This window comes from Chiloscyllium plagiosum, unplaced genomic scaffold (genome assembly GCF_037043375.1).
Source record: "Chiloscyllium plagiosum isolate Xiang-an unplaced genomic scaffold, Cpla_swu_hap1 HiC_scaffold_51, whole genome shotgun sequence".
Classification (NCBI taxonomy): domain Eukaryota; kingdom Metazoa; phylum Chordata; class Chondrichthyes; order Orectolobiformes; family Hemiscylliidae; genus Chiloscyllium; species Chiloscyllium plagiosum.
Window position 1 is genome coordinate 3,657,734 of NW_028270189.1, and position 72,089 is coordinate 3,729,822.

General features: G+C 54.2%; 1 protein-coding gene across 1 annotated transcript; it reads right to left on the reverse strand.

The window, feature by feature from the left end:
- Positions 1 to 25,691: 25,691 nt before the first annotated feature.
- On the reverse strand, positions 25,692 to 49,593 carry LOC122547696 (tubulin alpha-1C chain-like). The gene is made up of 5 exons (XM_087985257.1): positions 49,447 to 49,593; positions 39,720 to 39,942; positions 38,252 to 38,400; positions 35,242 to 35,922; positions 25,692 to 27,079 (listed from the first exon to the last, which is right to left on the reverse strand). The coding sequence occupies exons 1-5, from the start codon at positions 49,447 to 49,449 to the stop codon at positions 26,783 to 26,785; spliced, it is 1,353 nt and encodes a 450-aa protein (XP_087841383.1). The 5' UTR covers positions 49,450 to 49,593; the 3' UTR covers positions 25,692 to 26,782.
- Between the last annotated feature and the right edge of the window lie 22,496 nt (positions 49,594 to 72,089).

The window sequence follows — 72,089 nt, forward strand, 5'->3', positions numbered from 1 at the left end:
GTGTCTACAGCGTGGGACACGTTCCCCGTTCCCGTGTCTACACCGTGGGACACGTTCCCCGTTCCTGTGTCTACACCGTGGGGCACGTTCCCCGTTCCCGTGTCTACACCGTGGGACACGTTCCCCGTTCCTGTGTCTACACCGTGGGGCACGTTCCCCGTTCCCGTGTCTACACCGTGGGACACGTTCCCCGTTCCTGTGTCTACACCGTGGGACACGTTCCCCGTTCCCGTGTCTACACCGTGGGACACGTTCCCCGTTCCTGTGTCTACACCGTGGGACACGTTCCCCGTTCCCGTGTCTACACCGTGGGACACGTTCCCCGTTCCTGTGTCTACACCGTGGGACACGTTCCCCGTTCCCGTGTCTACACCGTGGGACACGTTCCCCGTTCCTGTGTCTACACCGTGGGACACGTTCCCCGTTCCCGTGTCTACACCGTGGGACACGTTCCCCGTTCCTGTGTCTACACCGTGGGGCACGTTCCCCGTTCCCGTGTCTACACCGTGGGACACGTTCCCCGTTCCTGTGTCTACACCGTGGGACACGTTCCCCGTTCCCGTGTCTACACCGTGGGACACGTTCCCCGTTCCTGTGTCTACACCGTGGGACACGTTCCCCGTTCCCGTGTCTACACCGTGGGACACGTTCCCCGTTCCTGTGACTACACCGTGGGACACGTTCCCCGTTCCCGTGTCTACACCGTGGGACACGTTCCCCGTTCCCGTGTCTACACCGTGGGGCACGTTCCCCGTTCCCGTGTATACACCGTGGGACACGTTCCCCGTTCCCGTGTCTACACCGTGGGACACGTTCCCCGTTCCCGTGTCTACACCGTGGGACACGTTCCCCGTTCCCGTGTCTACACCGTGGGACACGTTCCCCGTTCCCGTGTCTACACCGTGGGACACGTTCCCCGTTCCCGTGTCTACACCGTGGGACACGTTCCCCGTTCCCGTGTCTACACCGTGGGACACGTTCCCCGTTCCCGTGTGTACACCGTGGGACACGTTCCCCGTTCCTGTGTCTACACCGTGGGGCACGTTCCCCGTTCCCGTGTCTACACCGTGGGACACGTTCCCCGTTCCTGTGTCTACACCGTGGGACACGTTCCCCGTTCCCGTGTGTACACCGTGGGACACGTTCCCCGTTCCCGTGTCTATACCGTGGGGCACGTTCCCCGTTCCTGTGTATACACCGTGGGACACGTTCCCCGTTCCCGTGTCTACACCGTGGGACACGTTCCCCGTTCCTGTGTCTACACCGTGGGGCACGTTCCCCGTTCCCGTGTCTACACCGTGGGACACGTTCCCCGTTCCTGTGTCTACACCGTGGGACACGTTCCCCGTTCCCGTGTCTACAGCGTGGGACACGTTCCCCGTTCCTGTGTCTACACCGTGGGACACGTTCCCCGTTCCTGTGTCTACACCGTGGGACACGTTCCCCGTTCCTGTGTCTACACCGTGGGACACGTTCCCCGTTCCTGTGTCTACACCGTGGGACACGTTCCCCGTTCCTGTGTCTACAGCGTGAGGCACGTTCCCCGTTCCTGTGTCTACACCGTGGGGCACGTTCCCCGTTCCTGTGTCTACAGCGTGAGGCACGTTCCCCGTTCCTGTGTCTACACCGTGGGACACGTTCCCCGTTCCCGTGTCTACACCGTGGGACACGTTCCCCGTTCCCGTGTCTACACCGTGGGACACGTTCCCCGTTCCTGTGTCTACACCGTGGGACACGTTCCCCTTTCCTGTGTCTACACCGTGGGACACGTTCCCCGTTCCCGTGTCTACACCGTGGGACACGTTCCCCGTTCCTGTGTCTACACCGTGGGACACGTTCCCCGTTCCTGTGTCTACACCGTGGGACACGTTCCCCGTTCCCGTGGGGCACATTCCCCGTTCCTGTGTCTACACCGAGGGACACGTTCCCCGTTCCCGTGTCTACACCGTGGGACACGTTCCCCGTTCCTGTGTCTACACCGTGGGACACGTTCCCCGTTCCCGTGTCTACACCGTGGGACACGTTCCCCGTTCCTGTGTCTACACCGTGGGGCACGTTCCCCGTTCCCGTGTCTACACCGTGGGACACGTTCCCCGTTCCTGTGTCTACACCGTGGGGCACGTTCCCCGTTCCCGTGTCTACACCGTGGGACACGTTCCCCGTTCCTGTGTCTACACCGTGGGACACGTTCCCCGTTCCCGTGTGTACACCGTGGGACACGTTCCCCGTTCCCGTGTCTATACCGTGGGGCACGTTCCCCGTTCCTGTGTATACTCCGTGGGACACGTTCCCCGTTCCCGTGTCTACACCGTGGGACACGTTCCCCGTTCCTGTGTCTACACCGTGGGGCACGTTCCCCGTTCCTGTGTCTACACCGTGGGACACGTTCCCCGTTCCTGTGTCTACACCGTGGGGCACGTTCCCCGTTCCTGTGTCTACACCGTGGGACACGTTCCCCGTTCCTGTGTCTACACCGTGGGGCACGTTCCCCGTTCCCGTGTCTACACCGTGGGGCACGTTCCCCGTTCCTGTGACTACACCGTGGGGCACGTTCCCCGTTCCTGTGTCTACACCGTGGGACACGTTCCCCGTTCCTGTGTCTACACCGTGGGACACGTTCCCCGTTCCCGTGTCTACACCGTGGGACACGTTCCCCGTTCCTGTGTCTACACCGTGGGACACGTTCCCCGTTCCTGTGTCTACACCGTGGGACACGTTCCCCGTTCCTGTGTCTACACCGTGGGACACGTTCCCCGTTCCCGTGTCTACACCGTGGGACACGTTCCCCGTTCCCGTGTCTACACCGTGGGACACGTTCCCCGTTCCTGTGTCTACAGCGTGGGACACGTTCCCCGTTCCCGTGTCTACACCGTGGGACACGTTCCCCGTTCCTGTGTCTACACCGTGGGACACGTTCCCCGTTCCCGTGTCTACACCGTGGGACACGTTCCCCGTTCCTGTGTCTACACCGTGGGGCACGTTCCCCGTTCCCGTGTCTACACCGTGGGGCACGTTCCCCGTTCCCGTGTCTACATCGTGGGACACGTTCCCCGTTCCCGTGTCTACACCGTGGGACACGATCCCCGTTCCTGTGTCTACACCGTGGGACACGTTCCCCGTTCCTGTGTCTACACCGTGGGACACGTTCCCCGTTCCCGTGTCTACACCGTGGGACACGTTCCCCGTTCCTGTGTCTACAGCGTGGGACACGTTCCCCGTTCCTGTGTCTACACCGTGGGACACGTTCCCCGTTCCCGTGTCTACACCGTGGGACACGTTCCCCGTTCCTGTGTCTACACCGTGGGACACGTTCCCCGTTCCCGTGTCTACACCGTGGGACACGTTCCCCGTTCCTGTGACTACACCGTGGGACACGTTCCCCGTTCCCGTGTCTACACCGTGGGACACGTTCCCCGTTCCCGTGTCTACACCGTGGGGCACGTTCCCCGTTCCCGTGTATACACCGTGGGACACGTTCCCCGTTCCCGTGTCTACACCGTGGGACACGTTCCCCGTTCCTGTGTCTACACCGTGGGACACGTTCCCCGTTCCCGTGTCTACACCGTGGGACACGTTCCCCGTTCCTGTGTCTACACCGTGGGACACGTTCCCCGTTCCCGTGTGTACACCGTGGGACACGTTCCCCGTTCCTGTGTCTACACCGTGGGACACGTTCCCCGTTCCCGTGTGTACACCGTGGGACACGTTCCCCGTTCCTGTGTCTACACCGTGGGGCACGTTCCCCGTTCCCGTGTCTACACCGTGGGACACGTTCCCCGTTCCTGTGTCTACACCGTGGGACACGTTCCCCGTTCCCGTGTGTACACCGTGGGACACGTTCCCCGTTCCCGTGTCTATACCGTGGGGCACGTTCCCCGTTCCTGTGTATACACCGTGGGACACGTTCCCCGTTCCCGTGTCTACACCGTGGGACACGTTCCCCGTTCCTGTGTCTACACCGTGGGGCACGTTCCCCGTTCCTGTGTCTACACCGTGGGACACGTTCCCCGTTCCTGTGTCTACACCGTGGGACACGTTCCCCGTTCCTGTGTCTACAGCGTGGGACACGTTCCCCGTTCCTCTGTCTACACCGTGGGACACGTTCCCCGTTCCTGTGTCTACACCGTGGGACACGTTCCCCGTTCCTGTGTCTACACCGTGGGACACGTTCCCCGTTCCTGTGTCTACACCGTGGGACACGTTCCCCGTTCCTGTGTCTACACCGTGGGACACGTTCCCCGTTCCTGTGTCTACACCGTGGGACACGTTCCCCGTTCCTGTGTCTACAGCGTGAGGCACGTTCCCCGTTCCTGTGTCTACACCGTGGGGCACGTTCCCCGTTCCTGTGTCTACAGCGTGAGGCACGTTCCCCGTTCCTGTGTCTACACCGTGGGACACGTTCCCCGTTCCTGTGTCTACACCGTGGGACACGTTCCCCGTTCCTGTGTCTACAGCGTGAGGCACGTTCCCCGTTCCTGTGTCTACACCGTGGGACACGTTCCCCGTTCCTGTGTCTACACCGTGGGACACGTTCCCCGTTCCTGTGTCTACACCGTGGGACACGTTCCCCGTTCCCGTGTCTACACCGTGGGACACGTTCCCCGTTCCTGTGTCTACACCGTGGGACACGTTCCCCGTTCCCGTGTCTACACCGTGGGACACGTTCCCCGTTCCAGTGTCTACACCGTGGGACACGTTCCCCGTTCCCGTGTCTACACCGTGGGACACGTTCCCCGTTCCCGTGTCTACACCGTGGGACACGTTCCCCGTTCCTGTGTCTACACCGTGGGACACGTTCCCCGTTCCCGTGTCTACACCGTGGGACACGTTCCCCGTTCCTGTGTCTACACCGTGGGGCACGTTCCCCGTTCCCGTGTCTACACCGTGGGACACGTTCCCCGTTCCTGTGTCTACACCGTGGGGCACGTTCCCCGTTCCCGTGTCTACACCGTGGGACACGTTCCCCGTTCCTGTGTCTACACCGTGGGACACGTTCCCCGTTCCCGTGTGTACACCGTGGGACACGTTCCCCGTTCCCGTGTCTATACCGTGGGGCACGTTCCCCGTTCCTGTGTATACACCGTGGGACACGTTCCCCGTTCCCGTGTCTACACCGTGGGACACGTTCCCCGTTCCTGTGTCTACACCGTGGGGCACGTTCCCCGTTCCTGTGTCTACACCGTGGGGCACGTTCCCCGTTCCTGTGTCTACACCGTGGGACACGTTCCCCGTTCCTGTGTCTACACCGTGGGGCACGTTCCCCGTTCCTGTGTCTACGCCGTGGGACACGTTCCCCGTTCCTGTGTCTACACCGTGGGACACGTTCCCCGTTCCCGTGTCTACACCGTGGGACACGTTCCCCGTTCCTGTGTCTACACCGTGGGACACGTTCCCCGTTCCCGTGTCTACACCGTGGGACACGTTCCCCGTTCCTGTGTCTACACCGTGGGACACGTTCCCCGTTCCCGTGTCTACACCGTGGGGCACGTTCCCCGTTCCCGTGTCTACACCGTGGGGCACGTTCCCCGTTCCCGTGTCTACACCGTGGGGCACGTTCCCCGTTCCTGTGACTACACCGTGGGGCACGTTCCCCGTTCCTGTGTCTACACCGTGGGACACGTTCCCCGTTCCTGTGTCTACACCGTGGGACACGTTCCCCGTTCCCGTGTCTACACCGTGGGGCACGTTCCCCGTTCCTGTGTCTACACCGTGGGACACGTTCCCCGTTCCTGTGTCTACACTGTGGGGCACGTTCCCCGTTCCCGTGTCTACACCGTGGGGCACGTTCCGCGTTCCCGTGTCTACACCGTGGGGCACGTTCCCCGTTCCTGTGACTACACCGTGGGGCACGTTCCCCGTTCCTGTGTCTACACCGTGGGACACGTTCCCCGTTCCTGTGTCTACACCGTGGGACACGTTCCCCGTTCCTGTGACTACACCGTGGGGCACGTTCCCCGTTCCTGTGTCTACACCGTGGGACACGTTCCCCGTTCCTGTGTCTACACCGTGGGACACGTTCCCCGTTCCCGTGTCTACACCGTGGGACACGTTCCCCGTTCCCGTGTCTACACCGTGGGACACGTTCCCCGTTCCTGTGTCTACAGCGTGGGACACGTTCCCCGTTCCCGTGTCTACACCGTGGGACACGTTCCCCGTTCCTGTGTCTACACCGTGGGACACGTTCCCCGTTCCTGTGTCTACACCGTGGGGCACGTTCCCCGTTCCCGTGTCTACACCGTGGGACACGTTCCCCGTTCCTGTGTCTACACCGTGGGGCACGTTCCCCGTTCCTGTGTCTACACCGTGGGACACGTTCCCCGTTCCCGTGTCTACACCGTGGGACACGTTCCCCGTTCCTGTGTCTACACCGTGGGGCACGTTCCCCGTTCCCGTGTCTACACCGTGGGACACGTTCCCCGTTCCCGTGTCTACACCGTGGGACACGTTCCCCGTTCCTGTGTCTACACCGTGGGGCACGTTCCCCGTTCCTGTGTCTACACCGTGGGGCACGTTCCCCGTTCCCGTGTCTACATCGTGGGACACGTTCCCCGTTCCCGTGTCTACACCGTGGGACACGATCCCCGTTCCTGTGTCTACACCGTGGGACACGTTCCCCGTTCCTGTGTCTACACCGTGGGACACGTTCCCCGTTCCCGTGTCTACACCGTGGGAAACGTTCCCCGTTCCTGTGTCTACAGCGTGGGACACGTTCCCCGTTCCTGTGTCTACACCGTGGGACACGTTCCCCCTTCCTGTGTCTACACCGTCGGACACGTTCCCCGTTCCTGTGTCTACACCGTGGGACACGTTCCCCGTTCCTGTGTCTACACCGTGGGACACGTTCCCCGTTCCTGTGTCTACAGCGTGGGACACGTTCCCCGTTCCTGTGTCTACACCGTGGGACAAGTTCCCCGTTCCCGTGTCTACACCGTGGGACACGATCCCCGTTCCTGTGTCTACACCGTGGGGCACGTTCCCCGTTCCTGTGTCTACACCGTGGGACACGTTCCCCGTTCCTGTGTCTACACCGTGGGACACGTTCCCCGTTCCCGTGTCTACACCGTGGGACACGTTCCCCGTTCCTGTGTCTACAACGTGGGGCACGTTCCCCGTTCCTGTGTCTACACCGTGGGACACGTTCCCCGTTCCCGTGTCTACACCGTGGGACACGTTCCCCGTTCCTGTGTCTACACCGTGGGACACGTTCCCCGTTCCTGTGTCTACACCGTGGGACACGTTCCCCGTTCCTGTGTCTACAGCGTGGGACACGTTCCCCGTTCCCGTGTCTACACCGTGGGACACGTTCCCCGTTCCTGTGTCTACACCGTGGGACACGTTCCCCGTTCCCGTGTCTACACCGTGGGACACGTTCCCCGTTCCTGTGTCTACACCGTGGGACACGTTCCCCGTTCCCGTGTCTACACCGTGGGACACGTTCCCCGTTCCCGTGTCTACACCGTGGGACACGTTCCCCGTTCCTGTGTCTACACCGTGGGACACGTTCCCCGTTCCCGTGTCTACACCGTGGGACACGTTCCCCGTTCCTGTGTCTACACCGTGGGACACGTTCCCCGTTCCCGTGTCTACACCGTGGGACACGTTCCCCGTTCCTGTGTCTACACCGTGGGACACGTTCCCCGTTCCTGTGTCTACACCGTGGGGCACGTTCCCCGTTCCTGTGTCTACACCGTGGGACTCGTTCCCCGTTCCCGTGTCTACACCGTGGGACACGTTCCCCGTTCCTGTGTCTACACCGTGGGACACGTTCCCCGTTCCCGTGTCTACACCGTGGGACACGTTCCCCGTTCCTGTGTCTACAGCGTGAGGCACGGTCCCCGTTCCTGTGTCTACAGCGTGAGGCACGTTCCCCGTTCCTGTGTCTACACCGTGGGACACGTTCCCCGTTCCTGTGTCTACACCGTGGGACACGTTCCCCGTTCCTGTGTCTACACCGTGGGACACGTTCCCCGTTCCCGTGTCTACACCGTGGGACACGTTCCCCGTTCCTGTGTCTACACCGTGGGACACGTTCCCCGTTCCCGTGTCTACACCGTGGGACACGTTCCCCGTTCCTGTGTCTACACCGTGGGACACGTTCCCCGTTCCTGTGTCTACACCGTGGGACACGTTCCCCGTTCCCGTGTCTACACCGTGGGACACGTTCCCCGTTCCTGTGTCTACACCGTGGGACACGTTCCCCGTTCCCGTGTCTACACCGTGGGACACGTTCCCCGTTCCTGTGTCTACACCGTGGGGCACGTTCCCCGTTCCCGTGTCTACACCGTGGGACACGTTCCCCGTTCCTGTGTCTACACCGTGGGACACGTTCCCCGTTCCCGTGTGTACACCGTGGGACACGTTCCCCGTTCCCGTGTCTATACCGTGGGGCACGTTCCCCGTTCCTGTGTCTACACCGTGGGACACGTTCCCCGTTCCCGTGTCTACACCGTGGGACACGTTCCCCGTTCCTGTGTCTACACCGTGGGGCACGTTCCCCGTTCCTGTGTCTACACCGTGGGACACGTTCCCCGTTCCTGTGTCTACACCGTGGGACACGTTCCCCGTTCCTGTGTCTACACCGTGGGACACGTTCCCCGTTCCTGTGTCTACACCGTGGGGCACGTTCCCCGTTCCTGTGTCTACACCGTGGGACTCGTTCCCCGTTCCCGTGTCTACACCGTGGGACACGTTCCCCGTTCCTGTGTCTACACCGTGGGACACGTTCCCCGTTCCCGTGTCTACACCGTGGGACACGTTCCCCGTTCCCGTGTCTACACCGTGGGACACGTTCCCCGTTCCTGTGTCTACACCGTGGGGCACGTTCCCCGTTCCCGTGTCTACACCGTGGGACACGTTCCCCGTTCCTGTGTCTACACCGTGGGACACGTTCCCCGTTCCCGTGTCTACACCGTGGGGCACGTTCCCCGTTCCTGTGACTACACCGTGGGACACGTTCCCCGTTCCCGTGTCTACACCGTGGGGCACGTTCCCCGTTCCCGTGTCTACACCGTGGGGCACGTTCCCCGTTCCTGTGTCTACACCGTGGGACACGTTCCCCGTTCCCGTGTCTACACCGTGGGACACGTTCCCCGTTCCCGTGTCTACACCGTGGGGCACGTTCCCCGTTCCTGTGACTACACCGTGGGACACGTTCCCCGTTCCCGTGTCTACACCGTGGGGCACGTTCCCCGTTCCCGTGTCTACACCGTGGGGCACGTTCCCCGTTCCTGTGTCTACACCGTGGGACACGTTCCCCGTTCCTGTGTCTACACCGTGGGACACGTTCCCCGTTCCTGTGTCTACACCGTGGGGCACGTTCCCCGTTCCTGTGTCTACACCGTGGGGCACGTTCCCCGTTCCTGTGTCTACACCGTGGGACACGTTCCCCGTTCCCGTGTCTACACCGTGGGGCACGTTCCCCGTTCCTGTGACTACACCGTGGGACACGTTCCCCGTTCCCGTGTCTACACCGTGGGGCACGTTCCCCGTTCCCGTGTCTACACCGTGGGGCACGTTCCCCGTTCCTGTGTCTACACCGTGGGACACGTTCCCCGTTCCTGTGTCTACACCGTGGGACACGTTCCCCGTTCCCGTGTCTACACCGTGGGGCACGTTCCCCGTTCCCGTGTCTACACCGTGGGGCACGTTCCCCGTTCCTGTGTCTACACCGTGGGACACGTTCCCCGTTCCCGTGTCTACACCGTGGGACACGTTCCCCGTTCCCGTGTCTACACCGTGGGACACGTTCCCCGTTCCCGTGTCTACACCGTGGGACACGTTCAACGTTCCTGTGTCTACACCGTGGGACACGTTCCCCGTTCCCGTGTCTACACCGTGGGACACGTTCCCCGTTCCCGTGTCTACACCGTGGGACACGTTCCCCGTTCCTGTGTCTACACCGGGGGGCACGTTCCCCGTTCCCGTGTCTACAACGTGGGACACGTTCCCCGTTCCCGTGTCTACACCGTGGGACACGTTCCCCGTTCCTGTGTCTACACCGTGGGACACGTTCCCCGTTCCCGTGTCTACACCGTGGGACACGTTCCCCGTTCCCGTGTCTACACCGTGGGACACGTTCCCCGTTCCCGTGTCTACACCGTGGGGCACGTTCCCCGTTCCTGTGTCTACACCGTGGGACACGTTCCCCGTTCCCGTGTCTACACCGTGGGACACGTTCCCCGTTCCTGTGTCTACACCGTGGGACACGTTCCCCGTTCCCGTGTCTACACCGTGGGACACGTTCCCCGTTCCTGTGTCTACAGCGTGGGACACGTTCCCCGTTCCTGTGTCTACACCGTGGGACACGTTCCCCGTTCCCGTGTCTACACCGTGGGACACGTTCCCCGTTCCCGTGTCTACACCGTGGGACACGTTCCCCGTTCCCGTGTCTACACCGTGGGGCACGTTCCCCGTTCCCGTGTCTACACCGTGGGACACGTTCCCCGTTCCCGTGTCTACACCGTGGGACACGTTCCCCGTTCCTGTGTCTACACCGTGGGACACGTTCCCCGTTCCCGTGTCTACACCGTGGGACACGTTCCCCGTTCCTGTGTCTACACCGTGGGGCACGTTCCCCGTTCCTGTGTCTACACCGTGGGACACGTTCCCCGTTCCTGTGTCTACACCGTGGGACACGTTCCCCGTTCCTGTGTCTACACCGTGGGACACGTTCCCCGTTCCTGTGTCTACACCGTGGGACACGTTCCCCGTTCCCGTGTCTACACCGTGGGACACGTTCCCCGTTCCCGTGTCTACACCGTGGGGCACGTTCCCCGTTCCCGTGTCTACACCGTGGGACACGTTCCCCGTTCCTGTGTCTACAGCGTGGGACACGTTCCCCGTTCCCGTGTCTACACCGTGGGACACGTTCCCCGTTCCCGTGTCTACACCCTGGGACACGTTCCCCGTTCCCGTGTCTACACCGTGGGACACGTTCCCCGTTCCCGTGTCTACACCGTGGGACACGTTCCCCGTTCCCGTGTCTACAGCGTGGGGCACGTTCCCCGTTCCCGTGTCTACACCGTGGGACACGTTCCCCGTTCCCGTGTCTACAGCGTGGGACACGTTCCCCGTTCCCGTGTCTACACCGTGGGGCACGTTCCCCGTTCCCGTGTCTACACCGTGGGACACGTTCCCCGTTCCCGTGTCTACACCGTGGGACACGTTCCCCGTTCCCGTGTCTACAGCGTGGGACACGTTCCCCGTTCCCGTGTCTACACCGTGGGACACGTTCCCCGTTCCCGTGTCTACACCGTGGGACACGTTCCCCGTTCCCGTGTCTACACCGTGGGACACGTTCCCCGTTCCCGTGTCTACACCGTGGGACACGTTCCCCGTTCCCGTGTCTACACCGTGGGACACGTTCCCCGTTCCCGTGTCTACACCGTGGGACACGTTCCCCGTTCCCGTGTCTACACCGTGGGGCACGTTCCCCGTTCCCGTGTCTACACCGTGGGACACGTTCCCCGTTCCCGTGTCTACACCGTGGGGCACGTTCCCCGTTCCCGTGTCTACACCGTGGGACACGTTCCCCGTTCCCGTGTCTACACCGTGGGACACGTTCCCCGTTCCCGTGTCTACACCGTGGGACACGTTCCCCGTTCCCGTGTCTACACCGTGGGACACGTTCCCCGTTCCCGTGTCTACACCGTGGGACACGTTCCCCGTTCCCGTGTCTACACCGTGGGACACGTTCCCCGTTCCCGTGTCTACACCGTGGGGCACGTTCCCCGTTCCCGTGTCTACACCGTGGGACACGTTCCCCGTTCCCGTGTCTACACCGTGGGACACGTTCCCCGTTCCCGTGTCTACAGCGTGGGGCACGTTCCCCGTTCCCGTGTCTACACCGTGGGACACGTTCCCCGTTCCCGTGTCTACACCGTGGGACACGTTCCCCGTTCCCGTGTCTACACCGTGGGACACGTTCCCCGTTCCCGTGTCTACACCGTGGGACACGTTCCCCGTTCCCGTGTCTACAGCGTGGGGCACGTTCCCCGTTCCTGTGTCTACACCGTGGGACACGTTCCCCGTTCCTGTGTCTACACCGTGGGGCACGTTCCCCGTTCCTGTGTCTACACCGTGGGGCACGTTCCCCGTTCCTGTGTCTACACCGTGGGACACGTTCCCCGTTCCTGTGTCTACACCGTGGGGCACGTTCCCCGTTCCTGTGTCTACACCGTGGGGCACGTTCCCCGTTCCTGTGTCTACACCGTGGGACACGTTCCCCGTTCCCGTGTCTACACCGTGGGACACGTTCCCCGTTCCTGTGTCTACACCGTGGGACACGTTCCCCGTTCCCGTGTCTACACCGTGGGACACGTTCCCCGTTCCTGTGTCTACACCGTGGGACACGCTCCCCGTTCCTGTGTCTACACCGTGGGACACGTTCCCCGTTCCCGTGTCTACACCGTGGGACACGTTCCCCGTTCCCGTGTCTACACCGTGGGACACGTTCCCCGTTCCTGTGTCTACACCGTGGGGCACGTTCCCCGTTCCTGTGTCTACACCGTGGGGCACGTTCCCCGTTCCTGTGTCTACACCGTGGGACACGTTCCCCGTTCCTGTGTCTACACCGTGGGACACGTTCCCCGTTCCTGTGTCTACACCGTGGGACACGTTCCCCGTTCCTGTGTCTACACCGTGGGACACGTTCCCCGTTCCCGTGTCTACACCGTGGGACACGTTCCCGTGTCTACACCGTGGGACACGTTCCCCGTTCCTGTGTCTACACCGTGGGTCACGTTCCCCGTTCCCGTGTCGACAGCGTGGGACACGTTCCCCGTTCCTGTGTCTACACCGTGGGACACGTTCCCCGTTCCTGTGTCTACACCGTGGGACACGTTCCCCGTTCCCGTGTCTACACCGTGGGACACGTTCCCCGTTCCCGTGTCGACAGCGTGGGACACGTTCCCCGTTCCTGTGTCTACAGCGTGGGACACGTTCCCCGTTCCCGTGTCTACACCGTGGGACACGTTCCCCGTTCCCGTGTCTACACCGTGGGACACGTTCCCCGTTCCCGTGTCTACACCGTGGGACACGTTCCCCGTTCCCGTGTCTACACCGTGGGACACGTTCCCCGTTCCCGTGTCTACACCGTGGGACACGTTCCCCGTTCCCGTGTCTACACCGTGGGGCACGTTCCCCGTTCCCGTGTCTACACCGTGGGACACGTTCCCCGTTCCCGTGTCTACACCGTGGGGCACGTTCCCCGTTCCTGTGTCTACACCGTGGGACACGTTCCCCGTTCCCGTGTCTACACCGTGGGACACGTTCCCCGTTCCTGTGTCTACACCGTGGGACACGTTCCCCGTTCCCGTGTCTACACCGTGGGGCACGTTCCCCGTTCCTGTGTCTACTCCGTGGGGCACGTTCCCCGTTCCCGTGTCTACACCGTGGGACACGTTCCCCGTTCCTGTGTCTACACCGTGGGGCACGTTCCCCGTTCCCGTGTCTACACCGTGGGACACGTTCCCCGTTCCTGTGTCTACACCGTGGGACACGTTCCCCGTTCCCGTGTCTACACCGTGGGACACGTTCCCCGTTCCTGTGTCTACACCGTGGGACACGCTCCCCGTTCCTGTGTCTACACCGTGGGACACGTTCCCCGTTCCCGTGTCTACACCGTGGGACACGTTCCCCGTTCCCGTGTCTACACCGTGGGACACGTTCCCCGTTCCTGTGTCTACACCGTGGGGCACGTTCCCCGTTCCTGTGTCTACACCGTGGGGCACGTTCCCCGTTCCTGTGTCTACACCGTGGGACACGTTCCCCGTTCCTGTGTCTACACCGTGGGACACGTTCCCCGTTCCTGTGTCTACACCGTGGGACACGTTCCCCGTTCCTGTGTCTACACCGTGGGACACGTTCCCCGTTCCCGTGTCTACACCGTGGGACACGTTCCCGTGTCTACACCGTGGGACACGTTCCCCGTTCCTGTGTCTACACCGTGGGTCACGTTCCCCATTCCCGTGTCGACAGCGTGGGACACGTTCCCCGTTCCTGTGTCTACACCGTGGGACACGTTCCCCGTTCCTGTGTCTACACCGTGGGACACGTTCCCCGTTCCCGTGTCTACACCGTGGGACACGTTCCCCGTTCCTGTGTCTACACCGTGGGACACGTTCCCCGTTCCCGTGTCTACACCGTGGGACACGTTCCCCGTTCCCGTGTCGACAGCGTGGGACACGTTCCCCGTTCCTGTGTCTACAGCGTGGGACACGTTCCCCGTTCCCGTGTCTACAGCGTGGGGCACGTTCCCCGTTCCCGTGTCTACACCGTGGGACACGTTCCCCGTTCCCGTGTCTACACCGTGGGACACGTTCCCCGTTCCCGTGTCTACACCGTGGGACACGTTCCCCGTTCCCGTGTCTACACCGTGGGACACGTTCCCCGTTCCCGTGTCTACACCGTGGGGCACGTTCCCCGTTCCCGTGTCTACACCGTGGGACACGTTCCCCGTTCCCGTGTCTACACCGTGGGGCACGTTCCCCGTTCCTGTGTCTACACCGTGGGACACGTTCCCCGTTCCCGTGTCTACACCGTGGGACACGTTCCCCGTTCCTGTGTCTACACCGTGGGACACGTTCCCCGTTCCCGTGTCTACACCGTGGGGCACGTTCCCCGTTCCTGTGTCTACACCGTGGGGCACGTTCCCCGTTCCCGTGTCTACACCGTGGGACACGTTCCCCGTTCCTGTGTCTACACCGTGGGGCACGTTCCCCGTTCCCGTGTCTACACCGTGGGACACGTTCCCCGTTCCTGTGTCTACACCGTGGGACACGTTCCCCGTTCCCGTGTCTACACCGTGGGACACGTTCCCCGTTCCCGTGTCTACACCGTGGGACACGTTCCCCGTTCCCGTGTCTACACCGTGGGACACGTTCCCCGTTCCCGTGTCTACACCGTGGGACACGTTCCCCGTTCCCGTGTCTACACCGTGGGACACGTTCCCCGTTCCCGTGTCTACACCGTGGGACACGTTCCCCGTTCCCGTGTCTACACCGTGGGACACGTTCCCCGTTCCCGTGTCTACACCGTGGGACACGTTCCCCGTTCCCGTGTCTACACCGTGGGACACGTTCCCCGTTCCTGTGTCTACACCGTGGGGCACGTTCCCCGTTCCTGTGTCTACACCGTGGGACACGTTCCCCGTTCCTGTGACTACACCGTGGGGCACGTTCCCCGTTCCTGTGTCTACACCGTGGGACACGTTCCCCGTTCCTGTGACTACACCGTGGGGCACGTTCCCCGTTCCTGTGTCTACACCGTGGGACACGTTCCCCGTTCCTGTGTCTACACCGTGGGACACGTTCCCCGTTCCTGTGACTACACCGTGGGGCACGTTCCCCGTTCCTGTGTCTACACCGTGGGACACGTTCCCCGTTCCTGTGTCTACACCGTGGGACACGTTCCCCGTTCCTGTGACTACACCGTGGGGCACGTTCCCCGTTCCTGTGTCTACACCGTGGGACACGTTCCCCGTTCCTGTGTCTACACCGTGGGGCACGTTCCCCGTTCCCGTGTCTACACCGTGGGACACGTTCCCCGTTCCTGTGTCTACACCGTGGGACACGTTCCCCGTTCCCGTGTCTACACCGTGGGACACGTTCCCCGTTCCCGTGTCTACACCGTGGGACACGTTCCCCGTTCCCGTGTCTACACCGTGGGACACGTTCCCCGTTCCCGTGTCTACACCGTGGGACACGTTCCCCGTTCCCGTGTCTACACCGTGGGACACGTTCCCCGTTCCCGTGTCTACACCGTGGGACACGTTCCCCGTTCCTGTGTCTACACCGTGGGACACGTTCCCCGTTCCCGTGTCTACACCGTGGGACACGTTCCCCGTTCCCGTGTCTACACCGTGGGACACGTTCCCCGTTCCCGTGTCTACACCGTGGGACACGTTCCCCGTTCCCGTGTCTACACCGTGGGACACGTTCCCCGTTCCTGTGTCTACACCGTGGGACACGTTCCCCGTTCCCGTGTCTACACCGTGGGACACGTTCCCTGTTCCTGTGTCTACAGCGTGGGACACGTTCCCCGTTCCCGTGTCTACAGCGTGGGACACGTTCCCCGTTCCCGTGTCTACACCGTGGGACACGTTCCCCGTTCCCGTGTCTACACCGTGGGACACGTTCCCTGTTCCTGTGTCTACAGCGTGGGACACGTTCCCCGTTCCCGTGTCTACAGCGTGGGACACGTTCCCCGTTCCCGTGTCTACACCGTGGGACACGTTCCCCGTTCCCGTGTCTACACCGTGGGACACGTTCCCCGTTCCTGTGTCTACACCGTGGGACACGTTCCCCGTTCCTGTGTCTACAGCGTGGGACACGTTCCCCGTTCCCGTGTCTACACCGTGGGACACGTTCCCCGTTCCCGTGTCTACACCGTGGGACACGTTCCCCGTTCCTGTGTCTACACCGTGGGACACGTTCCCCGTTCCTGTGTCTACACCGTGGGACACCTTCCCCGTTCCCGTGTCTACACCGTGGGACACGTTCCCCGTTCCCGTGTCTACACCGTGGGACACGTTCCCCGTTCCTGTGTCTACACCGTGGGGCACGTTCCCCGTTCCTGTGTCTACAGCGTGGGGCACGTTCCCCGTTCCTTTGTCTGTCCAACTGTGTTTTAATTTCTCTCTCTCTTTTTCTCCATCCCCAGATATTGTTTACTGTTCCACTTCTGAGGATGGATGCTCTTGCCTTTGGTCAGAGTATTGAGTACAGGAGTTGGGAGGTCATGTTGCAGCTGTACAGGACATTGGTTCGGCCACTGTTGGAATATTGCGTGCAATTCTGGTCTCCTTCCTATCGGAAAGATGTTGTGAAACTTTAAAGGGTTCAGAAAAGATTTACAAGGATGTTGCCAGGGTTGGAGGATCTGAGCTACAGGGAGAGGCTGAATAGGCTGGGGCTGTTTTCCCTGGAGCGTCGGAGACGGAAGGGTGACCTGAGAGGTTTACAAAATCATGAGGGGCATGGATAGGGTAAATAGACAAGGTCTTTTCCCCCTGGGGTGGGGGAGTCCAGAACTAGAGGTTTATAAAATCATGAGGGGGGGCATGGATAGGGTAAATAGACAAGGTCTTTTCCCCCTGGGGTTGGGGAGCCCAGAACTAGAGGTTTATAAAATCATGAGGGGGGCATGGATTAGGGTAAATAGACAAGGTCTTTTCCCCCTGGGGTTGGGGAGCCCAGAACTAGAGGTTTATAAAATCATGAGGGGGGGCATGGATAGGATAAATAGACAAGGTCTTTTCCCCCTGGGGTTGGGGAGCCCAGAACTAGAGGTTTATAAAATCATGAGGGGGGCATGGATTAGGGTAAATAGACAAGGTCTTTTCCCTGGGGTCGGGGAGTCCAGAACTAGAGGGCAGAGGCTTAGGGTGAGAGGGGAAAGATGTAAAAGAGACCTAAGGGGCAACTTTTTCACACAGAGGGTGGTACGTGTATGGAATGAGCTGCCAGAGGAAGTGGTGGAGGCTGGTACAATTGCAACGTTTAAGAGGCATTTGGATGGGTATATGAATAGGAAGGATTTGGAGGGATATGGGCCGGGTGCTGGCAGGTGGGACGAGATTGGGTTGGGATATCTGGATGGTTTGGACCGAAGGGCCTGTTTCGGTGCTGTACATCTGAATGAATCTTGAGAGAGAGAGAGAGAGAGAGAGAGAGAGAGAGAGAGTGCAGTGAAGGTTTCCCGGGCTGTTTCCCCAGATGGTGGGACTGACGTGTGAGAAGAGATTGACGAGGTTAGGATTGTTATTCACTGGAGTTCAGATGGATGAAGGAGGGGGTGGAATCTCACAGAGTCATATGAAACTCTAACAGGACGAGACAGGGTAGGATGTTCCTGATGGTGGGTGCGTCGAGAACCGGTGGGGGGGGTCACAATCTGAGGATTTGGGGTGGACCATTTCGGACAGAGATGAGGAGACATTTCTTCACCCAAACCTGCGGGATCCATGACCACAGATGGTCGCCGGTGCCAAAATATTGAATGTATTCAAAAGACGGCCAGACTGTCGCACTTGGGGGCGAAGGGGATCAAAGGTTATGGGGAGAGAGCAGGGTGCAGCTGTTGAGTTGGACGATCAGCCGTAACGCTGGTGAACGGCAGAGCTGGCTTAAAGGTCCGAGTGGCCCCCTCGTGCTCCTATGTTAGCTCTGCTTTCCCTCCACAGGTGCTGCCAGACATGCGGAGTTTCTCCAGCAATATCTGGTATTGAATCCCAAAAGTGTGGAAAAAGGCGCTTCGGCCCAGCAAGAGTATCCCACACATTCCGCCATTACTCTGCATTACCCTCTGACTAATGCGCCTAAGTTGCACATCCCTGGGCACTACGGGGACAATTTAGCACGGCCAATCCACCCTAACCTGCACATCCCTGGGCACTACGGGACAATTTAGCACGGCCAATCCACCCTAACCTGCACATCCCTGGGCACTACAGGGACAATTTAGCACGGCCAATCCACCCTAACCTGCACATCCCTGGGAACTACGGGACAATTTAGCACGGCCAATCCACCCTAACCTGCACATCCCTGGCCACTACGGGGACAATTTAGCACGGCCAATCCACCCTAACCTGCACATCCCTGGGCAGTGCAGGACAATTTAGCACGGCCAATCCACCCTAACCTGCACATCCCTGGGCACTACGGGGACAATTTAGCACGGCCAACCCACCCTAACCTGCACATCCCTGGGCACTACGGGGACAATTTAGCACGGCCAATCCACCCTAACCTGCACATCCCTGGGCACTACGGGGACAATTTAGCACGGCCAATCCACCCGAACTTGCACATCCCTGGGCACTACAGGGACAATTTAGCACAGCCAATCCACCCTAACCTGCACATCCCTGGGTACTATGGGACAAGTTAGCACGGCCAATCCACCCTAACCTGCACATCCCTGGGCACTACGGGGACAATTTAGCACAGCCAATCCACCCTAACCTGCACATCCCTGGGTACTATGGGACAATTTAGCACGGCCAATCCACCCTAGCCTGCACATCCCTGGGCACTATGGGGCAATTTAGCATGGCCAATCCACCCCACCCTGCACATCCCTGGGCACTACGGGACAATTTAGCATGCCAATCCCACCCTAACCTGCACATCCCTGGGCACTACAGGGACAATTTAGCACGGCCAACCTACCCTAACCTGCACATCCCCGATCACTACGGGGACAATTTAGCACGGCCAATCCACCCTAACCTGCACATCCCTGGGTACTATGGGACAATTTAGCACGGCCAATCCACCCTAACCTGCATATCCCTGGGCACTACGGGGACAATTTAGCACGGCCAATCCACCCTAACCTGCATATCCCTGGGCATTACAGGACAATTTAGCATGTCCAATCCACCCTAACCTGCACATCCCTGGGCACTACAGGGACAATTTAGCACGGCCAATCCACCCTAACCTGCACATTCCTGGGCACTACGGGGACAATTTAGCACGGCCAATCCACCCTAACCTGCACATCCCTGGGCACTACGGGGACAATTTAGCACGGTCAATCCATCCTAACCTGCACATCCCTGGGCATTACAGGACAATTTAGCATGGCCAATCCCACCCCAACCTGCACATCCCTGGGCACTATGGGACAATTTAGCACGGCCAATCCACCCTAACCTGCACATCCCAGGGCACTACGGGGACAATTTAGCACAGGCCAATCCACCCTAACCCGCACATCCCTGGACACTACGGGACAATTTAGCACGGGCCAATCCACCCTAACCCGCACATCCCTGGACACTACGGGACAATTTAGCACGGGCCAATCCACCCTAACCCGCACATCCCTGGACACTACGGGGACAATTTAGCACGGGCCAATCCACCCTAACCCGCACATCCCTGGACACTACGGGACAATTTAGCACGGCCAATCCACCCTAACCTGCACATCCCTGGGCACTACGGGGACAATTTAGCACGGCCAATCCACCCTAACCTGCACATCCCTGGGCACTACAGACACAATTTAGCACGGCCAATCCACCCTAACCTGCACATCCCTGGGCACTACGGGGACAATTTAGCACGGCCAATCCACCCTAACCTGCACATCCCTGGGCACTACGGGGACAATTTAGCACGGCCAATCCACCCTAACCTGCACATCCCTGGGCACTACGGGGACAATTTAGCACGGCCAATCCACCCTAACCTGCACATCCCTGGGCACTACGGGGACAATTTAGCATGGCCAATCCACCCTAACCTGCACATCCCTGGGCACTACGGGACAATTTAGCACGGCCAATCCACCCTAACCTGCACATCCCTGGGCACTACAGAGACAATTTAGCACGGCCAATCCACTACGGGGACAATTTAGCACGGGCCAATCCACCCTAACCCGCACATCCCTGGACACTACGGGACAATTTAGCACGGCCAATCCACCCTAACCTGCACATCCCTGGGCACTACGGGGACAATTTAGCACGGCCAATCCACCCTAACCTGCACATCCCTGGGCACTACAGACACAATTTAGCACGGCCAATCCACCCTAACCTGCACATCCCTGGGCACTACGGGGACAATTTAGCACGGGCCAATCCACCCTAACCCGCACATCCCTGGACACTACGGGACAATTTAGCACGGCCAATCCACCCTAACCTGCACATCCCTGGGCACTACGGGGACAATTTAGCACGGCCAATCCACCCTAACCTGCACATCCCTGGGCACTACAGACACAATTTAGCACGGCCAATCCACCCTAACCTGCATATCCCTGGGCATTACAGGACAATTTAGCATGTCCAATCCACCCTAACCTGCACATCCCTGGGCACTACAGGGACAATTTAGCACGGCCAATCCACCCTAACCTGCACATTCCTGGGCACTACGGGGACAATTTAGCACGGCCAATCCACCCTAACCTGCACATCCCTGGGCACTACGGGGACAATTTAGCACGGTCAATCCATCCTAACCTGCACATCCCTGGGCATTACAGGACAATTTAGCATGGCCAATCCCACCCCAACCTGCACATCCCTGGGCACTACAGGGACAATTTAGCACGGCCAATCCACCCTAACCTGCACATCCCTGGGCACTACGGGGACAATTTAGCACGGTCAATCCATCCTAACCTGCACATCCCTGGGCATTACAGGACAATTTAGCATGGCCAATCCCACCCCAACCTGCACATCCCTGGGCACTATGGGACAATTTAGCACGGCCAATCCACCCTAACCTGCACATCCCAGGGCACTACGGGGACAATTTAGCACAGGCCAATCCACCCTAACCCGCACATCCCTGGACACTACGGGACAATTTAGCACGGGCCAATCCACCCTAACCCGCACATCCCTGGACACTACGGGACAATTTAGCACGGGCCAATCCACCCTAACCCGCACATCCCTGGACACTACGGGGACAATTTAGCACGGGCCAATCCACCCTAACCCGCACATCCCTGGACACTACGGGACAATTTAGCACGGCCAATCCACCCTAACCTGCACATCCCTGGGCACTACGGGGACAATTTAGCACGGCCAATCCACCCTAACCTGCACATCCCTGGGCACTACAGACACAATTTAGCACGGCCAATCCACCCTAACCTGCACATCCCTGGGCACTACGGGGACAATTTAGCACGGCCAATCCACCCTAACCTGCACATCCCTGGGCACTACGGGGACAATTTAGCACGGCCAATCCACCCTAACCTGCACATCCCTGGGCACTACGGGGACAATTTAGCACGGCCAATCCACCCTAACCTGCACATCCCTGGGCACTACGGGGACAATTTAGCATGGCCAATCCACCCTAACCTGCACATCCCTGGGCACTACGGGACAATTTAGCACGGCCAATCCACCCTAACCTGCACATCCCTGGGCACTACAGAGACAATTTAGCACGGCCAATCCACTACGGGGACAATTTAGCACGGGCCAATCCACCCTAACCCGCACATCCCTGGACACTACGGGACAATTTAGCACGGCCAATCCACCCTAACCTGCACATCCCTGGGCACTACGGGGACAATTTAGCACGGCCAATCCACCCTAACCTGCACATCCCTGGGCACTACAGACACAATTTAGCACGGCCAATCCACCCTAACCTGCACATCCCTGGGCACTACGGGGACAATTTAGCACGGGCCAATCCACCCTAACCCGCACATCCCTGGACACTACGGGACAATTTAGCACGGCCAATCCACCCTAACCTGCACATCCCTGGGCACTACGGGGACAATTTAGCACGGCCAATCCACCCTAACCTGCACATCCCTGGGCACTACAGACACAATTTAGCACGGCCAATCCACCCTAACCTGCACATCCCTGGGCACTACGGGGACAATTTAGCACGGCCAATCCACCCTAACCTGCACATCCCTGGGCACTACGGGGACAATTTAGCACGGCCAATCCACCCTAACCTGCACATCCCTGGGCACTACGGGGACAATTTAGCACGGCCAAATACCCTAACCTGCACATCCCTGGGCACTACGGGGACAATTTAGCATGGCCAATCCACCCTAACCTGCACATCCCTGGGCACTACGGGACAATTTAGCACGGCCAATCCACCCTAACCTGCACATCCCTGGGCACTACAGAGACAATTTAGCACGGCCAATCCACCCTAACCTGCACATCCCTGGGCACTACGGGGACAATTTAGCACGGCCAATCCACCCTAACCTGCACATCCCTGGGCACTACGGGGACAATTTAGCATGGCCAATCCACCCTAACCTGCACATCCCTGGGCACTACGGGACAATTTAGCATGGCCAATCCACCCTAACCTGCACATCCCTGGGCACTACGGGACAATTTAGCACGGCCAATCCACCCTAACCTGCACATCCCTGGGCACTACGGGACAATTTAGCACGGCCAATCCACCCTAACCTGCACATCCCTGGGCACTACGGGGACAATTTAGCACGGCCAATCCACCCTAACCTGCACATCCCTGGGCACTACGGGACAGTTTAGCACGGGCCAATCCACCCTGACCTGCACATCTTTGGACTGTGGGAGGAAACTGGAGCACCCGGAGGAAACGCGCACACAGAAACGGGGAGAATGTGCAAACTCCACACAGACAGTCACCCGAGGCTGGGATCAAACCTGGGTCCCTGGCGCCATGAGGCAGCAGTGCTAACCCCTGAGCTCCCCCTGCTGCTGATTTCCAGCATCTGCAGTCGTGTGTGTTTGTGTGCACGCGCGCGTGTTTGTGTGTGCGTGCGTGTGTGCGCGCGCATGTGTGCTTGTGTGTGTGTGTTTGTGTGCACGCACGCGTGTTTGTGTGTATGTGCGCGCGTGTGTGTGTGTGTGAGTGTGAGAGAAAGATCCAGGGGGTGGTGAGTAGTGTGCCAAATTTGCGAATCAATCCAACACACATGAGTGGCAGAGGGAAAGAGTGGGAGAAATTCCCAGCTAGCCATGCAATGGGAGGACATGGAAGCCTCTACTGTTAGACAGGAGGTGAATGGAAATTAAAGCTCCCTTGACACCATCCTCAACCAACGTTCCCGGGACAGGGACAGCATGGGGCTGGACATGAAGTAAAGCTCCCCCCTACCTATCAAACAAAGAGTAAATTGGAATTAAAGTCCCCTTTCATTTTCTTCTGGAAGGTTCCCTCAAACACTCCCGGAACAAGGACGGCACGGGGTTGACGAAGAGGGAAAGACTCCTCCGACTCGCTGAATGAAAAATTAATAAAGTTCTCTTGACACTGTTCTGGTCAAACACTCCCCAGGCAGGGCCAACCAGGGATTAAAATACAGAATAAAGTTCCCTCTGCTCGTTTGAACTCTATGCGAACCGAGAGTGAAGTCCCCTCGTCAACGTCGCCATCAGACACTCCCGGGACAGGGACCACGAGGGGTTGAAATCCAGAATAAACCTCCCTTGATCCTTCCAGGGAGTCCAAAACTATATAATGGTGAAATAGCCCCTGCAGGGGCGATATAATGAGAAGGCTGAATGGAACATAATAGCGTCAAACAAAGTGAGGTGATGATGCCCCTGCAGTGCCCACTGGTCTCAAAATGCCCCGACTTTGCCAGTGAGCATCAGGGGAAACCCGACATAATTGCGAACAAGGGGCAGACGGGTCGGGAGTGAGAAGCTACCCCCTCCCTGGGGCTGTGACCTGGACCTGTTGATGACCATCTTGGCTTCAACCATCACTCTCTGCGAGTGTGTGGGTTAGAGCGTTCACGAAGAAATGTACATGTCTCTGCCAGCAGACGGACAGGCTCGGTCAGTTTTGGCTCTGGAAGCGATGTAGTCATAGAGATGGCCAGCACAGAAACAGACCCTTCGGTCCAACCCGTCCATGCCGACGAGATATCCCAACCCAACCTAGCCCCACCTGCCAGCACCCGGCCCATATCCCTCCAAACCCTTCCTATTCATATACCCATCCAGATGCCTCTTAAATGTTGCAATTGTACCAGCCTCCACCACATCCTCTGGCAGCTCATTCCACACACCTACCACCCTCTGTGTGAAAAAGTTGCCCCTTAGGTCCCTTTCCCCCCTCTCACCTGAAACCTACGCCCCTCTAGTTCTGAGCTCCCCCACCCCAGGGGGAAAAGACCTTGTCTATTTACCCTATCCAATGCCCCCCTCATGATTTTATGAACCTCTAGTTCTGGACTCCCCCACCCCAGGGGGAAAAGACCTTGTCTATTTACCCTATCCAATGCCCCCCTCATGATTTTATGAACCTCTAGTTCTGGACTCCCCCACCCCAGGGGGAAAAGACCTTTGACTATTTACCCTATCCAATGCCCTCCTCATGATTTTATAAACCTCTAGTTCTGGACTCCCCCCACCCCAGGGGGAAAAGACCTTGTCTATTTACCCTATCCAATGCCCTCCTCATGATTTTATGAACCTCTAGTTCTGGACTCCCCCACCCCAGAGGGAAAAGACCTTGTCTATTTACCCTATCCAATGCCCTCCTCATGATTTTATAAACCTCTAGTTCTGGACTCCCCCGCCCAGGGGGAAAAGACCTTGTCTATTTACCCTATCCGTGCCCCCCTCATGACTTTATAAACCTCTAGTTCTGGGCTCCCCCACCCCAGGGGGAAAAGACCTTGTCTATTTACCCTATCCATGCCCCCCTCATGATTTTATAATCCTCTAGTTCTGGACTCCCCCACCCCAGGGGGAAAAGACCTTGTCTATTTACCCTACCCATGCACCCCCCTCATGATTTTATAAACCTCTAGTTCTGGACTCCCCCCACCCCAGGGGGAAAAGACCTTGTCTATTTACCCTATCCATGTCCCCCCCCTCACGATTTTATAAACCTCTAGTTCTGGACTCCCCCCACCCCAGGGGGAAAAGACCTTGTCTATTTACCCTATCCATGTCCCCCCTCATGATTTTATAAACCTCTATAAGGTCACCCCTCAGCCTCCGACGCTCCAGGGAGGACAGCCCCAGCCTGTTCAGCCTCTCCCAATCAGCACGTTTGGCCTCTTCGCAGAATTTGCGCCTCCCACTCTCTCCTGACCTTTGTGTCGAAAACCCCCAGGATTGTTACCCCCACTGCGGCAGACGACAGTCGGGGGGGTGAAGCAGCCACAATGAAATAACTCACACGCTCCTGCTTGTTTGCCACCAAAGGCACTGAACTTTAAAATCACGCACGGGTGTGACAAAACAATACAAGGAAGGCTTCCGTTTGCGTAGCGCCTTTCCCAACCTCAAGACACCCGCCGTCGTCATCGAAGGATGAGCGTAAACAGTAAGATCCCACAAAGAGCATTGCGAGGGACGTTGTTTGAGGGATTAATATGGGGAGGGGGGGGGGGGTGAAAGTGTGAAGGGGGGGCCACATTGTCGCACGCTTGCCTCTCCCTCCTCTTGGAGATGCACCCAGCGGAACGACGCGACATCTCACAGTGAAGGACGTGCCGTCACCACGAACACCTTCCCCTCTCCTGAGGCGAGGGGAGGTGCATGGTCCCACCCCGTGGGGAAGGGAACAAAAGCAAAAATTAAAAAAAAAAGACCTGGAGATGCTGGAATCCAAAGTAGAGAGGCGGGAGGCTGGAAGTACACACAAGGTGGGCAGAAGTCGACGTTTCAGGACGGAGGGAGGGTTAGACCCGACACGCCGGCTCCCAACACCTTCCAGGTGCCGCCTGGCTTGTCGTGTTCTTCCAGCTCCCGGCCTGTCCAACCCGAGTCCAGTGGGAGGGAGCCGTCTCACGGAATGGGGGGGGGGGTGCGTTCCCCCTACTTGGGGACACGCTGAGGATCCCAGCAGCTGCTGAAGGGAGGACAGGGGAGATGGGATTTGGTACCGAATATTAAATCACCAACCCCCCCACGCCAGTGAAGGGAAGCAGAGGGGTTGCCACCCTTCAGTGAGAGGGATCTTGCTGTGCAGAAAGATGGCGGCTGTAATGTTTCTGAACCAGAGAGTCTCCGGTGCGGCATGCTTTTGGATGGTCCCGAGGTGTGGAGAGGGAACGTTTCCCCGGGATTGAGTTCCTTGTGCTGTGTGGGGTGGGGTGGGGAGGGTGGGGGAGTCATATGTAGTGACTACCCCACCCACCAACTCCCCACCGACGTGGGGCTAGGGGGGTCGAACCGAAGGCACCTTGGTGGGGAGTGTTGGTGGGGAGCGATGGCCACGGATGGTCGATTCAAGGTGCCAGCCTTCTCCTCGTGGCCCATGCCATCTCTCTCTCTCTCCAACCTTCCTCACGCCAACAGCCCAGCCAGGTCGTTGAGGTAGCTGGAGTCGTAGCCCACCTCTTCGTAATCCCTCTCGAGCGAGGCCAAGTCCTCCCGTGAGTCCTGGAATTCCCCTTCCTCCAGGCCCTCGCCCACGTACCAGTGCACGAAGGCCCGCTTGGCGTACATCTTGTCGAACTTGAGGTTCAGGCGGGTCCAGGCCGAAGAGATGGCGGTGGTGTTGCTCAGCATACAGACAGCACGGGAGAGCCGGGGCATGTCGCCCCCTGGCACCAGTGTCGGCGCCTTCTGGTTGATGCCGACCTGCGGGGGGGGGGGGGAAGGAGCACGGAGTTGAGGATTCTCCACTGCCCAATCAAAGACACGCACACCTCACTGTACAAAACATAACCGTCCCCGTCCCTGTCTCTCTCTATGTCTCTCTATCCCCCCCTCTCTCTCTATGTCTCTCTCCCCCCGTCTATCCCCCTTCTCTCTCTGTGTCTCTCTCCCCCTCTCTCTCTCTGTGTCTCTCTCCCCCCATCTCTCTCTGTGTCTCTCCCCCCTCTCTCTCTCTGTGTCTCTCTCCCATCTCTCTCTGTGTCTCTCCCCCCTCTCTCTCTCTGTCTCTCTTCCCCTCTCTCTCTGTGTCTCTCTCCCCCCTCTCTCTCTGTGTCTCTCTCCCCCCCTCTCTCTGTGTCTCTCTCCCCCCCTCTCTCTCTGTGTCTCTCTCCCCCCCTCTCTCTCTGTGTCTCTCTCCCCCCTCTCTCTCTCTGTCTCTCTTCCCCCCTCTCTCTCTGTGTCTCTACCCCCCTCTCTCTCTCTGTCTCTCTTCCCCTCTCTCTCTGTGTCTCTCTCCCCCCCTCTCTCTCTGTGTCTCTCTCCCCCCTCTCTCTCTGTGTCTCTCTCCCCCCCTCTCTCTGTGTCTCTCTCCCCCCCTCTCTCTCTGTGTCTCTCTCCCCCCTCTCTCTCTGTGTCTCTCTCCCCCCTCTCTCTCTCTCTTCCCCTCTCTCTCTGTGTCTCTCTCCCCCCCTCTCTCTCTCTGTCTCTCTTCCCCTCTCTCTCTGTGTCTCTCTCCCCCCCTCTCTCTCTGTGTCTCTCCCCCCCTCTCTCTCTGTCTCTCTCCCCCCCTCTCTCTGTGTCTCTCTCCCCCTCTCTCTGTGTCTCTCTCCCCCTCTCTCTCTCTCTGTCTCTCTCCCCCTCTCTCTGTGTCTCTCTCCCCCCTCTCTCTCTGTGTCTCTCCCCCCCTCTCTCTGTGTCTCTCCCCCTCTCTCTCTGTGTCTCTCTCCCCCCTCTCTCTCTGTCTCTCTCCCCCCTCTCTCTCTGTGTCTCTTTCCCCCTCTCTCTGTGTCTCTCTCCCCCTCTCTGTGTCTCCCTCCCCATCTCTCTCTGTTTCTCCCCATCGCTCTCTGTCTCTGCCCCCTCTCTCTGTCTCTCCCCCTCTCTCTCTGACTCTCTCCCCCCTCTCTCTCTGTGTCTCTCTCCCCCCCTCTCTGTCTCTCCCCTCCTTGCTCACTCTCTGTCTCTCTGCCCCTCTCTCTCTGTCTCTCTTTCCCCCTCTCTCTCTGTCTCTCCCTTGCTCTCTCTGTCTCTCACTCTCTCCCCCTCTCTCTCCCTGTCTCTCCACCCCTCTCCCTCTCTGTATCTCTCTACCCCTCTCCCTCTCTCCCCCTCTCTCTCTGTGTCTCTCTCCCCCTCTCTCTCTCTGTCTCTCCCCCTCTCTCTCTGTGTCTCTTCCCCCCTCCCCTCTCTGTGTCTCTCTACCCCTCTCCCTCTCTCCCCCTCACTCTCTCTGTCTCTCCCCGTCTCTCTCTGTGTCTCTCCCCCTCTCGCTCTGTCTCTTCCCCCCCCTCTCTCTGAGTCTCTCTACCCCTCTCCCTCTCGTTCTCTCTGTCTCTCCCCCCTCTCTCTGTGTCCCTCTCCCCCTCTCTCTCTGTCTCTCCCCCTCTCTCTCTGTGTCTCTTCCCCTCTCTCTCTGTGTCTCTTCCCCCCCCCTCTCTGTGTCTCTCTACCCCTCTCTTTGTTTCTCCCCGTCGCTCTGTCTCTGCCCCCTCTCTCTGTCTCTCCCCCCCTCTCTCTGTGTCTCTCCCCCCCTCTCTCTCTGTCTCTCTCCTCCTCTCTCTGTCTCTCTCCCCCTCTCTCTGTCTCTCCCCGTCTCTCTCTCTCTGTGTCTCTCCCCCTCTCACTCTGTGTCTCTCCCCCCTCTCTCTCTGTGTATCTCTCCCCCCTTCTCTCTCTGTGTCTCTCTCCCCCCTCTCTCTCTGTGTCTCTCTCCCCCCCTCTCTCTCTGTGTCTCTCTCCCCCCCTCTCTCTCTGTCTCTCGCCCCTTCTCTCTGTCTCTCTCCCCCTCTCTCTCTCTGTGTCTCTCCCCCCTCTCTCTGTGTCTCTCTCCCCCTCTCTGTGTCTCTCTCTGTCTCTCTCCCTCGCTCTCTGTTTCTCTCCCCCTCGCTCTCTCTCTGTCTCTCCCCCTCTCTCTCTGTGTCTCTCTCCCCCTCTCTCTCTGTGTCTCTCCCCCTCGCTCTCTCTCTGTCTCTCCCCCCCTCTCTCTGTGTCTCTCCCCCCTCTCTCTGTGTCTCTCTCCCCCCCCTCTCTGTGTCTCTCTCTATCTCTCTCCCTCGCTCTCTCTGTCTCTCTCCCTCTCTCTCTCTGTGTCGCTCCCCCCTCTCTCTGTGTCTCTCTCCCCCTCTCTCTGTGTCTCTCTCTCCCCCTCTGTGTGTCTCTCTCCCCGTTTCTCTCCCCTTCGCTCTCTCTCTGTTTCTCTCACCCTCGCACTCTTTCTGTCTCTCCACCTCTCTCTGTGTCTCTCTCCCCCCTCTCTGTGTCTCTCCCCCCCTCTCTGTGTCTCTCCCCCTTTCTCTCTCTCCCTCTCTCTCTCTCTGTGTCTCTCTCTCCCCCCTCGCTGTGTCTCTCTCCCCTCTCTCTCTCTGTCTCTCCCCCCCCCTCTCTGTGTCTCTCCCCCCCTCTCTGTGTCTCTCCCCCCCTCTCTGTGTCTCTCTCCCCCCCTCTCTCTGTGTCTCTCTCCCCCCTCTCTCTGTGTCTCTCTCCCCCCTTTCTCTGTGTCTGTCTCCCCCCCTCTCTCTGTGTCTCTCTCCCCCTCTCTCTCTGTGTCTCTCTCCCCCCTCTCTCTGTGTCTCTCTCCCCCTCTCTCTCTCTGTTTCTCTCCCCCTCTCTCTCTCTGTTTCTCTCCCCCTCTCTCTCTCTGCTTCTCTCCCCCTCGCTCTCTCTCTGTTTCTCTCCCCCTCATTCTCTCTCTGTCTCTCCCCTTCCCTCTTTCTGTGTCTCTCCCCTTCTCTCTCTCTGTCTCTCCCCCTCGCTCTGTCTCTCTCTCTCCCCCTCATTCTCTCTCCCTGCACTCTATGACCATGCGCCCATCCCACACATAGTCTACCCACTATATAAGTTTGTCCCCCCCTCGAACCCCTGGGAGAGGGTATCGCGAGCGAGGGTGGCATATTTACCCGGCCTGATTTGCCGTTGAACTGAGGGGCCATTTCAAAGGGCAGTCAGAGACAACGGCCTTGTGCAGGAACACAGGAAGACGATAAAAATCCCATGTGAATGAAATCGTTGTCGAAAACACCAACAGACATAGGCCTGACCTTTCCCCACAGCGAAAAGCCGAGGGTTTGATTTCTTAAATTCATTTTGAGAGAATGTTAAGCGCAGACATTGTTCACTCCCTATTGCCCCGTGATGGGGCGGTGGCACCATCTTGAACTTTGCGAACGTATGCAGATCCTCAGGACATTGTAATCGTCAAGCTGCTTTTGCGGCAAGTTTCACAGGCCTCACCCAACAAGATCTGTCTCCTCGACAGCACATACACAGGACCCTGTACCCTGGGGAGCACATACACAGGACTCTGTACCCTGGGGAGCAAATACACAGGACTCTGTACCCTGGGGAGCACATACCCAGGACCCTGTACCCTGGGGAGCACATACCCAGGGCCCTGTACCCTGGGGAGCACATACACAGGACCCTGTACCCTGGGGAGCACATACCCAGGGACCTGCACCCTGTGGAGTACATACCCAGGGCCCTGCACCCTGTGGAGCACATACCCAGGGCCCTGTACCCTGGGGAGCACATACACAGGGACCTGCACCCTGTGGAGTACATACCCAGGGCCCTGTACCCTGGGGAGCACATACCCAGGGCCCAGTACCCTGGGGAGCACATACCCAGACCCTGTAGCCTGGGGAGCACATACCCAGGGCCCTGTACCCTGGGGAGCACATACCCAGGGCCCAGTACCCTGGGGAGCACATACCCAGACCCTGTAGCCTGGGGAGCACATACCCAGGGCCCTGTACCCTGGGGAGCACATACCCAGGGCCCAGTACCCTGGGGAGCACATACCCAGACCCTGTAGCCTGGGGAGCACATACCCAGGGCCCTGTACTCTGGCGAGCACATACCCAGGGCCCTGTACCCTGGGGAGCACATACCCAGGACCCTGTAGCCTGGGGAGCACATACCCAGGGCCCTGTACTCTGGGGAGCACATACCCAAGACCCTGTACCCTGGGGAGCACATACCCAGGACCCTGCACCCTGTGGAGTACATACCCAGGGCCCTGTACTCTGGGGAGCACATACCCAAGACCCTGTACCCTGGGGAGCACATACCCAGGACCCTGCACCCTGTGGAGTACATACCCAGGGCCCTGTACTCTGGGGAGCACATACCCAAGACCCTGTACCCTGGGGAGCACATACCCAGGACCCTGTACCCTGGGGAGCACATACCCAGGGCCCTGTACCCTGGGGAGCACATACCCAGGGTCCTGTACCCTGGGGAGCACATACCCAGGGCCCTGTACCCTGGGGAGCACATACCCAGGACCCTGTAGCCTGGGGAGCACATACCCAGTATCCTGTAGCCTGGGGAGGACATCCCCAGGACCCTGTACGCAGGCGAGCACATACCCAGGACGCTGTACCCTGGGGAACATACACCCAGGACCCTGTACCCTGGGGAGCACATACCCAGGACCCTGTACCCTGGGGAGCACAAACCCAGGACCCTGTACCCTGGGGAGCACAAACCCAGGACCCTGTACCCTGGGGAGCACATACCCAAGGCGCTGTACCATGGGGAACATACACCCAGGACCCTGTACCCTGGGGAGCACATACCCAGGACCCTGTACCCTGGGGAGCACATATCCAAGATGCTGTACCCTGGGGAACATACACCCAGGACCCTGTACCCTGGGGAGCACATACCCAGGATGCTGTACCCTGGGGAGCACATACCCAGAACCCTGTACCCTGGGGAGCACATACCCAAGGCGCTGTACCATGGGGAGCACATACCCAGGACCCTGTACCCTGGGGAGCACATACCCAGAACCCTGTACCCTGGGGAGCACATACCCAAGGCGCTGTACCATGGGGAGCACATACACAGGACCCAGTACCCTGGGGAGCACATACCCAGGACCCTGCACCCTGGGGAGCACATACACAGGACCCTGTACCCTGGGGAGCACATACCCAGGACCCTGTACCCTGGGAACACATACCCCAGGACTCTGTACACTGGGGAACACATACCCAGGACCCTGTACACTGGGGAACACATACCCAGGACCCTGTACCCTGGGTAACACATACCCCAGGACCCTGTACCCTGGGTAACACATACCCAGGACCCTGTACCCTGGGGAGCACATACCGAGGAGCCTGTACCCTGGGGAGCACATACCCAGGACCCTGTACCCTGGGGGGCACATACACAGGACCCTGTACCCTGGGGAGCACATACTCAGGGCCCTGTACCCTGGGGGGCACATACCCAGGGTCCTGTACCCTGGGGAACACATACCCAGGGTCCTGTACCCTGGGGAACACATACAAAGAACCCTGTACCCTGGGAAGCACATACCGAGGAGCCTGTACCATCGGGAACACATGCCCAGGACCCTGTACACTGGGGAACACATACACAGGACGCTGTACCCTGGGCCTCACCCAACAAGATCTGTCTCCTCGACAGCACGTACCCAGGACCCTGCACCCTGGGGTGCACAAAACCAGGACCCTGTACCCTGGGGAACACATACCCAGGACCCTGTACCCTGGGGAGATCATGCCCAGGACCCTTTGAAAAGCATCCCATCCAGACCCAGTCCCTTACTCTATTCCCGTAACCTCACGCGGCTTATCATTGCGCATCCTTGGACGCCACGGGGCAATTGAGCACGGCAGGCCCACAGAACCGAGACATCTTCAGGCAGTGGGAGGAAACCAGAGGTCCCGGAGGAAGCGCCCACAGACAGGGCGCTGGGGGGAGAGAAAGTGCCAACTCCGCAAAAGCAGTCGTCCGAGGCTTCAATTGAACCTGGCCCCCTGGTGCTGTGAGGTAGCGCTAACCACTGAGCCATTCTGCTGCCCATTGACTGTTGTAAAGCCCCATCCGGGTTACTGAGGTCCTCCAGCTAAGGGAGAGCTACCATCTTTAATTGGTTTTGCCACCGTGTAGCTCCAGACCCACAGCTAAGGTGTTAGACTGCGACATCGTAAGGAGCAGAAATGAGGCCATACAGCCCATCGATTCAATCATGGCTGATAAGTTTCTCAACCCATTCCCCCCGCAACCCTTGGTACTCAAGAATTCACCCATCTCCATCTTAAAGTCACTCAATGACCTGACCTCCCAGCCTTCTGCAGCAATGCGTTCCATAGATTCTCTGGCTGAAGATGTTTCTCCTTATCTCTGTTCGAAAAGGTCTTCCCTTTACTCGAAGGCTGTGCCCTCGGGCCCTAGTCTCTCCTACTAATGGAGGCATCTTCCCAACATGCACTCTGTCCAGGCCATTCAGTATTGAGTACGTTTCCATTCGATCACCCCAGATCCTAGTCAACCCCATCGAGGATGGACGTTTCTCATGTGTTAAACTTTTCATTTCTGGTAAAAACAAGGACTGCAGATGCTGGAAACCAGAGTCCAGATTAGAGTGGTGCTGGAAAAGCACAGCAGGGTCAGGCAGGAGCAGGAAAATCGACGTTTCGGCAAAATCCCTTCATCAGGAATAGAGGCAGGGAGCCTCTGGGGTGGAGAGATAAATGGGAGGGGGGTGGGGAGAAGGTAGCATAAAGTACAATAGGTGAATGGGGGTGGGGATGGAGGTGGTAGGTCAGTGGGGAGGGTGGGGGAAGGTAGCAAAGTGGACAATAGGTGAATGGGGGTGGGGATGGAGGTGATAGGTCAGTGGGGAGGGTGGGGGAAGGTAGCAAAGTGGACAATAGGTGAATGGGGGTGGGGATGGAGGTGATAGGTCAGATGGGAGGGTGGGGGAAGGTAGCAAAGAGTCCAATAGGTGGATGGGGGTGGGGACGGTGGTGATAGGTCAGAGGGGGAGGGTGGGGGAAGGTAGCATAGAGTCCAATAGGTGGATGGGGGTGGGGACGGAGGTGATAGGTCAGGGGGGAGGGTGGGGGAAGGTAGCAAAGTGGACAATAGGTGAATGGGGGTGGTCGATGGAGGTGATAGGTCAGAGGGGAGGGTGGGGGAAGGTAGCATAGAGTCCAATAGGTGGATGGGGGTGGGGACGGAGGTGATAGGTCAGAGGGGAGGGTGGGGGAAGGTAGCAAAGAGTCCAATAGGTGGATGGGGGTGGGGATGGAGGTGATAGGTCAGAGAGGAGGGTGGAGCGGATAGGTGGGAAGGGAGATTGGCAGGTGGGACAGGTCATGGGGACAGTGCTGAGCTGGAAGGTTGGAGCCGGGGTAAGGTGGGGGAAGGGGAAATGAGGAAACTGGTGAAGTCCACATTGATGCCCTGGGGTTGAAGTGTTCCGAGGGGGAAGATGAAGCGTTCTTCCTCCAGGTGTCGGGCAGTGAGGGAGCGACGGTGGAGGAGGCCCAGGACCTCCATGTCCTCGGCAGAGTGGGAGGGGGAGTTGAAATGTTGGGCCACGGGGCGGTGTGGTTGATTGGTGCGGGTGTCCCGGAGATGTTCCATAAAGCGCTCTGCTAGGAGGCGCCCAGTCTCCCCAATGTAGAGGAGACCGCATCGGGAGCAACAGATACAATAACTGATATTAGTGGATGTGCAGGTGAAACTTTGATGGATGTGGAAGGCTCCTTTAGGGCCTTGGATGGAGGTGAGGGAGGAGGTGTGGGCGCAGGTTTTACAAATCCTGCGGCGGCAGGGGCGGGTGCCAGGATGGGAGGGGTGGGTTGTTGGGGGACCATTCTTATGCAGCTCCTCTGAACCCACTCCAGAGCCAGTACATCCTTCCCGAGACATGGGGCCCAAAACTCACACAATACTCCAAATGTGGTCTGACGAGACTCTTAATGAGTGGCCAGCATAGTTCGAGGGACAGCTAGGGTTGGGGGCTTTGCCAAGGTCCCGTGAGAGAATAAAGGAGGGAAAGAAATAACCTTAACTCGAATTCTTCTGTTGCACCATCTCTCCGCCAACAGGAACACCGAAGGGGGACAGCTTTCAGTGTAACTCCGAGGGGGACTCACCTTGAATCCGGTCGGGCACCAATCCACAAAGCTGACCGCGCGCATGCTCTTGATGGTGGCGATGGAGGTGTTGATCTCCTTCGCTGGCACGTCCCCTCGGTACAGCATACAGCACGCCATGTACTTGCCAGAGTGCAGGTCGCACTTGACCAACTGGTTGCCTGGCTTGAAGCAGGCCTTGGTGATCTTCAGAGTGGTGTTCCGGGTGTCCTCGTTCTCTTCCTTCGAGATCAGGGGGGCGTAGGTGGTCAGGGGGAAGTGGATGCGGGGGTAGGGTACCAGGTTGGTCTGGAACTCCATCAGGTCCACGTTGAGGGCGCCCTCGAACCGCAGAGAGACCGTGATGGACGACACGATCTGCGCCACCAGGCGGTTGAGGTTGGTGTAGCTCGGGCACTCGATGTCCAGGTTGCGCTGGCAGATGTTGTAAATGGCTTCATTGTCCACCAAGAAGGCGCAGTCGGAGTGCTCCAGGGTGCTGTGAGTGACCAGCAACGCATTGTACGGCTCAACCACCGCGGTGGAGATCTGGGGAGCCGGGTAGACGGAAAACTCCAGCTTGGATTTCTTGCCGTAGTCGACGGAGAGCCTCTCCATCAGGAGGGAAGTGAAACCGGAGCCGGTGCCCCCCCCGAAACTGTGGAAGATGAGGAAGCCCTGGAGCCCTGTGCACAGATCAGCCTGTAGGAGGGTGGGACAGGAATGGAAATCAGAGTCAAGTCATGAAGAAAGGTCCCAAGCACTGAATGCATATTGTTATGGTCTGTCACCACCTCCAGCCCCCCACCTCACCCCTCCACAGACCCTGACGTTTTCTTATATTAAAGGTAGAGGTGAAGTGTCCCAGATGCGATAGTCAAACTGTTGAGCAAAACACAGTTTATTGAAACACTCTAGTTAAAATACAAACAAAGAGGAACTTAGAATAACTCAACTACTTAACAACTCAACTTAATGGAATAATAGATACAGTACCTGTTACTGATTAATTTTTCCAATATAATAACATCCCATCAACACACCCCTTGGCAAATTCTCACATGCAGTTATCCAATCCGGGAGGATACGACATCAAGAGAAAATCGATGGAAAGTAGCAGCTGGGAGATATTCAGTGAAGCTGCCAACTCTTTTGAGACCCCAAAGGCTTCTGCTTAAAATTAAACCTAAAACCCAGAAGGCCTGGCCTGAGATCGTTGGCCATGTAAAAAGCTGCTTTCGCTGTTCCAACTTTAAAACAAAATCCCAAAGCCTCACAAGTTGTTTAGCTTCTCAGAGACAGCTCGCTATCTTTGCCACACAACCTCTCTTCGAAAAAAGAAACCAGGGTAAAAATAACGTCTCAAAGTGACTGCATCGTCGCAGCCCTGTTGGATTAAGGGATAATCCAATCGTTGCCCTGAAGGGTCGCTAAGGATAGACAGAGAGAAATAAATTCTTCCGGCTGGATGGGGGTGTTGGAGCAAGGGGTAGGAACCTTAAAAATTGAAGCCAGGCTCTTCAGGGCTGACGTCTGGAAGCACGTCTTTCCCAGAAAGGGAAATGGAAATTTGGAGTCCTCTCCACCCAAAGGCTGTCGAGACGGGAGGTAAGTTGAATATTTCTGTTCGACATGTCTGCATGAAAGATTATTAAGCCAATGCAGGTAGATAGGGTTAGGATGTAGATGGACCATGGTATGATGGGCCACAGAATCAGGCTAGAATCATAGAATCTCTACTGTGTGGAATCAGGCCGTTCGGCCCAACAGGTCCACACAGACCCTCCGAAGAGCATCCCACCCAGACCCTTTCCACTACCTTAATACGTTACATTTACCCCTCACTAATGCACCCTAACCTGCACATCCCTGGGCACTACGGGGACAATTTAGCACGGCCAATCCACACTGACCTGCACATCTCTGGGCACTACGGGACAATTTAGCACGGCCAATCCACCCTAACCTGCACATCCCTGGGCACCACGGGGACAATTTAGCACGGCCAATCCACACTGACCTGCACATCTCTGGGCACTACGGGACAATTTAGCACGGCCAATCCACCCTAACCTGCACATCCCTGGGCACCACGGGGACAATTTAGCACGGCCAATCCACACTGACCTGCACATCTCTGGGCACTACGGGACAATTTAGCACGGCCAATCCACCCTAACCTGCACATCCCTGGGCACTACGGGGACAATTTAGCACGGCCAATCCACCCTAACCTGCACATCCCTGGGCACCACGGGGACAATTTAGCACGGCCAATCCACCCTAAACTGCACATCCCTGGGCACTATGGGACAATTTAGCACGGCCAATCCACCCTAACCTGCACATCCCTGGGCACTACGGGGACAATTTAGCACGGCCAATCCACACTGACCTGCACATCCCTGGGCACTATGGGACAATTTAGCACGGCCAATCCACCCTAACCTGCACATCCCTGGGCACTACGGGGACAATTTAGTACGACCAATCTACCCTAACCTGCACATCCCTGGGCACTATGGGGACAATTTAGCATAGCCAATCCACCCTAACATGCAAATCCCTGGGCACTACGGGGACAATTTAGCACGACCAATCCACCCTAACCTGCACATCCCTGGGCACTACAGGGACAATTTAGCACGGCCAATCCACCCTAACCTGTACATCCCTGGGCACTACGGGGACAATTTAGCACGGCCAATCCACCCTGACCTGCACCTCTTTGGACTGTGAGAGGAAACCGGAGCACGCGGAGGAAACCCACGCAGACACAGGGAGAATATGCAAACTCCACACAGACAGTTGTCCGAGGCTGGAATCGAACCTGGGACCCTGGTGCTGTGAGGCAGCAGTGCTAACCACTGAGCCACCGTGCTGCCCTATCGAAGGGAAGGATTGAGCAGCGCCTTGCTTTGGCTGTTACGGTCAAACAGGTTGTACCACCGCTCGCCAACCTGGTCCCCAGAGGAACACGGGTCGCCATCCCTGAGGAGAGCCAGGAATGTGATCTGAACGAACAACCTACCAGCTTCCGGATGCGATCCAGGACCAGATCCACAATCTCCTTGCCGATGGAGCAGTGGCCCCGGGCGTAGTTGTTAGCCGCGTCCTCCTTGCCGGTGATGAGCTGCTCAGGGTGGAAGAGCTGCCGGTAGGTGCCGGTGCGGACCTCATCTGGGAACGGTGCAAGAAATGGTGAATGATTAACTGAGTGCTCCACTTGCTGGGATACATGGGTTGGTGCGAGGTTCTGAGAGGAAGGATCCTGTTGTGTCTGAGGGTGTGACGGTCCGATACTTGACACAGAATCCCCTGAAGGACCGTGAGTGCGACGAGTTACTCTGACGTTCAGCGACACCGCCTACACTGCTCATTGACGAATATTGCCTTCCAGACTCAAACTCCTCAAACTGAAAATCCTGTTCTCGATTGAAAACATATCCTGTTGCACTGCCCATCTCCATCTGACCCAATTCATCTGCTGCTGAAACCCTCATCCTGATGAATCTCTTCTGCTCCCTCCTCAGTGCAATGACATCTTCCCTGTATAGTATGGTGACCAGAATTGCACACACAGTGGCCTAACTAACATCATTTACAGCTCCAACATCACCTCCTTGCTCACGCATTTAATGCCTTAATTAAGAAGAGATCCCATTTGCCTCTTCATTCACATGGTCGGCCTAACATACGATGAACGGATGACGATCCTGGGAATGTATTCATTAGAGTTTAGAAGGTGAGGGGGAGGTCTAATAGAAACTTACAAGACAATGCATGGCTTAGAAAAGGTGGGTGCTGGGAATGTGTTTCCGTCAGGCGGGGGGGAGACTAGGGCCCGTGGGCACAGCCTTAAAATTAGAGGGGGGTCAATTTAGAACGGAAATGAGGAGACATTTCTTCAGCCGGAGAGTGGTGGGCCTGTGGGAGTCATTGCCACGGAGTGCAGTGGAGGCCGGGACGTTAAACGTCTTCAAGGCAGAGACTGATAAATTCTTGATCTCGCAAGGAATTAAGGGCTACAGGGAGAGTGTGGGTAAGTGGCGTTGAAATGCCCATCGGCCATGATTGAATGGCGGGGTGGACTCGATGGGCCGAATGGCCTTACTTCCACTCTTATCTGCAGGTGGTGGAGGCTGTGTTGGATGCTGTATGGAGGATCAGCACAGAGTCGATGGGCGTCTATCTGCACTGTACTCATCTTTTAAACAACATAATTGTGCCCAAATCCACCACTTCTTCATGAAATTCCACATGCAAACCACCCCCTGCGTGAAGAATTTGCCCTTCCTGCCTTTTTCAAATCTCTCTCCTCACACCTTAAAAGCGTGCTCGGACCCCCAACCCCCAGGGAGGCTGAACCGATGTGCGGCCGCATGGTTTAGATGCAGTGTCGCCTGGGTAACCACGAAAGCTTCTTTTGCGGATGCCCCATTTTCTCTCCAACGTGCTCAGGCGAGCCGGCGCATTCTTTGTCCCCTCCCCGCCCTTACCGATCACGGTGGGCTCCAGATCGATGAACACCGCCCGGGGAACGTGTTTCCCCGCCCCGGTCTCACTGAAGAAGGTGTGGAAGGAGTCGTCTTGCACGCCGGCGGACTTCGAAGGGCGCATTTTACCGTCGGGCTTGATGCGGTGCTCCAGGCAGTACAGCTCCCAGCAGGCATTGCCGAGCTGCACTCCGGCCTGGCCGATGTGGAGGGACAGACACTCGCGCTAGACAGAGAGGAGGAGAGCACAGGACATCACTTCAATCAGTGGCTGCTCACAATGTTTCGTTGAGTGGGATGGGGGGGGGGGGGGAAAGCTGGTGAAAGGCGTCTTTATTCTCTGACCACTTCCTCCCTCTGTGCCGCTCCCACACACTCATAGAGTCCCTACGGTGTGGAATCAGTCCATTCGGCCCATCGGGTCCACTCTGACCCTCCGAAGAGCATCCCACCCAAACCCAGTCCACCTCTCTAACCCTGCATTCCCCACGGCTAATTTGTCTAGCCTGCACATTCCTGGGCACTATGGGACAATTTAGCACGGCCAATCTACCCTAACCTGCACATCCCTGGGCACTACGGGGACAATTTAGCACGGCCAATCCACCCGAACCTGCACATCCCTGGACCCTACGGGGACAATTTAGCACGGCCAATCCACCCTAACCTGCACATCCCTGGGCACTACGGGGACAATTTAGCACGGCCAATCCACCCTAACCTGCACATCCCTGGGCACTACGGGGACAATTTAGCACGGCTAATCCACCCTAACCTGCACATCCTTGGGCACTACGGGGACAATTTAGCACGGCCAATCCACCCTAACCTGCACATCCCTGGGCACTACGGGGACAATTTAGCACGGCCAATCCACCCTAACCTGCACATCTCTGGGCACTATGGGGACAATTTAGCACGGCCAATCCCACCCTAACCTGCACATCCCTGGGCACTACGGGGACAATTTAGCACGGCCAATCCCACTCTAACCTGCACATCCCTGGGCACTACAGGACAATTTAGCACGGCCAATCCACCCTAACCTGCACATCCTTGGGCACTACGGGGACAATTTAGCACGGCCAATCCACCCTAACCTGCACATCCCTGGGCACTACGGGGACAATTTAGCACGGCCAATCCACCCTAACCTGCACATCTCTGGGCACTACGGGGACAATTTAGCACGGCCAATCCCACCCTAACCTGCACATCCCTGGGCACTACGGGGACAATTTAGCACGGCGAATCCCACTCTAACCTGCACATCCCTGGGCACTACAGGACAATTTAGCACGGCCAATCCACCCTAACCTGCACATCCCTGGGCACTATGGGGACAGTTTAGCACGGCCAATCCACCCTAGCCTGCACCTCTTTGGACTGTGGGAAGAAACCAGAGCACTCAGAGGAAACCCATGCAGATACGGGGGTATCCACAAACTCCTGGAATCAAGCCCAGGTCTCTGGTGCCCTGAGGGAGTAATGCTGACCACTGAGCCACCGTGGTGCCCTGTATTCATCCCTGCTCAATCATCTCTCGCACTCCCTCACCCATGCTCTGTGTATGCTGCCCTCATAAGTCTCTCTGTACACCAGCCCTCACTCATGTTTTTACCCACCACGCTGCTCATTCAATGTCCATCTCTGTGCTTGGCCCATTCACTGTGTCCCCACCCCTTTGCCGCTCACTGCCACTGTCTCCAAGTCTGTGCATGAACCCTCACTGTGTGAGCTGAGAACCTGGGAGCAGGGTTTGGCCACTTGGTCCTTCAAGCCCATTCAGCCATTTAATAAGAGCAGGGCTGACCACCTCCCCCCCCCCCCCCCCCCCCCCACAGGTGAGGCGCTGGGGGAACGCAAGTGTGCTTCTGTTGTTAAAAGGGAAACGCCAGGGGAAAGTGTGGACTGCAGATCAGAGTCGAGAGTGTGTGGTGCCGGAAAAGCACAGCAGGGTCAGGCTGCATCCGAGGAGCAGGAGAATCGACGTTTCCGGGCATGAGGAATCCTGATGACGGGCTTTTGCCCTGAAACGTCGATTTGCCTGCCCCTTGGATGCTGCCTGACCCTGCTGTGCTTTTCCAGCACCACACACTCTTGACCCACAAAGGAAATGCCAAACAATTATGGGCCATTTAGCTCTACTTCAGTGGTGAGCAAGCTGTTAGAATCAATCCTGAGAACCTGTCAGTACACTGTCAGTGAGAAAGGCTTGGACTGGTCAGGGATAATCAGCATGGCTTTCTTAAGGGAAGGTCATGCCTTACAAATTCGACTCAGTTCTTCAAAGAGGTAATGAGAAGGGTAATGCTATGGATATTTCCTCGATGGATTTCCGTATGGCGTTTGACAAGATCCCAAGTGGGTAGAGTGGTCAATAAAGTAAAAGTAACGCGCAGAAATTGATCCAAAGTTGGCTTAATAAAAGGAAACGGAGGGTAATAGTTGGTGGCTTGCCTTTTTGAATGGCAATCTGCCTCACGTGGTCTTCAGCACGGCTCAGTTTTGGGATCCCTGCTGTTTGCTTTTGAAAGTGGGGTCACAGTTGGGAAGTTTGCCGTTGGGGAGAAAGTGAGGACTGCTGATGATGGAGATCAGAGTCGAGAGTGTGGCGCTGGAAAGGCCCAGGTCTGGCAGCATCCGAGGAGCAGGAGAGGCGACGGTTCGGTCATCAGCCCCTCACTCCCGAAGAAGGGCTTATGCCAGGAACGTCGATTCTCCTGCTCCTCGGATGCTGCCAGATTTGCAGATGACACAATCATGGATGTTCAGAGAGGCCTCCCCCTCCTCCCTCAACCCCAAACCAGTCCTTAGTTGTCCTTGTCATTCAGAGTCATACTTTCAACATCGCCCCTCTGTCCTGTTTCTCTATCTATCGGTCCACCAGTTTCAGTTATTCATGAGATGTGAGCACCACTGACGATGTCTGCCTATTCCCAATTGCCCCGGCAGCCTGGCTACTTTCTTGAATCCAAGTGGCTGGCTTGGTCGTTGAAGAGGGCATTTCGGAGTGCGCTGTATTACTGAGGGGTTGGAGTCTCATGTAGGCCCAGACTGGGTAAGGGTGGCAGATTTCCTTTGCTGAACGACATCAGTGAACCAGATGAGTTTTCAAACCACAAGGTGGGCGGAGTGGTTAGCGCTCACAGCGTCAGGGACCTGGCTTCCATTTCCGTCCTTGGGTGACTGTCTGGAGTCACGTTCTCCCTGTGTCCGTGTGGGTTTCTGCCGGGTGCTCTGCAGTTCAAAGATGTGCAGGTGAGGTGGATTGGCCAGGCTAAAAATTGCCTTGTAGTGTCTAGGGATGTGCATGCAAGGTGGATTAGCCATGGTTAAAATCTCCATAAAGGGCTACGGGGACAGAACAGAGAACATTCCAGCGCAGTACAGGCCCTTCGGCCCTCGATGTTGTGCCGACCTGAAACCAATCTGAAGCCCCTCTCTCCTACACTATTCCATTCTCATCCATATGCCTATCCAATGCCAATTTAAATGCCCCTAAAGTTGGTGAGTCTACTACTGTGGCAGGCAGTGCGTTCCACGCCCCCTCCTACTCTCTGAGTAAAGAAACTCCCTCTGCCATCTGTCCTGTATCTATCACCCCCTCAATTTAAAGCTGTGTCCCCTCGTGCTAGCCATCACCATCCGAGGGGAAAGCCTCTCCCTGCCCACCCTATCTAACCCTCGGATTATCTTATACGTCTCAATTAAGTCACCTCTCAACCTTCTCTCTAACGAAAACAGCCTCAAGTCCCTCAGCCTTTCCACATAAGGCAAACATCCCGGGAAATCTCCTCGGAACCCTTTCCAAAGCTTCCACATCCCTTTCCAAAGCTTCCACATCCTTCCTATAATGCGGTGACCAGAACTGTACGCGATACTCCCAAGTGCGGCCACACCAGAGTTTTCTACATGACCTCGTGGCTCCGAAACTCAATCCCTCTCCCGATAAAAGCTAACACACCGTACGCCTTCCTATCAAACTGGGTGGCAACTTTCAGGGATCTATGTACATGGGCACTGAGATCTCTCTGCTCATCTACACTACCAAGAATCTTACCATTAGCCCAGTACTCTGCATTCCTGTTACTCCTTCCAAAGTGAATCACCTCACACTTATCCACATTAAACTCCATTTGCCACCTCTCAGCCCAGCTCTGCAGCTTATCTACGTCCCTCTGTAACCTGCAACATCCTTCTGCACTGTCCACAACTCCACCAACCTTAGTGTCATCTGTAAATTTGCTAACCCATCCTTCCACACCCTCATCCAGGTCATTTATAAAAATGACCAACAGCAGTGGCCCCAGAACAGACCCTGTGGTACCCCACTAGTAACTGAGCTCCAAGATGAACATTTCCCATCAACCACCACCCTCTGTCTTCTTTCAGCGAGCCAATTTCTGATCCCAACCGCTAAATCACCTTCAATCCCATACCTCCATACTTGGTGCAGTTGCCTACCATGGGGAACCTTATCAAACGCCTTACTGAAATCCATATACACCACATCAACTGCTTTACCTTCATCTACCTGTTTGGTCACCTTCTCAAAGAACTCAATAAGGTTAGTGAGGCACAACCTACCCTTCACAAAACTGTGTTGACTACCCCTAATCAATTTATTCTTTTCTAGATGATTATAAATCCTATCTCTTATAACCTTTTCCAATGCTTTACCCACAACCGAAGTAAGGCTCACTGGTCTATAATTACCAGGGTTGTCTCTACTCCCCTTCTTGAACAAGGGGAACCACATTTGCTATCCTCCAGTCTTCTGGCACTATTCCTGTAGACAATGAGGACATAAAGATCAAAGCCAAAGGCTCGGCAATCTCCTCCCTGGCTTCCCAGAGAATCCTCGGATAAATCCCATCTGGCCCTGGGGACTTATCTATTTTCACACTTTCCAGAATTCTAACATCTCCTTGTGAACCCCAATCCCATCTAGCCTAGTTGCCTGTATCTCAGTATTTTCCTCGACAACTTTGTCTTTTTCCTGTGTGAATATTGACAAAAAATATTTATTTAGCGCTTCCCCTATCTCCTCAGACTCCACACACAACTTCCCCCTACAGTCCTTGATTGGCCCTAATCTTAAACTAGTCATTCTTTTATTCCTGATATATCTATAGAAAGCTTTAGGGTTTTCCTTGATCCTCTCTGTCAATGACTTCTCATGTCTTTTCTTAGCTCTCTCTTTAGGTCTTTCGTGGCTAATTTGAAACTCTCAAGCACCCTAACTGAGCCTTCATGTCTCATTCTAACATAAGCCTCCTTCTTCCTCTTAACATGAGATTCAACTTCTTTAGTAAACCATAGTTCCCTTGCTCAACCACTTCCTCCCTGCCTGACCAATACATACTTATCAAGGACACGCAGTAGCTGTTCCTTGAATAAGCTCCACATTTCAATTGTGCCCACCCCCTGCAGTCTCCTTCCCCATCCTATGCATCCTAAATCATGCCAAATCACATCATAATTGCCTTTCCCCCAGCTATGACTGTTGCCTTCAGGTGTATCCCTATCCCTTTCCATTGCTAAAATAACCGTAACTTAATTGTGGTCACTATCACTAAAATGCTCACCTACCTCCAAATCTAACACCTGGCCGGGTTCATTACCCAGTACCAAATCCAATATGGCCTCGCCCCTTGTTGGCCTGTCTACATACTGTGTCGAGAAACCCTCTGTACACATTGGACAAAAACTGATCCATCTAAAGTACTCAAACTATAGCATTCTCAGTCAATATTTGGAAAGTTAAAGCCCCCATAACAACTACCCTGTCACTCTCGCTCCTATCCAGAATTATCTTTGCTATCCTTTCCTCTACATCTCTGGAACTATTCAGAGACCTATAGAAAACTCCCAACAGGGTGACCTCTCCTTTCCTGTTTCTAACTTCAGCCCATACAACCTCAGTAGACAGGTCCTCAGACATCCTTTCTGCCATCATAATACTGTCCTTGACTAACAGTGCCACACCTCCCCCCTCTTTCTACCATCTTCTCTGTTAGATTAGATTCCCTACAGTGTGGAAACAGGCCCTTCAGCCCAACAAGTCCACACCGACCCTCCGAAGAGTAACCCACCCTCTTCTGACGAATGCACCTAACGCTATGGACAATTTAGCATGGCCAATTGACCTGACCTGCACATCTTTGGAATGTGGGAGGAAACCAGAGCACCTGGAGGAAACCCATGCAGACACGGGGAGAATGTACAAACTGCACACAGACAGTCGCCCGGGGCTGGAATCGGACCTGGGACCCTGGTGCTGTGAGGGAGCAGTGCTAACCACTGAGCCACCGTGCCGCCCTTACTGAAACATTGAAATCCCGGAACCTGCAACGACCATTCCTGTCCCTGCTCTACCTGTGTCTCTGAAATGGCCACAACATCGAAGTCCCAGGTACCAACCCACGCTGCCAGTTCACCCACCTTATTCCGGATGCTCCTGGCGTTGAATTAGACACACTTCAAACCAGCATCCTGCCGACTGGTGCACTCGTGACCTTAAAATCTTATTTGTGACCTCACCACTCTCAACCTCCTGGACACTGGAGCTATAATTGATGTTCCCGTCCCCCTGCTTAATTAGTTTAGAATGAAGTGGGTCTGGATGGGATGCTCTTCTGAGGGAGCTGATGGGCCAAATGGCCTCTTCCTGCACTGTGGGCATTCCATGATCGTCCCACAGTTAGCCTTTTAATTCCTGATTTAGAGTCATAGAGTCATAGAGATGTACAGCACGGAAACAGACCCTTCGGTCCAACCCATCCATGCCGACCAGATATCCCAACCCAATCTAGTCCCAACTGCCAGCACCCGGCTCATATCCCTTCAAACCCTTCCTATTCATATACCCATTCAGATGCCTCTTAAATGTTGTAATTGTACCAGCCTCCACCATTTCCTCTGGTAGCTTATTCCATACACGTACCACCCTCTGGGTGAAATAGTTGCCCCTTAGGTGTCTTTTATATCTTTCCCTCTCACTCTAAACCTATGCCCTCTAGTTCTGGAATCCCCCACCCCAGGGAAAAGACTTTGCCTATTTATCCTATCCATGCCCCTCATGATTTTGTAAACCTCTATAAGGTCACCCCTCAGTCTCCGACGCTCCAGGGAAAACAGCCCCAGCCTGTTTAGCCTCTCCTTGTCGCTCAAATCCTCCAACCCTGGCAACACCCTTGTTGTTGTGGTTCTGTTCGCCGAGCTGGGAATGTGTGTTGCAGACGTTTCGTCCCCTGTCTAGGTGACATCCTCAGTGCTTGGGAGCCTCCTGTGAAGCGCTTCTGTGATGTTTCCTCCGGCATTTATAGTGCTTTGAATCTGTCGCTCCCGGTTGCCAGTTCCAGCTGTCCGTTGCAGTGGCCGGTATATTGGGTCCAGGTCGATGTGCTTGACCTGAACTGACAGCAAGACTACTGTGACCACTAGGACTCATAACAGCACACAAACCTACAGCCACTCTCAGACAACAACTCACCAGGACGAAGGACCCGATACCCAGCATGAGCAAAATCCCATGTAAGGACTGCACAAAACACTACATAGGACAAACAGGAAGCTAGCTAACGATCCGCATCCATGAACACCAACTAGCCACGAAACGACATGACCAGCTATCCTTAGTAGCCACACACGCAGATGACAAGCAACATGAATTCGACTGGGACAACACTACTATTATAGGACAAGCCAAACAGAGAACAGCCAGGGAATTCCTAGAGACATGGCACTCATCCACAGATTCAATCAATAAGCACATCGACCTGGACCCAATATACTGACCACTGCAACGGACAGCTGGAATTGGCAACCGGAAGCGACAGGGACAGGCCACTATAAATGCTGGAGGAAACATCACAGAAGCGCTTCACAGGAGGTTCCCAAGCACTGAGGATGTCACCTAGACAGGGGATGAAACATCTGCAACACACATTCCCAGCTCGGCGAACAGAACCACAACAACGAGCACCCGAGCTACAAATCTTCTCCCAAACTTTAAACATCCTTGTAAATCTTTTCTGAACCCTTTCAAGTTTCACAACATCTTTCCGATAGGAAGGAGACCAGAATTGCACACAATATTCCAATAGTGGCCTAACCAATGTCCTGTACAGCCGCAACATGACCTCCCAACTCCTGTACTCAATACTCTGACCAATAAAGGAAAGCATACCAAATACCTCCTTCACTATCCTATCTACCTGCGACACCACTTTCAAGGAGCTATGAACCTGCACTCCAAGGTCTCTTTGTTCAGCAACACTCCCTAGGACCTCACCATTAAGTGTATAAGTCCTGCTAAGATTTGCTTTCCCAAAATGCAGCCCCTCGCATTTATCTGAATTAAACTCCATCTGCCGTTCCTCAGCCCATTGGCCCACCTGGTCCAGATCCTGTTGTAATCTGAGGGTAACCCTCTTCGCTGTCCACTACACCCTCCAATTTTGGGGTCATTTGTTGTCCAATTGCTGTTGTGGAATTTGAACCCATGTTGCCGATAAGGCAAATGGGTTTCTGGTCATTATAAACAGAGACATTGATTGCAAAAGGAATAAGGTCATTGTGAACCTGCTTATAGGGCACCCTCGCCTTTACTATTGCTTTCACCCTGGGACTTGCTCTTTACAATGGGCACGAAGGCTTTAGACAGAGTGCAGAAAAGATGGAAGGGTAGGATCCCAAGAGGCTATCAGAGTAAGGATGTGTTGCTGCAGTTATACAGGGCCTTGGTGAGGCCACACCTCAAGTATTGTGCGCTGTTTTGGTTTCCTCATCTGAGGAAGGACATTCTCGTTATTGAGGACATCCAAAGGTTCACCAGACTGATTCCCCGGGATGGCAGCACTGACATATGAACAAAGACTGGATCAACTGGGCATGTACTCGCTGGAATTTAGAAGCACGAGGTGGGGGAGTCTCATAGAAACAGATAAAATCTTGACGCAACTGGACAGGCTAGATGCAGGGAGGATTTCCCGATGTTGGGGAAGTCCAGAACTGGGTGGGGGGGGGGGGGGGGTCACAGTCTAAGAATAAGGGGTGAGCCATTCAGGACTGAGATAAGGAGGAATTTCTTCACTCAGAGGGTTGTGAACCTGTGGAATTCTCTCCCACAGGAAGCTGTTGGGGCCAGTACTTTAGATAGATTCAAGAGGGAGCTGGACGAGGGGCTCAAGGGATAGGGAGAGAAAGCGGGAAAGCATGATCAGCCACGGTCGTAATGAACGGTGGCACAGGGCCGACTCTGGCACATATTGTCAACGTTTCTACAACCGGGACAGCTTGGTGGAGGCAGATTTCACTACAGATTCGGATCATCGCCCAAAGGCTAAATCATTTGGACCACAGGTTTGTGTGTGTGTGTGTGTGTTTTATAAGGGTGGGAAGCAGTGGAGTTGGCAAAGGTGAGCCGCTGGCACAACGACAAAGGGCTGAATGGCCTGCTTCGGTGCCAGCAGTGTCTGTGACACTGACTCCTGGTTATTAGTGACACGTTGCTGGATTGGTCATCCAGCAGGCTAATCACCACGTAGAGCTCTTGTTTTATCCCTAGTTGCTCACTCCTGCCACGTCCTCCCGTTAATCAGAACCGCACCCCCTCTGGATGCCCTTCCGCCTCACTACCTCTCCCCTCCCCTCAACCCAAGCAGGGGGAGATCCGGTGGGGGAACTGCACGGGGCTGGGCACACATGCGCTGTGGACACCCACCATCTCGCTGTGCTCCTCCTGTGCTCCTCCTGCTTGTCCGAGACGTCACCCGCCCTCACTGCTCCCGACCACGGTGCAACACGCTGCCTCTGATGGCCAGGCTTCCTGGTTGTCGATGTGCGGTTCTCCTCCCGCTTCCCGCCTGTTATAATGGCTGCAGGGTTAACAAGGAGCAACGTCAGTGATAACTCATTCGCTGATATCTCTTGGCAACCTGAGACGGGACCCCAAATATCAGTGAGATGCCTATATTCATCGCTTTCTACCAGTGATGCCCCTGTACCCATCATTTTCCATCAGTGCCAGCCTTATCTTCATCAAATCCCATCAATGACACCCCTACACCCATCAAGTCCCATCACTGACACCCTACACACATCAAATCCCATCAATGACCCCTCTACACACATCAAATCCCATCAATGACATCAAACCCCATCAATGACACCTCTACACTCATCAAATCCTATCAATGACACCCCTACACCCATCAAGTCCCATCACTGACACCCTACACACATCAAATCCCATCAATGACCCCTCTACACACATCAAATCCCATCAATGACATCAAACCCCATCAATGACACCCCTACACTCATCAAATCCTATCAATGACACCCCTACACTCATCAAATCCCATCACTGACACCCCTATAACATCAAGTCCCATCACTGACACCCTACACTCATCAAATCCCATCAATGACACCTCTACACACATCAAACCCCATCAATGACCCCTCTACACTCATCAAATCCCATCAATGACCCCTCTACACACATCAAACCCCATCAATGACCCCTCTACACTCATCAAATCCCATCAATGACCCCTCTACACACATCAAATCCCATCAATGACACCTCTACACACATCAAACCCCATCAATGACCCCTCTACACTCATCAAATCCCATCAATGACCCCTCTACACTCATCAAATCCCATCAATGACCCCTCTACACTCATCAAATCCCATCAATGACCCCTCTACACACATCAAATCCCATCACTGACACCTCTACACACATCAAACCCCATCAATGACCCCTCTACACTCATCAAATCCCATCAATGACCCCTCTACACTCATCAAATCCTATCAATGACCCCTCTACACATATCAAATCCCATCAATGACCCCTCTACACACATCAAATCCCATCAATGACCCCTCTACACACATCAAACCCCATCAATGACCCCTCTACACTCATCAAACCCCATCAATGACACCCCTACACTCATCAAATCCCATCAATGACCCCTCTACACACATCAAATCCCATCACTGACACCTCTACACACATCAAACCCCATCAATGACCCCTCTACACACATCAAATCCCATCAATGACCCCCCTACACTCATCAAACCCCATCAATGACCCCCCTACACTCATCAAATCCCATCAATGACCCCTCTACACACATCAAATCCCATCAATGACACCTCTACACACATCAAACCCCATCAATGACCCCTCTACACTCATCAAATCCCATCAATGACCCCTCTACACTCATCAAATCCCATCAATGACCCCTCTACACTCATCAAATCCCATCAATGACCCCTCTACACACATCAAATCCCATCAATGACATCAAATCCCATCAATGACCCCTCTACACTCATCAAATCCTATCAATGACCCCTCTACACACATCAAATCCCATCAATGACATCAAATCCCATCAATGACCCCTCTACACTCATCAAATCCTATCAATGACCCCTCTACACACATCAAATCCCATCACTGACATCAAACCCCATCAATGACACCTCTACACTCATCAAACCCCATCAATGACCCCTCTACACTCATCAAATCCCATCAATGACCCCTCTACACACATCAAATCCCATCACTGACATCAAACCCCATCAATGACACCTCTACACTCATCAAATCCCATCAATGACCCCTCTACACACATCAAACCCCATCAATGACCCCTCTACACTCATCAAATCCCATCAATGACCCCTCTACACACATCAAATCCCATCAATGACCCCTCTACACACATCAAATCCTATCAATGACACCTCTACACTCATCAAATCCCATCAATGACACCTCTACACTCATCAAATCCCATCAATGACCCCTCTACACACATCAAATCCTATCAATGACACCTCTACACTCATCAAATCCCATCAATGACCCCTCTACACACATCAAATCCCATCAATGACACCCCTACACACATCAAATCCCATCAATGACACCTCTACACTCATCAAATCCCATCAATGACCCCTCTACACTCATCAAATCCTATCAATGACACCTCTACACTCATCAAATCCCATCAATGACACCCCTACACCCATCAAGTCCCATCACTGACACCCTACACACATCAAATCCCATCAATGACCCCTCTACACACATCAAATCCCATCAATGACATCAAACCCCATCAATGACACCTCTACACTCATCAAATCCTATCAATGACACCCCTACACCCATCAAGTCCCATCACTGACACCCTACACACATCAAATCCCATCAATGACCCCTCTACACACATCAAATCCCATCAATGACATCAAACCCCATCAATGACACCCCTACACTCATCAAATCCTATCAATGACACCCCTACACTCATCAAATCCCATCACTGACACCCCTATAACATCAAGTCCCATCACTGACACCCTACACTCATCAAATCCCATCAATGACACCTCTACACACATCAAACCCCATCAATGACCCCTCTACACTCATCAAATCCCATCAATGACCCCTCTACACACATCAAACCCCATCAATGACCCCTCTACACTCATCAAATCCCATCAATGACCCCTCTACACACATCAAATCCCATCAATGACACCTCTACACACATCAAACCCCATCAATGACCCCTCTACACTCATCAAATCCCATCAATGACCCCTCTACACTCATCAAATCCCATCAATGACCCCTCTACACTCATCAAATCCCATCAATGACCCCTCTACACACATCAAATCCCATCACTGACACCTCTACACACATCAAACCCCATCAATGACCCCTCTACACTCATCAAATCCCATCAATGACCCCTCTACACTCATCAAATCCTATCAATGACCCCTCTACACATATCAAATCCCATCAATGACCCCTCTACACACATCAAATCCCATCAATGACCCCTCTACACACATCAAACCCCATCAATGACCCCTCTACACTCATCAAACCCCATCAATGACACCCCTACACTCATCAAATCCCATCAATGACCCCTCTACACACATCAAATCCCATCACTGACACCTCTACACACATCAAACCCCATCAATGACCCCTCTACACACATCAAATCCCATCAATGACCCCCCTACACTCATCAAACCCCATCAATGACCCCCCTACACTCATCAAATCCCATCAATGACCCCTCTACACACATCAAATCCCATCAATGACACCTCTACACACATCAAACCCCATCAATGACCCCTCTACACTCATCAAATCCCATCAATGACCCCTCTACACTCATCAAATCCCATCAATGACCCCTCTACACTCATCAAATCCCATCAATGACCCCTCTACACACATCAAATCCCATCAATGACATCAAATCCCATCAATGACCCCTCTACACTCATCAAATCCTATCAATGACCCCTCTACACACATCAAATCCCATCAATGACATCAAATCCCATCAATGACCCCTCTACACTCATCAAATCCTATCAATGACCCCTCTACACACATCAAATCCCATCACTGACATCAAACCCCATCAATGACACCTCTACACTCATCAAACCCCATCAATGACCCCTCTACACTCATCAAATCCCATCAATGACCCCTCTACACACATCAAATCCCATCACTGACATCAAACCCCATCAATGACACCTCTACACTCATCAAATCCCATCAATGACCCCTCTACACACATCAAACCCCATCAATGACCCCTCTACACTCATCAAATCCCATCAATGACCCCTCTACACACATCAAATCCCATCAATGACCCCTCTACACACATCAAATCCTATCAATGACACCTCTACACTCATCAAATCCCATCAATGACACCTCTACACTCATCAAATCCCATCAATGACCCCTCTACACACATCAAATCCTATCAATGACACCTCTACACTCATCAAATCCCATCAATGACCCCTCTACACACATCAAATCCCATCAATGACACCCCTACACACATCAAATCCCATCAATGACACCTCTACACTCATCAAATCCCATCAATGACCCCTCTACACTCATCAAATCCTATCAATGACACCTCTACACTCATCAAATCCCATCAATGACACCCCTACACTCATCAAATCCCATCAATGACCCCTCTACACACATCAAATCCTATCAATGACACCTCTACACACATCAAATCCCATCAATGACCCCTCTACACACATCAAATCCCATCAATGACACCTCTACACTCATCAAATCCCATCAATGACCCCTCTACACTCATCAAATCCTATCAATGACACCTCTACACTCATCAAATCCCATCAATGACACCCCTACACTCATCAAATCCCATCAATGACACCCCTACACTCATCAAATCCCATCAATGACCCCTCTACACTCATCAAATCCCATCAATGACACCCCTACACTCATCAAATCCCATCAATGACACCCCTACACTCATCAAATTCCATCCCTGACAACCCTACACCCATCAAATCCCATCAATGACACTCCTACACCCATCACTGACACCCCTACCTTCATCAAATCCAATCACTGACAACCCTACACTCATCAAATCCCATCAATGACCCCCCTACACTCATCAAATCCCATCAATGACACCCCTACACACATCAAATCCAATCACTGACAACCCTACACTCATCAAATCCCATCAATAACACTCCTACACTCATCAAATCCCATCAATGACACCCCATACACATCAAATCCCATCAATGACCCCTCTACACTCATCAAATCCCATCAATGACACCCCTACACACATCAAACCCCATCAATGACACCTCTACACTCATCAAATCCCATCAATGACCCCTCTACACACATCAAACCCCATCAATGACACCTCTACACTCATCAAATCCCATCAATGACACCCTTACACCCATCAAATCCCATCAATGACCCCTCTACACACATCAAATCCCATCAATGACCCCCCTACACTCATCAAATCCCATCAATGACCCCTCTACACTCATCAAACCCCATCAATGACCCCTCTACACTCATCAAATCCCATTAATGACACCCCTACACCCATCAAATCCCATCAATGACCCCTCTACACACATCAAATCCTATCAATGACACCTCTACACACATCAAATCCCATCAATGACCCCTCTACACACATCAAATCCCATCAATGACACCTCTACACTCATCAAATCCCATCAATGACCCCTCTACACTCATCAAATCCTATCAATGACACCTCTACACTCATCAAATCCCATCAATGACACCCCTACACTCATCAAATCCCATCAATGACACCCCTACACTCATCAAATCCCATCAATGACCCCTCTACACTCATCAAATCCCATCAATGACACCCCTACACTCATCAAATCCCATCAATGACACCCCTACACTCATCAAATTCCATCCCTGACAACCCTACACCCATCAAATCCCATCAATGACACTCCTACACCCATCACTGACACCCCTACCTTCATCAAATCCAATCACTGACAACCCTACACTCATCAAATCCCATCAATGACCCCCCTACACTCATCAAATCCCATCAATGACACCCCTACACACATCAAATCCAATCACTGACAACCCTACACTCATCAAATCCCATCAATAACACTCCTACACTCATCAAATCCCATCAATGACACCCCATACACATCAAATCCCATCAATGACCCCTCTACACTCATCAAATCCCATCAATGACACCCCTACACACATCAAACCCCATCAATGACACCTCTACACTCATCAAATCCCATCAATGACCCCTCTACACACATCAAACCCCATCAATGACACCTCTACACTCATCAAATCCCATCAATGACACCCTTACACCCATCAAATCCCATCAATGACCCCTCTACACACATCAAATCCCATCAATGACCCCCCTACACTCATCAAATCCCATCAATGACCCCTCTACACTCATCAAACCCCATCAATGACCCCTCTACACTCATCAAATCCCATCAATGACACCCCTACACCCATCAAATCCCATCAATGACCCCTCTACACTCATCAAATCCCATCAATGACACCCCTACACTCATCAAATCCCATCAATGACACCCCTACACCCATCAAATCCCATCAATGACCCCTCTACACACATCAAATCCCATCAATGACCCCTCTACACTCATCAAATCCCATCAATGACACCCCTACACTCATCAAATCCCATCAATGACACCCCTACACCCATCAAATCCCATCAATGACCCCTCTACACACATCAAATCCCATCAATGACACCTCTACACTCATCAAATCCCATCACTGACACCTCTACACACATCAAATCCCATCAATGACCCCTCTACACACATCAAATCCTATCAATGACACCTCTACACTCATCAAATCCCATCAATGACACCCCTACACTCATCAAATCCCATCAATGACCCCTCTACACACATCAAATCCCATCAATGACCCCTCTACACACATCAAATCCTATCAATGACACCTCTACACTCATCAAATCCCATCAATGACACCCCTACACCCATCAAATCCCATCAATGACACCCCTACACACATCAAATCCCATCAATGACACCCCTACACTCATCAAATCCTATCAATAACACATCTTCATCCATCAAATCCCATCAATAATACATCTATACACATGAAATACCATTAATGACACCCCAACACACATCAAATCCCATCAGTGCCAGCCCTACACTCATCAAATCCCATCAGTGACACTCCTACACCCATCAAATCCAGTCAGTGACAGTCCTACCCTCATCAAACCCCATTAGTGATACCCCTACTCCCATCAAGTCCCATTAGGAACACACCTACACCCATCAGAGACACCTCCGAACCCATCAGTAACACCCCAGCACACAATATTTTGCATCAGTAATACATTTACAACCTTCAAATTTCATTGACACTTCCACACTCATCAAATTGCAATGTTGAAACTCATACACCCATCAAACCCCATTATTGACACTTCCGCACCCAAACCCCATTGCTGACACCCCTACTCCAATCAAACCCCATTGCTGACACCCCTACTCCAATCAAACCCCATTATTGACACCCCTACTCCAATCAAACCCCATTGCTGACACCCCTACTCCAATCAAACCCCATTGCTGACACCCCTACTCCAATCAAACCCCATTGCTGACACCCCTACTCCAATCAAACCCCATTATTGACACCCCTACTCCAATCAAACCCCATTGCTGACACCCCTACTCCAATCAAATCCCATTGCTGACACCCCTACTCCAATCAAACCCCATTATTGACACCCCTACTCCAATCAAACCCCATTGCTGACACCCCTACTCCAATCAAACCCCATTGCTGACACCCCTACTCTAATCAAACCCCATTGCTGACACCCCTACTCCAATCAAATCCCATTGCTGACACCCCTACTCCAATCAAACCCCATTATTGACACCCCTACTCCAATCAAACCCCATTGTTGACACCCCTACTCCAATCAAACCCCATTGTTGACACCCCTACTCCAATCAAACCCCATTATTGACACTTCCGCACCCAAACCCCATTGCTGACACCCCTACTCCAATCAAACCCCATTGTTGACACCCCTACTCCAATCAAACCCCATTGTTGACACCCCTACTCCAATCAAACCCCATTATTGACACTTCCGCACCCAAACCCCATTGCTGACACCCCTACTCCAATCAAACCCCATTGCTGACACCCCTACTCCAATCAAACCCCATTATTGACACCCCTACTCCAATCAAACCCCATTGTTGACACCCCTACTCCAATCAAACCCCATTGTTGACACCCCTACTCCAATCAAACCCCATTATTGACACTTCCGCACCCAAACCCCATTGCTGACACCCCTACTCCAATCAAACCCCATTGTTGACACCCCTACTCCAATCAAACCCCATTGTTGACACCCCTACTCCAATCAAACCCCATTATTGACACTTCCGCACCCAAACCCCATTGCTGACACCCCTACTCCAATCAAACCCCATTGCTGACACCCCTACTCCAATCAAACCCCATTGCTGACACCCCTACTCCAATCAACCCCCATTATTGACACTTCCGTACCCAAACCCCATTGCTGACACCCCTACTCCAATCAAACCCCATTGCTGACATCCCTACTCCAATCAAACCCCATTGCTGACACCCCTACTCCAATCAACCCCCATTATTGACACTTCCGTACCCAAACCACATTGCTGACACTCCTACTCCAATCAAACCCCATTATTGACACTTCCGCACCCAAACCCCATTGCTGACACCCCTACTCCAATCAAACCCCATTATTGACACTTCCGCACCCAAACCCCATTGCTGACACCCCTACTCCAATCAAACCCCATTATTGACACTTCCGTACCCAAACCCCATTGCTGACACCCCTACTCCAATCAAACCCCATTGCTGACACCCCTACTCCAATCAAACCCCATTATTGACACTTCCGTACCCAAACCCCATTGCTGACACCCCTACTCCAATCAAACCCCATTGCTGACACCCCTACTCCAATCAAACCCCATTATTGACACTTCCGTACCCAAACCCCATTGCTGACACCCCTACTCCAATCAAACCCCATTATTGACACTTCCGCACCCAAACCCCATTGCTGACACCCCTACTCCAATCAAACCCCATTGCTGACACCCCTACTCCAATCAAACCCCATTGTTGACACCCCTACTCCAATCAAACCCCATTGCTGACACCCCTACTCCAATCAAACCCCATTGCTGACACCCCTACTCCAATCAAACCCCATTGTTGACACCCCTAATCCAATCAAACCCCATTATTGACACTTCCGCACCCAAACCCCATTGTTGACACCCCTACTCCAATCAAACCCCATTATTGACACTTCCGTACCCAAACCCCATTGCTGACACCCATACTCCAATCAAACCCCATTGCTGACACCCCTACTCCAATCAAACCCCATTGCTGACACCCCTACTCCAATCAAACCCCATTATTGACACTTCCGTACCCAAATCCCACTGCTGACATCCCAATTCCAGTCAAACCCCATTGCTGACACCCCTACTCCAATCAAACCCCATTGCTGACATCCCTACTCCAATCAAACCCCATTGCTGACACCCCTACTCCAATCAAACCCCATTGTTGACACTTCCGCACCCAAACCCGATTGCTGACACCCCTACTCCAATCAAACCCCATTGCTGACACCCCTACTCCAATCAAACCCCATTATTGACACTTCCGCACCCAAACCCCATTGCTGACACCCCTACTCCAATCAAACCCCATTGCTGACACCCCTACTCCAATCAAACCCCATTGCTGACACCCCTACTCCAATCAAACCCCATTATTGACACTTCCGTACCCAAATCCCACTGCTGACATCCCAATTCCAGTCAAACCCCATTGCTGACACCCCTACTCCAATCAAACCCCATTGCTGACATCCCTACTCCAATCAAACCCCATTGCTGACACCCCTACTCCAATCAAACCCCATTATTGACACTTCCGCACCCAAACCCGATTGCTGACACCCCTACTCCAATCAAACCCCATTGCTGACACCCCTACTCCAATCAAACCCCATTATTGACACTTCCGCACCCAAACCCGATTGCTGACACCCCTACTCCAATCAAACCCCATTGCTGACACCCCTACTCCAATCAAACCCCATTATTGACACTTCCGCACCCAAACCCCATTGCTGACACCCCTACTCCAATCAAACCCCATTGCTGACACCCCTACTCCAATCAAACCCCATTGCTGACACCCCTACTCCAATCAAACCCCATTGTTGACACCCCTACTCCAATCAAACCCCATTGTTGACACCCCTACTCCAATCAAACCCCATTGTTGACACCCCTACTCCAATCAAACCCCATTGCTGACATCCCTACTCCAATCAAACCCCATTGTTGACACCCCTACTCCAATCAAACCCCATTATTGACACTTCCGTACCCAAACCCCATTGTTGACACCCCTACTCCAATCAAACCCCATTATTGACACTTCCGTACCCAAATCCCATTGCTGACATCCCTACTCCAATCAAACCCCATTGCTGACACCCCTACTCCAACCAAACCCCATTATTGACATCCCTACTCCAATCAAACCCCATTATTGACACCCCTACTCCAATCAAACCTCTTTGTTGACACCCCTACTCCAATCAAACCCCATTGCTGACATCCCTACTCCAATCAAACCCCATTGCTGACACCCCTACTCCAATCAAACCCCATTATTGACACTTCCGTACCCAAACCCCATTGCTGACACCCCTACTCCAATCAAACCCCATTATTGACACTTCCGCACCCAAACCCCATTGCTGACACCCCTACTCCAATCAAACCCCATTATTGACACTTCCGTACCCAAACCCCATTGCTGACATCCCTACTCCAATCAAACCCCATTGCTGACACCCCTACTCCAATCAAACCCCATTGCTGACACCCCTACTCCAATCAAACCCCATTATTGACACTTCCGCACCCAAACCCCATTGCTGACACCCCTACTCCAATCAAACCCCATTATTGACACTTCCGTACCCAAACCCCATTGCTGACACCCCTACTCCAATCAAACCCCATTATTGACACTTCCGTACCCAAACCCCATTGCTGACACCCCTACTCCAATCAAACCCCATTGCTGACACCCCTACTCCAATCAAACCCCATTATTGACACTTCCGCACCCAAACCCCATTGCTGACACCCCGACTCCAATCAAACCCCATTATTGACACTTCCGTACCCAAACCCCATTGCTGACACCCCTACTCCAATCAAACCCCATTGCTGACACCCCTACTCCAATCAAACCCCATTGCTGACACCCCTACTCCAATCAAACCCCATTGTTGACACCCCTACTCCAATCAAACCCCATTGTTGACACCCCTACTCCAATCAAACCCCATTATTGACACTTCCGTACCCAAACCCCATTGCTGACACCCCTACTCCAATCAAACCCCATTGCTGACACCCCTATTCCAATCAAACCCCATTGCTGACACCCCTACTCCAATCAAACCCCATTGCTGACACCCCTACTCCAATCAAACCCCATTATTGACACTTCCGTACCCAAACCCCATTGCTGACACCCCTACTCCAATCAAACCCCATTGCTGACACCCCTACTCCAATCAAACCCCATTATTGACACTTCCGTACCCAAACCCCATTGCTGACACCCCTACTCCAATCAAACCCCATTGCTGACATCCCTACTCCAATCAAACCCATTGTTGACATCCCTACTCCAATCAACCCCCATGTTGACACCCCTACTCCAATCAAACCCCATTGCTGACATCCCTACTCCAATCAAACCCCATTGTTGACATCCCTACTCCAATCAAACCCCATTGCTGACACCCCTACTCCAATCAAACCCCATTATTGACATCCCTACTCCAATCAACCCCCATGTTGACACCCCTATTCCAATCAAACCCCATTGCTGACACCCCTACTCCAATCAAACCCCATTGCTGACATCCCTACTCCAATCAAACCCATTGTTGACATCCCTACTCCAATCAACCCCCATGTTGACACCCCTACTCCAATCAAACCCCATTGCTGACACCCCTACTCCAATCAAACCCCATTGCTGACATCCCTACTCCAATCAAACCCCATTGTTGACATCCCTACTCCAATCAAACCCCATTATTGACACTTCCGTACCCAAACCCCATTGCTGACATCCCTACTCCAATCAAACCCCATTGCTGACACCCCTACTCCAATCAAACCCCATTGTTGACATCCCTACTCCAATCAAACCCCCATGTTGACACCCCTATTCCAATCAAACCCCATTGTTGACACCCCTATTCCAATCAAACCCCATTGTTGACACCCCTACTCCAATCAAACCCCATTGCTGACATCCCTACTCCAATCAAACCCCATTGTTGACACCCCTACTCCAATCAAACCCCATTGCTGACACCCCTACTCCAATCAAACCCCTTTGTTGACACCCCTACTCCAATCATACCCCATTGCTGACATCCCTACTCCAATCAAACCCCATTGTTGACACCCCTACTCCAATCAAACCCCATTATTGACACCCCTACTCCAATCAAACCCCATTGCTGACACCCCTACTCCAATCAAACCCCATTGTTGACACCCCTACTCCAATCAAACCCCATTGCTGACATCCCTACTCCAATCAAACCCCATTATTGACATCCCTACTCCAATCAAACCCCATTGTTGACACCCCTACTCCAATCAAACCCCATTGCTGACATCCCTACTCCAATCAAACCCCATTATTGACATCCCTACTCCAATCAAACCCCATTGTTGACACCCCTACTCCAATCAAACCCCATTGCTGACATCCCTACTCCAATCAAACCCCATTGTTGACACCCCTATTCCAATCAAACCCCATTGTTGACATCCCTACTCCAATCAAACCCCCATGTTGACACCCCTACTCCAATCAAACCCCATTGCTGACACCCCTACTCCAATCAAACCCCATTGTTGACACCCCTACTCCAATCAAACCCCATTGTTGACACCCCTACTCCAATCAAACCCCATTGCTGACACCCCTACTCCAATCAAACCCCATTGTTGACACCCCTACTCCAATCAAACCCCATTGCTGACACCCCTACTCCAATCAAACCCCATTGTTGACACTTCCGCACCCAAACCCCATTGCTGACACCCCTACTCCAATCAAACCCCATTGCTGACACCCCTACTCCAATCAAACCCCATTATTGACACTTCCGTACCCAAACCCCATTGCTGACACCCCTACTCCAATCAAACCCCATTGCTGACACCCCTACTCCAATCAAACCCCATTGTTGACACCCCTACTCCAATCAAACCCCATTATTGACACTTCCGTACCCAAACCCCATTGCTGACATCCCTACTCCAATCAAACCCCATTGCTGACACCCCTACTCCTATCAAACCCCATTGCTGACACCCCTACTCCAATCAAACCCCATTGTTGACACCCCTACTCCAATCAAACCCCATTATTGACACTTCCGTACCCAAACCCCATTGCTGACACCCCTACTCCAATCAAACCCCATTGCTGACACCCCTACTCCAATCAAACCCCATTATTGACACTTCCGTACCTAAACCCCATTGCTGACACCCCTACTCCAATCAAACCCCATTATTGACACTTCCGCACCCAAACCCCATTGCTGACACCCCTACTCCAATCAAACCCCATTATTGACACTTCCGCACCCAAACCCCATTGCTGACACCCCTACTCCAATCAAACCCCATTATTGACACTTCCGCACCCAAACCCCATTGCTGACACCCCTACTCCAATCAAACCCCATTATTGACACTTCCGCACCCAAACCCCATTGCTGACACCCCTACTCCAATCAAACCCCATTGCTGACACCCCTACTCCAATCAAACCCCATTGTTGACACCCCTACTCCAATCAAACCCCATTGCTGACACCCCTACTCCAATCAAACCCCATTATTGACACTTCCGCACCCAAACCCCATTGCTGACACCCCTACTCCAATCAAACCCCATTGCTGACACCCCTATTCCAATCAAACCCCATTGCTGACACCCCTACTCCAATCAAACCCCATTGCTGACACCCCTACTCCAATCAAACCCCATTATTGACACTTCCGTACCCAAACCCCATTGCTGACAACCCTACTCCAATCAAACCCCATTGCTGACATCCCTACTCCAATCAAACCCATTGTTGACATCCCTACTCCAATCAACCCCCATGTTGACACCCCTACTCCAATCAAACCCCATTGCTGACATCCCTACTCCAATCAAACCCCATTGTTGACATCCCTACTCCAATCAAACCCCATTGCTGACACCCCTACTCCAATCAAACCCCATTATTGACATCCCTACTCCAATCAACCCCCATGTTGACACCCCTATTCCAATCAAACCCCATTGCTGACACCCCTACTCCAATCAAACCCCATTGCTGACATCCCTACTCCAATCAAACCCATTGTTGACATCCCTACTCCAATCAACCCCCATGTTGACACCCCTACTCCAATCAAACCCCATTGCTGACACCCCTACTCCAATCAAACCCCATTGCTGACATCCCTACTCCAATCAAACCCCATTGTTGACATCCCTACTCCAATCAAACCCCATTATTGACACTTCCGTACCCAAACCCCATTGCTGACATCCCTACTCCAATCAAACCCCATTGCTGACACCCCTACTCCAATCAAACCCCCATGTTGACACCCCTATTCCAATCAAACCCCATTGTTGACACCCCTATTCCAATCAAACCCCATTGTTGACACCCCTACTCCAATCAAACCCCATTGCTGACACCCCTACTCCAATCAAACCCCATTGTTGACACCCCTACTCCAATCAAACCCCATTGCTGACACCCCTACTCCAATCAAACCCCATTGTTGACACCCCTACTCCAATCAAACCCCATTGCTGACATCCCTACTCCAATCAAACCCCATTGTTGACACCCCTACTCCAATCAAACCCCATTATTGACACCCCTACTCCAATCAAACCCCATTGCTGACACCCCTACTCCAATCAAACCCCATTGTTGACACCCCTACTCCAATCAAACCCCATTGTTGACACCCCTACTCCAATCAAACCCCATTGCTGACATCCCTACTCCAATCAAACCCCATTATTGACATCCCTACTCCAATCAAACCCCATTGTTGACACCCCTACTCCAATCAAACCCCATTGCTGACATCCCTACTCCAATCAAACCCCATTGTTGACACCCCTATTCCAATCAAACCCCATTGTTGACATCCCTACTCCAATCAAACCCCCATGTTGACACCCCTACTCCAATCAAACCCCATTGCTGACACCCCTACTCCAATCAAACCCCATTGTTGACACCCCTACTCCAATCAAACCCCATTGTTGACACCCCTACTCCAATCAAACCCCATTGCTGACACCCCTACTCCAATCAAACCCCATTGTTGACACTTCCGCACCCAAACCCCATTGCTGACACCCCTACTCCAATCAAACCCCATTGTTGACACCCCTACTCCAATCAAACCCCATTGCTGACACCCCTACTCCAATCAAACCCCATTGCTGACACCCCTACTCCAATCAAACCCCATTGTTGACACCCCTACTCCAATCAAACCCCATTGCTGACACCCCTACTCCAATCAAACCCCATTGTTGACACTTCCGCACCCAAACCCCATTGCTGACACCCCTACTCCAATCAAACCCCATTGTTGACACCCCTACTCCAATCAAACCCCATTATTGACACCCCTACTCCAATCAAACCCCATTGCTGACACCCCTACTCCAATCAAACCCCATTGTTGACACCCCTACTCCAATCAACCCCCATGTTGACACCCCTACTCCAATCAACCCCCATGTTGACACCCCTACTCCAATCAACCCCCATGTTGACACCCCGACTCACATCAAGCCCCATTGTTGACATCCCTACTCCAATCAAACCCCATGGTTGACATCCCTACTCCAATCAACCCCCATGTTGACACCCCTACTCCAATCAACCCCCATGTTGACATCCCTACTCCAATCAACCCCCATGTTGACACCCCTACTCCAATCAACCCCCATGTTGACACCCCTACTCCAATCAACCCCCATGTTGACATCCCTACTCCAATCAACCCCCATGTTGACACCCCTACTCCAATCAAACCCCATTGTTGACATCCCTACTCCAATCAAACCCCATTGTTGACACCCCTACTCCAATCAACCCCCATGTTGACATCCCTACTCCAATCAAACCCCATTATTGACACCCCTACTCCAATCAACCCCCATGTTGACACCCCTACTCCAATCAACCCCCATGTTGACACCCCTACTCCAATCAACCCCCATGTTGACACCCCGACTCACATCAACCCCCATGTTGACACTCCTACTCCCAACACATCCCATTCAATTAGACCACAAGAAGTTCATTAATCTCACCAAAAGGATCTTGCTGTGCACTAACAACCAGACTTCACAGAAAAATTACCTGATGTATTAAATAAAATCAGTGCTGAGAAGCAAGCTGGGAGACTGTTGTTAGTGGTTAGCTTGAGCTGAGAACTTTGACTTTGCTTTCACCTATGTTCATCTGAGGGAGCCCAGTCTATGACAGAGCACTGCTGTTTCACTGGGACTGACAGGAATTGTGAAAACCTCCTTCACACCCCCTAATACAGTGTAGCAACACGACACAGAGATGATACTAATCACCACTATGCTCTCAACACCAAACTCACCTCCGATCATGCCAAAGTTTCAAGAGCTGCCTGTATCACACCAGACCAGAGACAGAAGGACCCACCACTCTGTTACTATTTTAGGTTTTACCTCTGTATTATTGCAATAAATGTTCCATTATCAAATACTTTGAAAGCTCTGCAGTACTGGAGAAGTGCAAGTACCCTGTTAATTTGTCTTGGGAGCACAGCTTTAAGGAACAACTTTGGCCAAGGCTAGGCCAATGAAATAAGGACTATAATCTTTGACACTTGCAGGGTTAACCCTATCCCTCTTTGCATTTGCTGCAAGAGGTTTTGCACCTTAAACTGAGATATCCAGTCCAATCTTTCCCTGCAATTTACACCTCTCACCCTGGCCTTGAAATTGCACCAGCGCAGCAACAGGCCATTCGGTCTGGACTGCCTAGGGTTTGGATTGCGTGGCAGACCCTTCAAGGGGGCCCTTCTGTGCTCTGGTCCCCATTCTGGCCAGTGAACCATCCTGAGGTCCATCCAAGAGCGTGGTCAGTTAATAGAAGACTCACTTGTCAGAAGGAGTTACCATGTAAAGATAAACAATAATGACACAGAGTACAGGAAACAGATAGAGAGCTTACGACATAGTGTGAAGACAATAATCTCTCCCTCGATGTCAGCAAAACGAAGGAGCTTGTAATCGACTTCAGGGTGCAGCATGGAGGACACAACCATTTGTATCAATGGTGCTGAGGTTGAGATGATCAAGAGCTTCAAGTTCCTAGGAGCAATTATCACTGACAATCCATGGCAATGCTCCAGCCAAGAAAGCACACCAACACCTCTACTTCCTCAAGAGGCTAAGGAAATTCAGCACGCCCACAATGACTCTTACCAATTTTAATAGATGCACCATAGAAAGCAGTATGGCAACTGCTCTGCTGCCAAGACCTCAGGAAGTTACAGAGTTGTGAACACAGTCCATCACACAAACCGGGCTTCCTTCCACTGACTCCCGCTGCCATGAGGAAGCAGCAAACATAACCGAAGACCCCTCCCAACCCGGTTACACCCTCTTTCATCGGGCAGAAGATACAAACGTTTGAAAACATGTACCAACAGGTTCAAGAACAGCTTCTTTCCTGCTCTCCTCAGATTTTTGAACACACCTCTCATATATTCGAGCTGATCTTTAATACGGTCATTGTGTCCATGTCAAGTGATACTTTAATAAAGGCAGTGGCATAGTCCGGGTCAGGATGCCAGGGCCCGCGGCTTGTATCTTGTAGCCTGGGATTCCAGAGTCCTCTTGTGGTTGTCTTCTTCAGTGGAGGTTTCATCACTCTCTGTAGCAGTGAAGAATATGGGTACCATCTTTTTCTAAGTCCCGGAGCTGTGAATTGAACTAAGATGGACTTTGTCTTAATACTTTTTTTCTTATCTATGTTTTTGATATAGGCACCGTGTGATGGGACATTAAAAGACTTTTCACTTTTTTTTTGTAAAAAATACAAGTGACAATAAATTATCATTCCACTCTATCTACTACTGCACCTTCTCTGTAGCTGTGACACTATAATCTGCATTCCGTTCTGTTACTCTGATGTACTTATGTAAGGTATGATTTGCCTGAATAGCCTACAAAACAATACCTTTCATGTTATCTTGGTAGATGTGACAATAACGAATCAAATCAAATCTCTACAAACTGCACAAGTTTAGAGTTAGAGTTGTACAACACGGAAACAAACCCTTCAGTCCAACCCGTCCATGCCGAAAAGATATCCTAAATTAATCCAGTCTCATTTAGAGTCATAGAGATGTTCAGCATGGAAACAGACCCTTCGGTCCAACCCGTCCATGCCGACCAGATATCCCAATCTAGTCCCACCTGCCAGCACCCGGCCCATATCCCTCCAAACCCTTCCTATTCATATACCCATCCAAATGCCTCTCAAATGTTGCAATTGTACCAGCCTCCACCACTTCCTCTGGCAGCTCATTCCAGACACCCTCTACATGGAAAAGTTCCCTCTTAGCTTGCTTTTATATTTTTCCCCTCTCACCTTGAACGATGCCTTCTAATTTTGGAGTCCCTTACACTGGGGCAAAGGGTTTGGCTACTCACTCTATCCATGCCCCCTCATGATTTTATAAAGCTCAATGGGGTCACCCCTCAGCCTCTGACTCTCCATGGAAAATAGCCCCAGCCTCTTCAGATTCTCCCTATAGCTCAAACCCCTCCAACCCTGGCAACATCCTTTCTGCACCCTTTCAAGTTTAACCACACCTTTCCTATACCAGGGAGACCAGAACTGAACACAATATTCCAAAAATGGCCTATGCAAAGTCCTGTACAGCTGGAACATGATGTCCCAACTCCCATACTTGATGCACTGACTAAAAAAGGCAAGTGTACTAAACACCTTCTTCACTATCCTATCTACCTGTGATTTGGCCTTCAAGGAACTATGAACCTGCATTCCAAGCTCTCTTTGTTCGGCAACACTCCCCAGGGCCCTACCATTAAGTGTATAAGTCCGGCACTGACCTCACATTTATCGAAAGTCCCAAGTTTGGGAGTGGTGGTATGGTTGAATTTCCGCTTTCCCCAACATAGTCAACCCTTCAGAGAGCTTCCTGTGAGCCATGATGCACCAGCGGTGTTGTCAACCGGGAGTGCACCATTTCAACGGTATCAGAGTTGGTGGAGATCCCTAATTCACCAACTGCCATCATCTGGGCTACTTTGTCTTAGTTTGCCACTTCCCTAGCTGCCGTGGGGTTGACCTAATGAAGACCCTGTCCTGTCCATCGTGGGATTGTAGTTCTCCAAAACAATTGAGATTTTGGGCACCACTTCCCATACCCACCCCACCTGCGGTTCTTTCCCACAACCCCTCTCCATGCCTTTCCCCACCAGGTGGTGGGCACCTGGTGTCAGGAGACTGAACCCCGCGTTCCTCGCGTGGGCACATTTCCCATAATGGTGGGAAGGTTCAGGAGCACCTCCTGCAGGCTTCCTCCCGGCCTTGAAGATCTACAAAAACAGGAAAAGAGTTCAAGCCGCTGACGGTGACTGGGATGAAGGGTTTGTGAGGGGGCGCAGAGACGGGGGTCAGGGATGGAGGGAAAGACGATACCTACCCGCGGCAACAAGCTGACCGTGTGGGCAGTTGGCAGGTAGAACCCTGGTAAATGATCAGGGTAACTATGGAAGCGGATGATGCACACGAGATGCAGATGGGAAACCTTGACAACACGGGGCTTATGCAACAATAGATCCATGCCGGGCAGCGTGACCTCATGAGGGTATGCAATTCCTAGACTCCAGTGCAGATTCGGAAAACATAGTTCACGATGTTTCATGAGCCTCAAAGTAGTTTTGGGCGTCTTTTGTGACCTCAGGGTGTCTCAAAGGACCACTAAAGGGTCGAAGTCAGAGCCCCTATTGGCCCAGCTATGAATCTATATATACCCCTGGGAAGGGGAGAGTTGCCTCTGAATAAAAGGGGAGGTGGGGGGGGGGGGGGGGGGCAGTCTTTTAGGACTGAGATGGGAAGGGATTTCTTGACCCTTTCTTGACGGTGGTGAATTCCCCACTGCAGGGGTGTGGTGCCGAAGATCAGTCGTTGACTTTGTCCAGAACAGAGTGGTTTCCGGGATCCGTCGGGGGACACAAGGAGAATCAGCCATCTTCCTGTTTGGAGGAGGGGAGGGGGGAGACTTGATGGGTTGAGTCGGCAAGTCCTGCATCCCGTTTCCAATCAGCCATCGCCCCAGTGTCGAAATCAGATTGGAAACCTCAAAAATTTTGAATCCTTATTTGGAAGGACAGTCTTCATCAGTAGGAATGGACTCCATAGTGGGCGGGGGATGGCGTCCGTGTGCTTGAAAGTGGCGCTGAGGGAAACGCTGCCATGGAACCACACAAACAGACAGCAGGAGAGTGGAGTGGCCTGTAAACACCCGCATGAGAGGTGTGAGAGGGCTGGATACTCTGGGGAAACCCAATGCGTAGAGAGTGCTGGGCACCCAACAACATGGGAGTTGGAATGGACAGCAAAGGGAAGGTCTGTTTCAAACTAAAAGTACTTCATGGCACCCGGGTTGAAGGAAGGGGACGGGAGAGTGGTGGAGGGGCGAGGGTTGGTTCAGGGAAATATGTTTTTAGTTGATTCTCCTCAGCCCGATTAATGATGGGCAATGGGTGGTTTCAGAAATGAGTTTGGGATCTTCCTGTGCTGATCCCAGGGCAGGAGCTGCCAAGCCCACCCAACCACAAAGAGTAAAAGGATGGTTTCAATTTGGGATCTTCCTGTGCCTTCTCTGTTGGCTCCCAGGTCTTGGAACGACGCGGGCGCGCTCCGCGGGTGGCCGTTGAGTTTTGAATCTGGCGCCAAAACGGTGCTTCCCGCCTCTCCCGCGCAGGCGCCCTCTCTCGTCTCCCTCAAACGCAGACGTCGACAGGACCGCATCGGCGCAGGCTCCGTCCCGACGGCTTCCGCGCAAGCGTCGTACGGCGGCAAGTCGGTCGTCACGCCCCGAAGGTGGCTATGTGCGCGCATGCGCCCCAGGTATCCGCCGCTCCCAAATGGCCGCAGAAGCGCACGCCCGTGCGTCACACGCAGCGACCGACTTACACATGCGCAGCAGCTCTCGCCGAGACCCAGCCAGAGGGTTTTCCCGCCTAATGCAGGATGGGGGGGGGGGGGAGGGGCAATGGCTCCTGAAAACAGGATCCAGCTTCTCCGATAATACCCCAATGGAAGCACCACTGTGGGGTCAGAAGTAATTGCAATAGACAACCCACTGGATTTACAGGCTGTGGTGTCCGCCGCTGGTACCAAAGAGTCTCTACAGTGTGGGAGCAGGCCATTCAGCCCATCGAGTCCACACCAACCCTCCAAAGGACACCCACACTCCTGAATCCACCCTAACATGCACATCCCTGGGCACTACGGGGACAATTTAGCACGGCCAATCCACCCTAACCTGTACATCCCTGGGCACTACGGGGAGAATTTAGCACGGCCAATCCACCCTAACCTGCACATCCCTGGGCACTACGGGGACAATTTAGCACGGTCAATCCACCCTAACCTGCACATCCCTGGGCACTATGGGGACAATTTAGCACGGCCAATCCACCCTAACCTGCACATCCCTGGGCACTACAGGGACAATTTAGCACGGCCAATCCACCCTAACCTGCACGTCCCTGGGCACTACGGGGACAATTTAGCACGGCCAATCCACCCTAACCCGCACATCCCTGGGCACTACGGGACAATTTAGCACGACCAATCCACCCTAACCTGCACATCCCTGGGCACTACGGGACAATTTAGCACGACTAATCCACCCGAACCTGCACATCCCTGGGCACTATGGGGACAATGTAGCACGGCCAATCCACCCTAACCTGCACATCCCTGGGCACTACGGGGACAATTTAGCACGACTAATCCACCCGAACCTGTGCATCCCTGGGCACTATTGGGACAATTTGGCGCAGCCAATCCACCCTTACCTACACATCCTTGGACACTACGGGGACAGTTTAGCATGGCCAATCCACCTTAACCTGCACATCTCTGGGCATTACGGGTACAATTTAGCACAGCCAATCCACCCGAACCTGCACATCCCTGGGCACTATGGGACAATTTAGCACAGCCAGCCTAACCTAACCTACACAGCCCTGGACACTACGGGATAATTTAGCACGGCCAATCCACCCTAACCTGCACATCCCTGGGCACTACGGGGACAGTTTAGCACAGCCAATCCACCCTAACCTGCACATCCCTGGGCACTACAGGGACAATTTAGCACGGTCAATCCACCCTAACCTGCACATCTCTGGATATTATGGGATAATTTAGCACGGCCAATCCACCCTAACCTGCACATCTCTGGATATTATGGGATAATTTAGCACAGCCAATTCCATCCTAACCTGCACCTCTCTGGATATTATGGGATAATTTAGCACGGCCAATTCCACCCTAACCTGCACATCTCTGGATATTATGGGATAATTTAGCACGGCCAAT

Bases quoted from the DNA above. Each gene is read 5' to 3' on its own strand.
- LOC122547696 (XM_087985257.1), bottom strand. The intron at 35,923-38,251 runs GTAGGTTGTTCG...ACCCTCCTACAG, and splicing joins TGGATCGCATCCGGAAGCTG to GCTGATCTGTGCACAGGGCT. The intron at 27,080-35,241 runs GTGAGTCCCCCT...CCCCCCCCGCAG, and splicing joins GGTGCCCGACCGGATTCAAG to GTCGGCATCAACCAGAAGGC.